This window comes from Schistocerca serialis, chromosome 8, assembly GCF_023864345.2.
Source record: "Schistocerca serialis cubense isolate TAMUIC-IGC-003099 chromosome 8, iqSchSeri2.2, whole genome shotgun sequence".
Classification (NCBI taxonomy): domain Eukaryota; kingdom Metazoa; phylum Arthropoda; class Insecta; order Orthoptera; family Acrididae; genus Schistocerca; species Schistocerca serialis.
The window spans coordinates 492192249-492264337 of NC_064645.1; positions in this window are offsets into that span (position 1 = coordinate 492192249).

Below are 72089 nucleotides of genomic sequence, written 5' to 3' on the forward strand. Positions count from 1 at the left end.
TAGTTTTATTCGTGCTATCCTTTGTATGCTACACAAAAATTGGCGACGATGGTGATCCCACGGTTTCTTTCCATTTTACACGTACTTTGCTCGCCTACCTAGACGGACGTTCTTGGTGCTTTTCTCGTCTCTGCGGCCACAATAGTTTTTATATCTACCTTCTAGTGTAAAGTTTTCACCATTTCTGACCTCCTACGAGAACTTTCGCTAAACGAAGTTGTTCAGTTTCAGGTGCAGCAGACTGAACAACTGCTGCTCAGTGTACAACAGATGACGAACAAAACCCGCAGTTGACAATTCGCCTTCCCTATTATCGTCCACACGTTCTCGTCCCATGTCTTATCTCCTTACAACGTTACGCCCAGATATTTAAATGACGTAACTGTACCAAGAAGCACACTACTAATGCTGTATTCGAACATTACGAGATTGTTTTCCCTACTCTTCTGCATTAACTTCCAGTTTTCTACTTTTGTAGCAAGCTGTCTTTCATTACACCAACTAGAAATTTTGCCTCAGTCATCTCGTGTCGTGGCCTCCTGCAGTGACAACAACGATACCTACTCGTACAACACAGCCCCATGATAAAAACAGCCGCACATTGCTGCTCACTCTACCCGTGAGATAATTTATCTACATAAAGAAAAACAGCGCTCCTTTAACACTTCCCTGGAGCACTCCTAAGGATATCCGTGCCTGTGATCCCCCACATTGGCAAGTCTAAGTAATTCAATAAGTAATAAAGCACATTCTGTGTTGTGTTAAAACTCAGCCCCTTCAATAGATGTCCTATTTGCCGGCATGAATTATGTTCTATTGAACATTACAAAAAGAGATTACTCAGATTTTATATCATCCATAAGAGTCTTACTTTCCATGTTAATGGGTTCATCCACAGAGGCTGTCGGCCATATTTCGATTTCGAGGCATTTTCATTCATTATTTCCTATTTCTACTAACGGCATTTCTAGGTAAAGTGCTGCTTCCTGCTAGAGCTCATCAAAAATCGGTGTTTATTGGCAGTTTATTCTTTCTTAAGCCAGAATAGTAGGCCCAGACCCTTTCAAAAGGATTTTAGAAAGACTGCCCCGTGATCTCCAGAAGGAATAAAGCCCACGTTCCACATATACCTGAAACGTGTATGGCATCCTTAATAATCGTGGGACATGCGCACAGACACCGCCAGAGATTGTGTGTTACACTTCCTCCGACGTTGCCATTGATGAATACGATGTTGGTGTCGTCTTAGATTCCCCGAAACGTTGTTTTCTTATCATTAAATCCCTTCTTGATCTTCAGATGAAATGTTTTAGTGTTTTGTCGTCTGTTTTCGTATTACATCTTTTCTGTGTTACTATTATTGGTGTGGAGTGAGTCTTCTTTTATCCGATTTGTGATGTTGACGACAGGTATGCTGGTTGTCATTGTCGTCATTCCATATAATTCATGATAGCAGGCATCGTGTGCAGTATTCGTCAGAACCACCCTCCTCATAGCTGACAACAAATATGGCGATATATATGAGAACGACTGTAATCTAATTAGTATAATGGGCTGCCAGTAACTGTCAAGATCGGCCCTGTCATCCAAGTTACTGAGTCACGCCAACCTACTTATGTGAAAAACGTACAGGTACTCCTCCTTGTCTGTCAATGAACTCCGCGAGTGGTAAGTGTATTATCATCGAGTGCAATGTTGGCAGGTGTCGTGAGTACTTAGTTTCTGTGAGTAAAGACCTGCATTTGAGATTTCAGTTTTATATAGCCTGATGACGTAGAAAGGAAAGAATGTCCGAACCCCACTGACATTTAGTGTAACACTGTCTGCAAAGTATAACTTAAGTTCTTGTTCATATTTATCAACACACTACTTACATCAAGTGGATATTGATACAAATTTCTTTGAATACAGACCAGCTACATCTAAAACCAAAACAGGTGTTTTTTCTGCATATTTTGTTAATTTGGCCCTGCTGTCTAAATTGAATACCTATATTAGTGGATGAACTGTTATCTCATTTAGATGTTAATCTATTTATAACAAATAAATGAGTGGATTTTTAAAAGTTTCTTTGAAGAATTACATTAAATGTCAAATAATTTCTATTTTACTCGCAAAAGAAGTTCGAGACTCCAGTCTCTCGAAGTATTTGGCACGACGGCTGTTGGTGGAAAAGAGCTGCAATTCCCTTAATGAATGTCTCATTTATTGCTTCCACTCTCTGTAATTGACCGCGGAGAGATGACATAAAGCGGAAGACACTATTTTTCTGTTAATAGAAGGAGTTTCTATCGCAGAAAGTCATTATTCCTGCTTACTTTCGAAGCGGTTATCTATAGTGAAACGACATAATTGAGGAAATTCCTACGGAACATAAAGTTACTCACAGAAAATTGTCACCGTGTTCATAAATTTTGCAGACACCTAAGAACTTTGTAAAAATGCACTTTCCTTTTATCTTGTGCGCTATATTTCAGTTACGAGCTTAAGAACAAATTTCAATTTGGTAAAGTTACAAATTTTATGATCTTCATTACTGGGTACGTATGGGTACGTGAATGTGAACAGAAATGGCACAGAATGATTGTACCTCTATCTCGCTATAATGTTTTTTAAATTTTTATTTTTTCTTAACGTTTTAAAGATATTCGCTGCTAATAACCCTGTTTTTGAGCACGCTAAACCAAGAAACGCACCCGCACACACACACACACACACACACACACACACACACACACACACACACACACAGAAAATGGAGTTATTGCATTACTGTTGTTTCCATGTGGTTTCATAGTTCACTCGAAGTTATTGGTGGCACATAGGCAGAGTCTTCACAAACGGTCACAAAAAGTTCCATCTACCTTGAGGCCAGATGACCTTGCAAGTCAGTGTCACAGTGAGAAATCCATATAACCCTTGAGCTGTCGGAGGTGACAGAGAATACAGTACTCCTTTTAGTGCTGCGTTATCGTCATCTGGAGTCCAAACGTATTGTAACGACCGAGAAAGCCAATGAGCTAGTTGCAATAGATAAGCACGTACTGGCAACTACACGAACATGGAAATTGTAACTGGAGCCATGGTTCAAAAAATGGCTCTGAGCACTATGAGGTCATCAGTCCCCTAGAACTTAGCGCTACTTAAACCTAACTAACCTAAGAACATCACACACATCCATGCCCAAGGCAGGATTCGAACCTGCGACCGTAGCGGTACGCGGTTCCAGACTGACGCGCCTTGAAGCGTATCGCGACATTGCTGCTCGCGTTGGTCGAGATCCAATGACTGTTAGCAGAATATGGAATCGGTGGGTTCAGGAGGTTAATAGGGAACGCCGTGCTGGATCCCAATGGCGTCGTATCACTATCAGCCGAGATGTCAGGCACCTTATCCGCGTGGCTGTAACGGATCGTGCAGCCACGTCTCGATCCCGGAGTCAACAGATGGGGACGTTTGCAAGAAAACAACCATCTGCACGAACAGTTCGACGAAGTTTGCAGCAGCATGAACTACCAGCTTGGAGACCATGGCTGCGGTTACCGTTGACGTTGCATCACAGACAGGAGCACCTGCGATTGTGTACTCAACGACGAACCTGGGTGCACGAATGGCAAAACGTCATTTCTTCCGATGCATCAAGGTTCTGTTCGCAGCATCATGATGGTCGCATCCGTGTTTGGCGACACCGCGGTGAACGCACATTGGAAGCGTGTATTCGTCATCGCCATATTCGCGTATCACTCGGCGTGATGGTATGGGGTGCCATTGGTTACACATCTCGGTCACCTCTTGTTCGCAATGACGGCACTTTGAACCGTGGACGTTACATTTCAGATGTGTTACGACCCGTGGCTCTCTCCTTCATTCGATCCCTGCGAAACCCTACATTTCAGCAGGATAATGCACGACCGCATGTTGCAGGTCCATTACGGCCCTTTCTGGATACAGAAAATATTCGACTGCTGCCCTGGCTAGCACATTCTGCAGCACATTCTCACCAATTGGAAACGTCTGGTCAATGGTGGCCGAGCAACTGGCTCGTCACAGTACGCCAGTCACTACTCTTGATGAACTGTGGTATCCTGTTGAAGCTGCATTGGCAGCTATGATGGACACGCCATCCGAGCTCTGTTTGACTCAATGCCCAGGCGTATCAACTCCGTTATTACGGTGAGAGGTGGTTGTTCTGGGTACTGATTTCTCAGGATCTACGCACCCAAATTGCGTGAAAATATAATCACATCTCAGTTCTAGTATAATATATTTGTCCAATGAGTACCCGTTTATCATCCGCATTTCTCCTTGGTGTAGCATTTTTAATGGTCAGTAGTGTATTTATGTGTGTGACTTCGTAGGCTTTTCCGGTCTAATAAGTCATTAATGTCTCCTCGGGATTGCTGCTGGATCTTGGAATCAAAATAACTCAATGTTTCAGCGATCCATCTGTTCGCCATCTACTGCTGAGTCTCACTGAAAACTGATGCCATGGCTGTAATTCATCGTCCTTTATAGGCCTCTGTATCGTAGACGGCGCATGCGCCGCCCATCGCAACTGCTGCTCTCCAAGAGTGGGCAAATTTGGTTGCGCCCACATACAATCTGCCGAAGTATTTAATATGTGCTCTGAGTCCATATGTTGGCGGGTTCGGTGGATTTATTTCGACAGTTTATATCTTGGAGGCTGGGTCCATCACATTTGCTAATGAGTTTGGATATGGTATCACCTTTCACATGATGCCCTCTGGAAGAGTCTGAGTTTGATTAGTGAAAAAGTGGATGAAGAGTTGGTTAAGGTTTGTCGTCATGCCCTTACATCCACGTATTTTTCATTTTACGACAACATTTTTGAGTGGGATGGCGGAGTGCTATGGGTAGTGCTTTGTTGGCCATAGTCACCAACTTATTTATGGAGAATTTCAGTGATACAGAACAGAGGACTTCAGCTGTACAACCAACGTACTTTTCGAGACATTTAGATTGAGCTGGTGCGTTTCTGGCGCAAGTTGCCATCGATTCTCATTTTCATCTGTGAGTCGACTTCGATGTTGATTGCTCTTCTTCATATCTTTGGCGGCGGGCATTTAACTGCAGCGCATCCGTTCTGCTGGGTCTCTTGTGTGGGTACCCGCGGTGTGAGGAGCAGTGACGTGGGACTGTGTACATAGGCAGCACGGGAGAGGCCGAGTCGGGACGACGAAGGAGCGCGGCCAGCGCCTACGGCGTGTTGAATCGTGCAACGCCGATTCACTGCCCATGGTGATTTGGTTTTCCTAGAGTTTGGAAGGACAAATTCCTTCGCGAGTGTTACAAGCTACACAGGCCGAATGGAGTCGTCGCGTTGTTTCGGTGGGTTGCGTGCATCTTAACTGAACATACTAGTGAACTAAAAACTATTTGGAGTTGTTATAGTTGTTTATCACGCAACTCGGTGTCGTGACTTTATACTTTACGGCAGTTAAGGAGGTGTGGTTACGTCTAACAAACAGACATCAAGCATTACTAAATAAGTTGCTAGAAGTGCAACGTGTAGTGCGTAAGTCGGTATCTGGTGTTCCAAGCCATAGCGAGGTATTTCTTCCATCCTACCTTGTAGTTTATTATTCTAGTTTGGCGTTCAAATCTGTGCCGAGATAATTCTTGTCATTTTAACCTTAGGACATTATTTTAATGGTACTTTTGCGAATTGGTTAATCAAATTTTAAGGGCTGTGACTGGCCAAGTAAGTCACGGAGGCTGAATTTATTGAAAGTATTGATCACCTGTTCTCTAGACAAGATTGTGTATCTCATGCCTCAGGAAATTGTCCGCCGCTGATGTGTTTTGTGTTGCAGATAATTGGCCGTGGTCGACGCGAGCAAACTGGGGCAGAGGTACCACGGTGGCAGAGTGATATTAAAGGCCCTGCCCCCCCCCCCCCCCTTTTTACATCTCGGGTTATGTTGTTACTGCCTCGCGATTCCATCCTTCTCGTGAAGAGTTATGGTGTCTTAAGTTCAATTGCAGTGCAAAATTGAGTACATTTCTATTTCATTTGCTGTCTCGTGGATCTCTTGTATTGATTAAAATCCTTCGGTTTGCTCGCGCCTGTCACTAATTCACACGCAGTATTGAAGCGGCCTCATTTTAGGATCTATTGTCATAATTATGGTCATGTTCTAGTAGTAATGATTTTAACAACATTATTGATTAATTAACTATGTTAAGTAAACTTGAAAATTTGTTTGGTCAAATTAAAGCTCCTCCTTAGTCGTGGAAGTGATTTTTATTGAAATAGAGCTTTCAGCATAGTGTTGTATTTAGGAAAGTTGGCTAGCCAGATCCTTCAAGATTTGTGTTCAGTCACTTAATGTATTCTTTAGATGATTGGAAGTAATTAGAGTTCTGATAAGAATCATATAAATATTAGCTCCATCTAAGTGATGAAGTTTATCTGAGTTATACTCCATGTTCAAGTTTTTATGGGTCTTGTTCTAGTTAAAGAAATTTGTTCTCATTTTTCCAAGTGATCTGGGTCTAAACGGCAATCGCCTTTATTATTGTGATTGTGATTTGATAACGCTTTATGATTGAATAAAGAAGTGTGTGGAAACTACAACGGATTGCTGTTGTGATCGCCGTGTGTCCTTATGACCCTCACCCCATAGTGGTACTTATTTCGTCTGGCCTCTTGTACGTTACGCTTTCAACAGATTTGTGGAACATTTCAGCTGTGTTCATCCCATCACTGAATTTACGTCGAAGGTCGGAAGTGATGCGAGGCTTTCATTTTTGAACGTCATGGTTTCTAAAAACAAGCTGGTACTCTGGGACATTAGCGAAAGCCGACACACACTTATCGGTATCTGCATGCTAAGAGTTGCCATCCACCATACAAGCACAATGGCGTCCTTAGAACTCTGGCACGCAGAGCATATGCTATGCCAGTTTAACCCGAGAACCTGCACATTTAATGGCTGTTTTTAAGAAAAATGGATACTCTTAGAGGTATATTCGTCGGGTATGGCGTTTGTGCCGTCCCCGGAGGTGCTTGAAAAAGAGCACAGGTCTGTAGACTTCGTTCCTTATGGTGGGGTATATCGTTTTAGTTTGGAAGAATTCTGAGGAGTGTTCCGTCTACATTACAAGATTAGGGCACTACTAGGCACTCGGCTCTGTGACAGATGATTTGGGGCTTAGGAAGCCTGGCGTATATAAAATTCCATGTCAGTGTGGGAAGGCTTACATCGGCCGTTCGATTTGCACAGCCCAGGACAGGTGCGGCGAACGTCGTCGTCATACAAAGCTACAGCAGCCGGAAACAGCAGAACATGGCCTAAACCATGGACACGGAATCAAATTTGTCGAGAATGTGGTAGTTGCCAACACTTCTGGCTTTTGGAGCAATGTTTATAAAGGGGCAATTGAAGTTGCGTTAGCCGACAATATGAGAGAGACAATAACTTTCCTCTTAGCAGCACGTGGAACCTTGCACTATACCGCACCAAAATAGAAGATTCTTCATTTCGGCCAGCCCGCGTGTTTGAAAATAGTTTTTGACTGTGATTTGTCATTGCCGCCGTCGTTATACAAGGGTTGGAACTTTAATAGTGGCAACTATTTATTTACAGCTCGTACAAAATAGATCCCTATTCCGAAGTTTTACTGACCTTCAGAGTAGTCACCAGAATTGTGTATAACCCGTTGCCAGCGATGTGGAAGCCGTAGGATACTCTTATCAATGCCAGTTGTGTTGACAGTTCGAGCGGCATGGTCTATTGCCCGACGAAATTGTAGCAGTTCTGAAGCGAATGCCGTGAAGTGTTTCCTTCAGTTTAGAAATCGAGTTGAACTAATGAGGGCTTAAGTCAGGGGAGTGCAGTAGGTGGTATAGCACTTAGCATCCCCATCAGTTAACAAATCAGTGACAGTTTGCACTGTACGTGCTTGAACATTGTCCTGCAAAATGGTGGTCAGATCCTGCAGTAAGTGTCATTACTTCTGCCTCTAACCTGGTTGTAGGTTGTGTTCCAAAGACGAACAGCATGAACGCATAGCCCCACCGAGTGACATCGTGGAGGAGTACCTTGAAACAGAAGAGATCAGGCGAATGGAGTGGCCTGCCTGTTCTCCAGACCTAAACTCCATCGAGCACGTCTGGGATGCTCTCGGACGACGTGTCGCTGCACGTCTTCAAACCCCTACGACGCTTCAGGAGCTCCGACAGGCACTGGTGCAAGAATGGGAGGCTGCTCGACCACCTGATCCAGAGTGCGGCCTGTGTACGTGTGCATGGTGATCATATCCCATATTGATGTCGGGGTGCATGTGTTTCGGGACGGTTTTCTCAACTTATCAGTAATACCATGGACTTACAGATCTGTGTCGTGTTTGTTCCCTATGTGCCTGTGCTATAAGCGCCAGTTTTGTGTAGTGCCACGTTATGCGACACCACATTCTGCCATTATCCTTAATTTATGAGCATGAGTGTTTTTTTTTTTTTGTGGTTTTAGGGCGCACAACTTCAATGGTCATTAGCGCCCTGACTACGTTAAGAATGCACCGCGAGGCACAAGTTTAAAACAATAACTAAAAGGGAAAACACGATAAAAGACAGACTGACAGGCATAGGATTAAAAAGCAGCATCATCAAATGTCCTTAGAGAGGTTTGTCAAATTGATAAAACGAAGAACACGAGCAGCTGCTCGTGGGTCATCCGCTAAAATGGCATCTAAAGTACATGGCAGGTTAAGATCTAGACGCAGTGTGTTGAAATCCGGACAGGACATTAAAATGTTGTGGACCGTCAGCAATTGCCCACATGGGCAGAACGGCGCCGGCGCAGCAGTCAGCAGATGGCGATGGCTGAACCGGCAGTGTCCAATGCGTGACCGAGCCAAAACGACCTCCTCCCGCCGAGAAGGGCGGGAGGAGGACGTCCAAGCCGCGGGAAGAGGTTTCAAGGCCCGAAGCTTGTTGTCTGTAAGTGCAGCCCAATCGGCATGCCACAGCGATAAAATGCGCCGACAAATGACCCTACTACAGTCTGATGAAGGGACACAACAAGAAGCTGTCCGAGGCTGGAGGACCGCAGCCTTGGCCGCGGCATCTGCAGCTTCGTTCCCAGGGATACCGACATGGCCAGGGACCCACATAAAGCTAACCGGAGAACCGACGTCCACCAGCTGCTGAAGAGAGCGTTGGATCCGGTGCACGAAAGGGTGAACTGGATACGGATCACTGAGGCTCTGGATGGCGCTCAGAGAATCGGAGCAGATGACATAAACAGAATGTCGGTGGCGGCAGCTGTAAAGAACAGCCTGGTAGAGGGCAAAGAACTCAGCTGTGAAGACCGAACAATGGCCATGGAGCCGGTATTTGAAACTTTGTGCCCCGACAATAAAAGAACACCCGACCCCGTCATTGGTCTTTGAGCCATCTGTATAAATGAAGGTCATATTGATGAACTTTGAACGAAGTTCAACAAAACGGGAGTGGTAGACCGAACCGGGGGTAGCCTCTTTTGGGAGCGAGCTGAGGTCAAGGTGAACGCGGACCTGAGCCTGGAGCCAAGGTGGCGTGTGGCTCTCGCCCACTCGAAAGGTTGCAGGGAGTGAAAAATTAAGGTGTTGAAGGAGGCGACGAAAGCGAACTCCAGGGGGTAGCAGGGCAGAGACATACCACCCGTATTGACGGTCGAGAGAGTCGTCAAAAAAGGAACGATAAGACGGGTGGTCGGGCATTGACAGTAGCCGACAGGCATACCGACAAAGCAGTATATCGCGCCGGTAGGTGAGTGGCAATTCGCCAGCGTCAGCATGAAGACTCTCTACGGGACTAGTATAAAACGCTCCGATCGCAAGTCGTAAACCCCGATGTTGTATGGAGTTGAGGCGGCGTAAGATGGATGGCCGTGCAGAGGAGTATACGAAGCTCCCATAATCCATCTTGGAGCGGACGACCGACCGATATAGACGAAGCAGGACGGTTCGATCCGCTCCCCACGACATACCACTGAGAACACGGAGGACATTTAAAGAACGGGTACAACGGGCAGCCAAATATGACACATGTGGAGACCAGCTAAGTTTCCTGTCAAATGTAAGACCTAAAAATTTTATTGTCTCCACGGTTGGGAGAGCAACGGGACCGAGTCGTAAGGACGGTGGGAGAAACTCTTTGTAGCGCCAGAAGTTAATACAGACCGTCTTCTCGGCAGAAAAACGGAAGCCATTGGCGACACTCCAGGAGTAAAGACGGTCAAGAGAACGCTGAAGACAGCGCTCCAGGACACGTGTACACTGCGCGCTGCAATAGATGGTAAAATCGTCCACGAAAAGGGAGCCTGATACATCAGCTGGGAGGCAATCCATTATTGGATTGATCGCGATGGCGAAGAGAGCGACGCTCAAAACTGAGCCCTGTGGCACCCAATTCTCCTGGCGAAAGGTGTCTGACAGGACAGAACCCACACGTACCCTGAACTGTCGATCCATTAAAAAAGAACGAATAAAAAGAGGGAGGCGACCGCGTAGGCCCCATGTATGCATGGTGCGGAGAATGCCCGCCCTCCAACAGGTGTCGTAAGCCTTCTCCAAATCAAAGAACACAGCCGCGGTCGGGCGCTTCCGCAAGAAGTTATTCATAATGAAGGTCGACAAGGTAACCAGATGGTCAACAGCAGAGCGGCGCCTACGAAATCCACATTGTACATTGGTAAGTAGGCGTCGAGACTCGAGCAGCCAAACCAATCGAGAGTTAACCATTCGCTCCATCACTTTACAGACACAGCTGGTAAGCGAGATGGGTCGATAACTGGAAGGCAAGTGCTTGTCCTTCCCCGGCTTAGGAATCGGGACAACAATAGACTCGCGCCAGCATGCGGGAACATGTCCCTCAATCCAGATGCGATTGTAAGTACGAAGAAGAAAACCTTTACCCGCAGGAGAAAGGTTCTTCAGCATCTGAATATGAATAGAATCAGGCCCTGGAGCGGAGGACCGTGATCGGCCAAGTGCGTTTTCGAGTTCCCGCATGGTGAATGGGGCATTATAACTTTCGCGATTCGAGGAGCGGAAGTTAGGTGGCCTAGCCTCCTCTGCCCGTTTGCGGGGGAGGAAGGCAGGGTGGTAATGAGCGGAGCTCGAAACCTCGGCGAAAAAGCGGCCGAAGGCATTAGAGACATCCTCAGGGGCCACAAGGACGTCATTCGCGACCGTCAAGCCAGAAACTGGTGAGTGGACCTTAGTGCCAGATAGCGGGCGCAGGCTACCCCAGACAACAGAAGAAGGAGTAAAACTGTTGAAGGCGCTTGTGAAAGCAGCCCAGCTGGCTTTCTTGCTTTCTTTAATAATACGACGACACTGAGCACGTAATCGTTTATAATTGATACAATTCGCCACTGTAGGGTGGCGCTTAAAGGTGCGTAAAGCACGTCGACGAGCACGTAAAGCGTCTCTACATTCTGCAGTCCACCAGGGGACCGGTACGCGACGTGGAGAAGAAGTAGGGTGAGGGATGGAATATTCAGCAGCAGCGAGAATGACTTCCGTGAGGTGTGCGACCTGACGATCGCAGCTTGTGAAGGTTTGATCCTGAAAGGTCGCCCTGGAAGAGAAGAGCCCCCAGTCTGCCTTGGAGATGGTCCAACTAGAGGAGCACGGAGAGGGGGTATGCTGCAGGAGATGGATAACACACGGGAAGTGGTCGCTCGAATATGTATCAGAAAGTGCATACCACTCAAACCGGCGTGCAAGTTGGGGAGTACATATAGAGAGGTCTAAATGGGAATAGGTGTGAGATGTGTCCGAAAGAAAAGTAGGGGCGCCAGTATTGAGGCAGACAAGATTGAGCTGGTTGAAAAGGTCTGCTAACAGGGAGCCCCTCGGGCAGGATGCTGGAGAGCCCCAAAGGGGATGGTGGGTATTGAAGTCTCCAGTACACAAAAATGGTGCAGGTAGCTGAGCAATAAGTTGCATCATGTCTGCCCTGGTAATGACGATGGAGTGTAAACGGTACAAATGGAAAGTGTAAAAGTGGGGAGAGTAATGCGGATGGCAACTGCCTGCAGGCCGGTGTGCAACGTGATGGGATCGTAGTAAATATCATCCCGGACCAGCAACATAACCCCTCCATGAGCCGGGATACCTACCACAGGGGGTAGGTCAAAACGCACAGAGGTGTAGTGTGCCAAGACAATTTGATCGCATGGGCGTAGCTTCGTTTCCTGGAGGGCTACGACGAGCGGACGGTGCAAGCGGAGCAGCAACTTCAAGTCCTCCCGATTGGAGCGAATACTGCGAATATTCCAGTGAATAAGTGCCATCGTAAGAAGAAAAGGAAGATGAAAGAAGGGGTCACCTCGAAGGCCGCTGAGGGTCTGGTTTCGAGCGAGCACTGCCGCCGCTGTCAGTAGGCGGACAGTCGTCGTCCATTGGGTCTATAGGTTCATCGGCCATCTTGGGAAGATGGCCGGGAGGGGGAGCTTCCTCCGCCGGTGAACGGCCAGATGTTCGGCTACCAGCGGTGCGGCCAGGCGAAACGGATGACGGCCTGGGGCGGCAACCGCTGGGTGGCGCAGGAGAAGAAATGCGCCGTGGCGGAGAAGGAGAACTGTGCTTCCTATGAGCCTTCTTGGAAGGACGTTTGGTGGAAGTACCGGTCGAAGGCTGGGAGGTCGAGGTACGTAGGAAGTCTGCACGGGACGGTTCCTTCTTGAAGGCCCGTGCATCTGACTTCTGGGTCTTCGTCTTGGCAGAAGCTGATGAAGGTGCTTGTGTCTGAGGGGTGACGGGAGGAAGAGGAGACGTCGACCGGGCGATCTTAGCACTGGCCGAACGGACGACCGTGGTGCTGAAGGTCAGATCGCATGTCTGGGTTGCCACCTCCCTGGTAGTCCGAGGAGAGGCGAGGACAGTACTGTATTTCCCCGCTGGAAGCAGCGTGGGCTTCCTACTAGCCAATAGCTTGCGAGTAGCTGAGGTGGACACTTTCTCTTTGGCCCGAATTTCTTGGATACAGCGTTCTTCCTTATAGACAGGACAGTCGTGGGAGGATGCGGCATGGTCACCCTGACAGTTCACACAACGAGGAGACGGAGGTGGACAGTCACCCTCATGGGCATCCCTGCCAAAAGTGACACATTTAGCCGCATTGGAACAAGACTGTCGAGTGTGATTGAAACGCTGACACTGGTAGCAGCGCGTAGGTGTCGGGACATAGGGGCGAACAGAAATAACCTCGTAGCCCGCCTTGATGCGCAATGGCAGCTTAACACTATCGAAGGTCAAGAAAAGTGTCCGGGTCGGTACAAGGTCATTGGTGACCTTTTTCATGACCCTATGGACAGCCGTCACGCCCTGCTCAGCGAGGAATGATTGAATCTCCTCGTCAGTCAATCCGTCGAGGGATATAGACCACACCACGAGACGAATTCAAAGTTCGGTGAGCCTCCACCCGCACAGGGAACGTGTACAGGAGTGTGGCCCGAAGCAGTTTTTGTGCCTGAAAGGCGCTCTCAGTTTCTAGTAATAAGGTACCGTTACGCAACCTGGTACAAGATTTGACAGACCCGGCTATGGCATCGACACCCTTCTGGATAACGAAAGGGTTGACAGAGGAAAAATCCTTTCCGTCCTCAGATCGAGAAATGACGAGGAACTGTGGGGCAGGCGGTAGTACTTTTGTCACCGGTGGCTAGTCACGTTTCCGTTTTTGGGCAGAAGTCGAGACAGATGGAGTGAAATCCATTGCGGAGGAATCCCCCATGATTGCCAGCGTCTCCGATGGCGCGCTCCTTCCTTATGGGGGCCCTCTCAGAGGGCACTTCCGCCTTAGGTGAATGTTTACACCTCAGGTCACACCTCCCGAGAAACAGACGGAGGGACCAATCGGCATGGTCAGAAGGTATCAGCTCAGGCAATCACCCCTCCCCGGGCCTGGCCTTTACCAGGGGGTACGCGCGTGCCTTACATGTCTACCCAGGGCAGGGAATTACGCGTTACCCCGTCACCGGCTACGCGTGCGAACGCGTGGGTCGGCCTTCAGGCACGCACAGGGAGGAAGGAAGAAGAGGAAAAGGAGGAGAGAGGGGGAGAGAGAGGACAGACTGTCTCAAACGCCGAGGCGGAGACCAGAGAAGGCAAGGAGAAGAAGGTAATGAGAAGGCAAGGAAAAGAAGGCAATGAGAAGGCAAGGAGAAGAAGGCAATGAGAAGGCAAGGAGAAGGCAAGGAGAAGAAGACAAGGGAAAGAGTAAGGAAGGCAGTGAAGTGGAAAAGAGCAAAGAAAGGAACCAACCAAAGGAAGGAAGAAACGAGAAGTGAAAAAGCAAAATGACCGCAAATAGAGGTCGTGGAACCGTCCGTCTCTGGACGCAGGCGCTAACTACCCCCTTGAGGGGGTGGGACTCCTTTTAGTCGCCTCTTACGACAGGCAGGAATACCTCGGGCCTATTCTAGTCCCCGGACCCGCAGGGGGGGAGCATGAGTGTAGTTGCCACTTTTAAGGTTCCAACCCTCGTACTAAGTGTAGTACCACCGGCCAGTCTTGGAGGGCAGCAGCCGGATGGTGAGCGCGCCTCTACGGTACGGTGGCCTATATAGCACGGGGAATTGCTGCCTTAACATCAGTTTTTAACAGGACTCAACAACAGCATCGTTCTCTTGAAGATGCCGGATTGATGGATCGCCAAAATATTGAATCACGTTTATTTCGGTATCCGGCAGGAAACCCGATGTGACTTTCAATTTGTATATGCGATTACAATACTAATAATTTGTTATTCAGATAGTCGAATAATTAAAGTTGTGTCATAGCACAGCCACCATATAATAACAGCATATGAAATGGATCTTCAATTCGTCCCCTGTGCAATATATGCTCTGTTTCTATACTGTCATACTCTTCAGGGGCAGTTTTATTTTTTTGGGGGCGAGGAGGATGTGGAAAGTATAAACCAAAAGGAAAATAATTGCCCCATAGAATACAACATAAATCTTCAGAAATTTTCTAATTTTTCTAGTTTTTTTATGTCTAACGTTTAATCAGAAAACTTCATTACCAAAGTTATATCTAAGGAAAACAAGAAAAGCTATTACGTAATTGATGTTGCGCATCTATTATTCAATTGATCAGAAAGAGGTTTTTCGGCATTTTTTATCATAAATTTCTGAGAATAATAGCCCACTCGTCTTAATGCAAATGAGGTCAGGGCGTGTCGAACCTGCACGGGTATTTAACAGTCTTAATTCTCAACTGACTAACTTTTGAATGTGAACTTTAACTATTACGGATTCTGTACCAACTCTGATTCCTTCCTTTACCCATGTTTTCTTGCCAGTCTTGATAGCCTTTACTGCATCTGCTGAAGAACGCTTATTTAATGTTGACACATTTTGGATTTCATATAAAGCACCCTCTACGCCGTTTAAAGTGGATTTTCACTGTTTAGAATATGTCCAGCTTAAGTAAATGGATGTGCTACTGTGTTCTTTGCTTTCGTGACAAGTATCTGTAAGCGATATATATGTGGTCATGGCCTTTTGCACAAGGTGCTTAATGTTTTTAAATATTGTAGTTATGATAAACTTTTATAAAGTGCTAATTTTCATAAACATGACAAACTGGCTTGAGCTTCAACGTAAAATGATAACGTTTCATAACAAAAAGTTTTTTAATGCCTGAAGACGACAGAATTCTGTCGAAATCGGAGGTATTAAAGAAAAATATGTTATGCGGTCTAGGGTGGAGGATGTTTTTCAGTATTTAAAACAGATCGCTTCTTCAGTGCTCACAAAATGAGATTATTTTTTCCATTGCGGAACGTAAAAGTAACTAGTATTAAACACTTTCCTTGTTTTGAAATTTGATCAGACTGCTTTATGAAATATTTATTTGGATGAAACTTTGTATAAAAAGGTTACTTCATTCAGGCCATATTTCTGAATACATAATACATATTTTGATGCACACAGAACCAAACACAAGAGAGTATTCGCGTAGTAGCAGTTTTTCTGTACTACGTTAGCTAATGGCCATTTTCTTTTTTTTTTTTTTTTTTTTTTCTTTTTTTTTTTTTTTGTTATGGGATCAATCTGGTATCCACTAACGCAGGGCAACTTGACAATTAGCTAGGGCAACGATTTAAATACAAATTTCAGTGTTCCCTCGTGACAGCTATGTGGAATAACTGGAAAGTCTTTCAGCTTTACCATTCCTTTACTTTAAAGGACCAACATCCTCTTACCGCATAATTAATTGAACGAATGTGTTTGTCTCGTATATCCCTTACGAACCAACAAACTTTTAAATTATTGCCGTCAGAGGTGAATGTTGTTTACAAAACAGATGGTCTTCGTGCACTGTTCCGACTTCAGTAATCCGACGCCTCGCACTGTCAGTCTGCAGTAGTCGGCATCGTAATTGCGGCGGTGGTGGTCTCCGTGATTTACAAAACGCCAAGAGTACCGGCGATGTACGTGACAGCAGCAGCACCAGTTGCGGTAGCTGAACAAGTGTTTACAACTCCAACATATGAGCACAAAGCGGGACAGGCTGCAAGTGGCCGCTGGGATTAAACGCTGCCGGGAAATGCGACAGGGACGGACGCATAACATGACATGTGTGAGTGAGTCAACTGTGCCGAGGCGACAGCGCGGGAGATTCCCAACAGTATTGCGAACGTAGGAGGAAGCTTATCACGCACGTGTGCCGGAGATTACATGCACTGCATATGTAGCACAACGCTAATGTTCAAACTTCCGTTTTGTTGCTGAACAGCACTCCGGTTCATTAACCTGACACTGAATGTTACGGATGGCTGCACCGCACAGTAGATGCGGCGAACTGTAGCTGTCTCGACGAAACCACACAGAGCGAAATTTGGTAAGGTCATTGAGCATATCTGAAGAATGTCATGACTACCGCCAAGAGATGCTGACGAAATTATCCATAGACAACCATCAGGTTCATAAAAGCATTTTTTTATTGGGCGACGTAAAAACATTGGCACCGGCTAATAAAGTCCTTGAATTCGTCACAGTTGTCACTTATTAACAGGGTATACTGCGATGAATACATGTATCTTATCAACTGGCGCCAATGATTTTATATCACCTACTACGACGTTAAAAAATTTCTTTATGAACGTTATGATAGGTACAGTTGAAGAGGAATGGGCATCTCTAAGACGGGCAATCACAGAAGTTGGAAAGAGAAACACAGGTACAAAGAAAATATTGTTAGGAATCCATAGCTAACATAAGAAATACTTGAGTTGATAGATGAAAGAAGGAAGAACAAAAATGTTCAAGGAAATTCATGGCTACAAGTCGCTGAGAAATGAAATAAATAGGAAGTGCAGGGAAGATAAGATGAAATGGCTCCATGAAAAAAGTGAAGAAATCGAAAAAGAAATGACTGTCAGAATGACTGCCTCAACATGTAGGAGACTCAAAATAAGCGTCAGTGAAATTACAAGCAGGGGTTATAACTTTAAGCGTGCAATGGGAATTCCTCTGTTAAAGCAGAGGAGAAAACGGATGGATGGAAAGAGTACACTGAGGGCCTCTATGAGGGGCCGAATTTGTCTGACTAAAAGAAGGGGAAATAGGAGGCGATTTAGAAGAGATAAGGGATCCAGTATGAAAATCAGAATCTAAGAGAACTTTGGAGGACTTCATACCAAATAAGGCGGATGGGATAGATAACATTCCACCACAATTTCAATAATCATTGATGGAAGTGGCAACAAAACAAATATTCACGTTACTATGCAGAATGAACAACTGTGGTGACATCTCATTTGAATTTCGGAAAGATACCGTCCACACAATTCAGAAGAGTGCAAGACCTGAAAAGTGCGAGAATTATTGCATAATCAGCTAAACATACGCATCCAAGTTGTTGACAAGATTAATGTAGAGAAGAATGGAAAACTGACGATGTGTAGGATGAAGACCAATTTGACTTTAGGAAAGGTAAGGCACCAGAAAGTCAATTCTGACGTTGCGGTTGATAATGGAAGCAAGACTAAAGAAAAATCAAGACACCTTCATAGGATTTCTCGACCTGGAAAAAGCGTTCGACAATGTACAATGGTGTTAGATGTTCAAAATTCTGAGAAAAATAGGGATAAGCTATAGGAAGAGATGGGTAATATAAAATATGTACAATAACCAAGAGCGAATAGTAAGAGTGGACGACCAGGAAAAAAGTTCTCGGATTAAAAAGGGTGTAGACGAGAGATGTAGACTTCAGCCCTTACTGTTCACTCTGTACTTCGAAGAAGCAATATAAAAGAAAGGTTCAGGAGTGGAATGAAAAGTCTAGGTGAAAGGATATCAATGATGACTCGCTGATGACATAGGTATCCAGAGTGTGAGGGAAGAACAATTACATGATTACTGAATGGAACGAAAAGTCTAATGAGAGAAGAATATAGATCGAGAGTAAATCGAAGAAAGAAGAAAGCAATGAGAAGTAGCAGAAATGAAAACAGACAGAATTTCATATCGGGATTGATGGCCATGGAGTAGATAAAACTAAGGAATTCTACTACCTAGGCAGCAAAATAATCAATGACGGACGGGACAACGAGGACATCAGCAGCCGATCGACACACAAGCAGCAACGGGGAAGTAACCGATTTTGTGACTTTTACGAGTTCCTAACCAGGAGCGTATTTTATAATATCATCTGTGTGCTTTAACAATTTAGTTTCTTGAGTTTCTGAGTGTTTATTTAATACCTAATAGCCACAGTTTTCCTGTTTTCATTTGCGTCGGAAATTAAACCGATTTTATGACGTATTACCAGTTCCTAATCAGGGGAGAATTATTTAATTTCACCCGAGTGCTTTGGTAGTTAGGTTTTTGAATCTCTGCGTATTAATTTCATTTATTATGCACAGTTCTTGCGTTTTCATCAGGGTGTACCACACAGTGGCGCAGCACGTGACGATAGTCCGTTTATCCGCATAGTTTAGTTTTCCACGGTCTTTAGTATGGACAGGGGCTGCGATTGTTGTGTGTTAATGCGTGCCGAGTTGGTGATCCTTCGCTCTCAGCTTCATGTTGTGACTGCTTCGGTTACACAGCTCGAGGCTGCAGTGGATGGACACCACTGTTGTTGGCCGGCCGTGGGGATCCAACGGACGTTCAGCAAATCCGAGTCCTCCGATTGGTCCTCACCTGTGGCCAGGCTAGTTACTGTCGCACTGCGGTTGACCCCTCACCTGTTGTCGAGTTGGAGGTCGCCCCGGGCCGAAGCAGGCGGCGAAAGGCTTCCCAGGGGGCTACACGTAAGGCCTCCCCGGTTTTTCAGACAATCATGTTCCAGGTGCTGCCTGTGGCTGACACTGTCGCTGAGCCAGAAGCTGTCGCCTGTCCTGTTTCAGAGGAAACCTCTGAGCCTGCAACGTCCGGACAATCACAGAGGGTGGGATTATTGATGGGAGCTCCAACGTAAGGCTCGTTATGAGGTCTCTTAGGGACATGGCTGTCAAGAAGGAAAAGAAAACCAATGTGCACTGTGTGCATACCGGGTGGAATCATTCCAGATGTGAAACGGGTCTTCCCGGAACCATGAAGAGCACAGGCTGCAGCCAACTGCAGGTGGTTACTCACCTTGGTACCAATGATGTTTGTCACTTTGGATCAGAAGGTATTTCCTCTGGTTTCGAGCGGCTAACAGAAGTGGTAAAGGCTGCCAGTGTTGCATGCAAGATGAAAGCAGTGCTGACCATTTGCAGCGTAGTCGACAGGAGCGATTGCGGTCCTCTGGTACAGAGCAGAGTGGAGGGTCTCAATCAGAGTGTCAGACGGTTCTGCGACCGTGTAGGCTGCAGGTCTCAGCACAAGATGAGCTTCAGTCTAGTGGTGTACATGTTCCGCTTTTAACCCGCCCATGCTTGCCCGGTGGCCGGGAGGGCAGGCCGCCGCGCGTTGTCAACAGAACGGGCAGGCTGCTTCACTCCCAGCCAAGCCAAGCTGAACCCAACCCGGGCAGGCTGCGGGAAACTTGCTTGCCTGCCCATATTACTGCTGAGCTGCGCTACGCAGCCGTTTAGTCTGCGCGCGTCATTGTCGTATTATGAACGTTAATCAAAAGTTTTTATTTTACCTGCGCACCAAAAGAGAAATCCCAACATTATATATATATATATATATATATATATATATATATATATATATATATATATATATATATATTAATTTCAGGTAAAAAAAATATTGGGTGTTATTTGTATATTCTTCCTTTACGCGTATGTTTCGGGCTTCTTATCTACATAAATAAAAATTAATTACCAAATGTGTTGATAAGCGTAAAACTCTAGAACGGCTGGACCATTTCGGCTACATTTTTTTTGCTGTGTTCGTAATTCTCAGGACAAGGTTTTTATGAAACAAAATTTTTCGAAAATCGATCGAAAAATTGGAAAATTTGGCAAAAACTGAAAGTGCGTTTTCATTGTGTAAGTGAGTTTGTATTGCATACAATCTTGATGAAATTTTGCACACTATACCATGAAACCAAGAGGAAGGTCACAGTCTACATAAAATTTCGTATGGTGCATGGCAGAGGTTCCTTTACATAACGGAATTCGACAAGTTGTACGTATTTATTCCGATCTTGATGAAATTTGGCACACTTGATATTCAAAGCAGGATTAAATTCTGAATGGTGCGTGGCGGAGGGTACTTTACTTCCACACTTCTACACCAACCTACAATTTTATTCCGATCTTGAAGAAATTTTGCACACTTGACCATCAAGAGGAACATCACTGTCTACATAATATTTCGGACAGTACATTGAATAGAGTACCTTAGAAAAGATCGTTTGCGGGTTACCATGAAAGTTCACTATGTACACATGTTTCCATGGAGAAGGTTTTTCAATATTTACATTTGCATGTATATATATATATATATATACATATATATATATATATATATATTTCTTTTAAACGAAATGTCTATGATCGTTTGAGAGCTGTCTGACACATTCACAGTCATCGTGTTTGACAATTCGCTCACAGCAAATGTCGTTTAACTGTTGCAAACCATTTTTGGTTGAGCGATCGTGTTATATTGGCTGCAAAAAACCTTGATGTTAACGAAATGAATTTTCAGATTCAAAATATGACACCTGGCGAATTGCTGACATACAAGTCGGTTTATTCCGTTACTAAGCAAGATGATGTAGTCAACTATCCTACATAATTTTTTAATTCGGTAGGTTTCCTCGGATTACCGCCTCCCAATCTGTAATTAAGTCGGATCGGCAATCATTATGTTGCGAAAGGTAAACCAGCCACGTCTTTCTAATGGCACCCGGCTTGCGGGGAGAAATTAAAGAACAAACGTAATCGAAGCCACAATTTTAAAAGGAAAGTACAAAGGTGAAGACAGTTTGATTCCAGTATCACTAAGATTCCGCCCGACATGCCATTCGACTTTAAACGTTTATAATTTCCACTGCAGCTTACATTTTCCATATCGATAGATAAATCGTAAGGGCAGTTGTTATATGTTTGTGGCATCAACCTTGAAAATCATGTTTTTCACATGGCAATTTGTATGTTGCATATTCCCCTGTCAGGACACCTTCAACTTCATTTGTTTACGCACCAGAAAACAAAACTATCAATGCTGCGTATCAAAAGTTATTACATTAAATGCTAGGCTACCTAGCAATAAACTTTGACACTGATTCACTGATCACCACAAAAGTTGACAGATATATATGAGTTTTCATAGATAGGTGAAGAGGAGATGAACTGAGGTGGCGGAATCCAACAGAGAGAGGAGAGAGAGGACGAGGAGAAGGATAGAGGGTGGGGGGAGATGGGCCAAGGGATGGGTTCAAAAATGGTTCAAATGGCCCTGAGCAATATGGGACTAAACTTCTGAGGTCATCAGTCCCCTATAACTTAGAACTACTTAAACCTAACTAACCTAAGGACATCACACACATCCATGCCCGAGGCAGGATTCGAACCTGCAACCGTAGCGGTCGCGCGGTTCCAGACTGTAGCGCCTAGAACTGCTTGGCCACTCTGGCCGGCCAAGGGATGGGGAGGGGGGGGGGGAGGTGATCAGAGAGATAGTGGGAGAGGACTAAATGGATAGAGAGAAAATAGGGGAGGGAAGATGGACTACGAGAGTATGGAATAAATAAATGCCCAGGCAACACAATGCAGTCTGTGCTGCACTTTTCAACACCGAAACGGATGGATATTTGTACTAAAGAAGTGAACCTCCACCCCTCAAAAAGAAGATTGGTCACCTCCCCAGAAGAATAAATTAAATTATCTACGCCCCTATTAACCACTGTACTGCAATGAGAACTAAATTAAGATTTTGGAAGTCTAGATTTTTTAACTTTAGTATGTTTCAGCCAAGTATGACACCAATTATATAAATATTTAACTACGTTTCCAGGATATATTGTACTGGTTCTGTGAATTCATTCGAAGTTGGCAAAATCATTCTAAATTGCCAAAATGTATTTTAACAAAATCGAAGGACTTGTTTCGTATCCAGTTCGTCTAAAAACTATAGTACTGGGAATACAATGGCGATCCTGAGCCATTTTTCGCGGCGCCTACGTTTGCATCATGAGAGTCCACACTTATAGTCTAGGTCTTCGTCATGAGGGACGATATTTCGGACCATCATGATGCAGACTAAGACATCGAGTGTTTACTTGCATGATGCAAACCTAAACGACGACTGTAGACCCTCATAACACAGACCTAAACGACGAGTCTGAATCCTCATGACGCAGATGTAGACGCTGTGGAGAGTGGCTCAGAGTTCCCATTATATTCCCACTACAATACATTCATGGCAAAAGACGCTCTTCATTTTAGGAGCATTTGTTGTGTCTAGGTCTTCAGCATCTTGACTCTGCATGTGGGGTTCCCCTTAATATAGAAATACATGAATAAAATTACATTTTGCAATGTGTGTGGAACTCAACAAAATAAATTGTAATTTAAACTCATAATGTGTACTGCCTTAATCCACAAATGAATATTTTATTTTGCAGAACACTTTTCAACATAAAATATTTACAAATTTTCCTTCAGTTCCCCTGAAAGTATTATTTAGGCCAAACCAGATACTCTTAAAAATGTTTGGCTACTTTTGCAAACACAAGTAACAGAAAATGGTTTACAAACAATAATAAATGTCACTTGGGAGGATTGAAATCCAAAAGTTTAGTCTAAAATAAAAATGAACTGTATGTATTACAAAATTTCTATCTCAGAAATTGTCGCCCAGAAATCACAAGAAAGAAATCTGCACACTTAGTAAATTTCCGCTCAAACTCATAGTTTCCTGTCTAATGTTCTCCTGTATTCTTAATGTGTCTGCTGATTAGTGTTTGAATTAATTATGACGAGATCGTTAAGTCTGTCTGCATTAAGACGTGATTGTTTTTCGCTAATTAGGGTTCCAGCGCAACTAAAAATTCTCTCACTAGAGGCACTAGTGGCTGGTATATTTAATATTTTTCTTGCCACACACGCAAGTCGTGGAAGTCGTTGGGAGTTATTTTTCCACCACTGTAGAGTATCTCCCTCGTTCACACAGTGTTCTTGCAAGTATCTGCTGACTTCATCATGTAGGAGAGGAGGCTGTTCTGCCCAGTCCTCAAATTTCGCCATTTTGTACGGCCCTGAATTTGTTTTTTGGGTGCTGTGATTGGGCACTTGTACTGACACTGTACAGGTTCCAATTAATATTTGCAGAATAATGTGAAGATCGTACTACACATAGTTGAAATTATAATAGTTTTTAGATGATGCTATCATTTATCGTCCAGTAAAGTCTCCAGAAGATCAAAACTAACTGCAGGACGATTTAAATAAGGTATATATTTTTGGTGTGAAAATTAGCAGTTGGCAATAAATAATGACAAGAGCGAGGTTATCCCTGTGTGTACTAAACTAAGTTCGTTAAACGTCGTTTACAAGATCATCCAGACAAATCTAAAGGCTGTAGATTCTACTTAATACCTCTGATTACAATTACGACCTACTTAAATAGGAATGGATACGCAGTTGGAGAGCCTTACGATTGACGGAAGAGATCGAAAGAGTTTAAATAAGGGCAACTGGTTTCGTATTATCGTGAAACGGGGGAAAGAGTGTCGCGGAAATTACACAAGAGTTGGGGGTGGGAATCATTACAACAATGGCGTTTTCTGACGTGGCGCGATCTATACATGAAATTTCGATCACCAACTTACACTTCCGCATTCGATGATGTATTGTTGAGTCCCATCGACATTGGAAGAAATGATCATCAGAATAAAATACAAAAAAACAGCGCTCTGACGGAGAGATGTAGGTGTTCTATCCCGCGCGAAATTCGAGAATAGGAGACGAATAAGTTGAAAGTGGTTCGATGAACCCTCAACGAAGCACTTGCGTGTGACTTGCAGAGTAACCATGCACATGTAGATGAAGAATATATGCATTATCTTAGGAGCTTACCTTCAGCACACATCTGTCGTGCTGCCTAGTAAACAATTTTTTCATTCCTCGGTTAACTTTCTTAATGTGCAGTAGTTAGCCACCACAAACGTTGCAATTTTATGCAACATACTAACGCACATTTTCTGTTCTAGGAAGGCATCGGCGGCTTGTTTCAAAGGTTTCATGTCCTGAAAATACATTTTCTCAACATACATATTTCACAAGTGGTTTTATAATATTCAGATGGAATAAAATTACAAACCTCTTCATCGTTATCCCGTACGGTACAGTGAGTTTTTAAGGCATAAAACCACGGTAGAACTAAATGTAGGGTTGGCTCCTTGTCACCCTCTAGATCAACTGTGGCTTCTTTAAACGGCTTAATAAATTCTATAAGCTGGCCAGTTATATGGTGGTCATAACCCAGCATCTTATCAGAGGCACCTTCATTATGTAAGACAGCCTTCACTGAATCAATCTGTGAATGGACTGATACAAGCATGTCAAAATAACTATTCCAACGAGCTGCTTTAAAGATGAGTTCAGTCTCACACAGAGACCTCTTCTCTTGAAGTACGAAACCGTAGCCCGCACTGTATTCAGAATGGCTAATATATTTGGAACATTTTCTTTCAAAAACTGTTCGCTCAGAACATGTTTCAAGACTGTGTTTATACTATGAGCCATGCATGGTAGATGCTGATATATTTCGAGAGCTTTGACAATGTTACTGCCCTGGTCTGCGACAAACGTAATTTTGGCAATGTCTTCACGTGAAACACCCATAGTTTCTAAGCCATCTTCCAACTCGTTTCGAATATTCGAGCCAGTTTTTGGGCAGTCAGGAAACGCAGAGCACATCAGTACATATTTATTCAAACGCCAGTCTGAATTTGTGTAATGCATTGCCACGGACATGTAAGGCACCCCTTTGTAATTGTCTGTCCATAGATCAATTGTACTGGCACATATACCAGAACGAATCGCATGCACTGTATCTGGGAGCATTTTGATGCGCACTTTATCAGCTAAGGTTTGAACTTTCCTAGCTACTGTCACTCGGGAAGGCATAACATTTTTAATATCAACTGAGCCATATTTTTTACCTATGTCGATCAGTGTCTGCCCTAAATTAAGAAATCCTTCTCCCTCTATACTGCTACATGGTCTCAGGTTCTTAGAACACATTTCGACGCACTTTTCGGCCACTAAATCTTTGTCCTCTTTCAACATATTTACGAAGTGAGGGAACTGCTTGTCAAATTTGCACACATGTCGTAACATACTCGAGGTTCCCGAATAAGTACTTAAGAGCTTTTTACACAGTTTGCATTGAGACACACCTACCGATTTATTTGAAGCGGCCTCATAAACACATGAAAACGTTTCCCATGCGGCACTTGTGCTCTGTTTCGTTACCAGCATGTATTCGCCAGTTGTCAATTTTTTTTCAATCTCACTAAAGTTCAACCCATTCATTGTGCTGCCTCCACCGTTGCGATAAATGAACTGCGGGCTAACTACCTGGCTACTCTAGTCACGGTAGCTTGACAGCGCAGCCTGTTGTCAGGCGCAGCAAGTTGAGCGGGTCCCGTGAAGCTTGGCAGGCTTGCGGGAACCCAGGTAGCCCGGGCTTGCGGGAGCCCGTGTCGATCGCATTACCCACTATGCCTCAGTACACGCGCACTCTTGTGTTTACGTCGCGGCAGGCTGACCTGCATGAATGGTTGCAGAGGTGCTAGGGGCAAGCAGGCTGCATGGGGAATTTGTACATCTCTACTTCAGTCACATAGGGTGCAGGCCGAACACAGAAAGAACGTAGATACAGGAATCATCGGTATAACAGTTGTAAATTGTCGTAGCTGCGTTGGGAAAGTACCAGAGTTCCAAGCTTTAATAGATGGTCCTGATGCTCAAATCGTTATAGGCACTGAAAGCTGACTAAAGCCAGAGATAAACTCGGCCGAAATTTTTGCGAAGGACCTAGCGGTGTTCCGAAGAGATAGGCTAAACACGGTTGGCGGTGGCGTGATTCTTGCTGTTAGAAGTAGTTTATCTTGTCGCGAAACTGAATTAGACAGTTCCTGTGAGTTAGTATGGGTAGAGGTCATTGTTGGTACCCGTAATAAAATAGTAATAGGTTCCTTTTACCGACCTCCCAATTCAGATGATACTGTTGGTGAAAGATTCAAAGAATACTTGAGTTTGATTTCATACACGTACCCGACTCATACGATTATAGTAGGTGGTGACTAATTTACCCTCGATATGTTGGCGAATATACATGTTTAATTCCGAAGGTACGCATAAAACATCATCCGAAATTGTGCTAAACGCATTTTCTGAAAATTATTTCCAGCAGTTAGTTCATGAGCCAACGCGAATCGTAAACGGTTGTGAAAACACACTTGACCTTTTAACAACAAATTATCCTGAATTAATAACGAGCATCAATTCGGACACAGGGATTGTCGTAGCGAGACTGAATATTGTAAGCCCCAAATCCTCCAAAAATAAACGAAAAGTATTCCTTTTCAAAAATTTTTTTTTAGTACATCGTGGGAGCTGACAGCAAACAATGTTATTACTAACAGTTACTATTAAAATCAGTCTTGATCCCAAATTTATTTATTCAGAGTAAATAAATTTGTGATCAAGTTTGATTTTAATAGTAACTATTCAAAAAAGCAGATAAAAATTGACTTGATGCCTTCCTGAGAGAATGTCCACTCATTCCAAATTAGTAATATAAGATATAGACCAGATGTGGCTTAAATTCAGAGGAATAGTACAGGCAGGAATTGAGAGATTTATACCAAATAAATTAACAAACGACAGAGCTGATCCTCCATAGTACAAAAACCGGGTCAGAACACTGTCGCAGAAACAACGAAACAAGTATACCAAATTTAAACAGACGCAAAATCAAAAGATTGGAGATCTTTTACAGAATCTCGAAATTTAGCGCGGACTTTAATGCGAGATGCTAATAACAGTTTTCACAACGAAACTGTCTCGAAACCTGGCAGACAATCCAAAGACATTCTGGTCGTATGTGAAATATATTAGCGGCAGGAACCAATCAATGCTTTCTCTGCGATAGCAATGGACTTGCTATTGAAGACAGTGCTGGCCAAGTAGAGTCACTAAACACAGCCTGCCGAAATGCCTTCACAAAAGACGAAGTAAATATTGCAGAATTCTAATGAAGAACAGCTGTCAACATGAGTAACGTAGAAGTAAATGTCCTCGGAGTAGTGAAGCAACTTAAATCACTTACTGAAGGCAAGTCTTCTGGTGCAGACTGTATAACAATTAGGTTCCTTTCAGAGTATGCTGATGCATTAGTTCCGTACTTAACAAGCACGTAGAATCGTTCGCTCGAAGAAATATCCGTACCCAAGGACTGGAAAGTTGCACAAGTCGCATCAATATTCAAGAAAGGTAGTAGGAGTAATCCACTTAATTACAGGCCCATATCATTAACGTCGATATGCAGCAAGATTCTGGAACGTATATTGTGTTCGAACATTATGACTTACCTCAAAGAAAACGGTCCATTGACACACAGTCAACATGGGTTTGTAAACATCGTTCTTGTGAAACACAACTAGCTTTTTATTCACATGAAGTGTTGGGTACTATTGACAAAGGATTTCAGATCGCTTCCATATTTTTAGATTTCCGGAAGGCCTTTGACACTGTACCACACAAGCGGCATGTAGTGAACTGATGTGCTTATCGAATATCGTTTCCGTTATGTGACTGGATTTGTGACTTCCTGTCAGAGAGGTCACAGCTCACAGTAATTGACGGAAGGTCATCGAGTATAACAGAAGTGCTTCTGGCGTTCCCCAAGATAGTGTTATATGCCCTTTGCGGTTCCTAATATAATCTATATAAACGATTTGGTAGACAATCTGAGTAGCCGTCTTAGGTTGTTTGCAGATGACGCTGTCATATATCGACTAAAAAAATCAGAAGATCGAAACAAATTGCAGAGCGATTTAGAACAGATATCTGAATAGTGCGAAAATTGGCAATTGGCCCTATATAACGAAAATTGTGAGGCCCTCCACATCAGTGCCAAGAGGAACTCGTGAAACTTTGCTTACAAGATAAATCAGTCGTATCCAAAGGCCGTAAATTTAACACCTAGGAACTACAATTACGAACAACTTAAACTGGAAGGAAAACACAAAATGTGTTGGGGAAGGCTAACCAAAGACTGCGTTTTATTGGCAGGACACTTAGAAAATGTAGCAGATCTACTAAGGACACTGCCTACTCTACGCATGTCCGTCCTCTTAGAATACTGCTGCGCGTTGCGGTATCCTTACCAGATAGGACTGACGGAGTACATCTAAAAAGTAGAATGAAGGGCAGCACGTTTTGTATTATCTCGAAATATCGGAAAGAGAGCAACTCCAGTGATATAGGATTTTGGCTGGGCTTCATTAAAAGACAGGTGTTTTTCGTTGCGACGGAATCTTCTCGCGAAATTACACTCCTGGAAATTGAAATAAGAACACCGTGAATTCATTGTCCCAGGAAGGGGAAACTTTATTGACACATTCCTGGGGTCAGATACATCGCATGATCACACTGACAGAACCACAGGCACATAGACCCAGGCAACAGAGCATTCACAATGTCGGCACTAGTACAGTGTATATCCACCTTTCGCAGCAATGCAGGCTGCTATTCTCCCATGGAGACGATCGTAGAGATGCTGGATGTGGTCCTGTGGAACGGCTTGCCATGCCATTTCCACCTGGCGCCTCAGTTGGACCAGCGTTCGTGCTGGACGTGCAGACCGCGTGAGACGACGCTTCATCCAGTCCCAAACATGCTCAATGGGGGACAGATCCGGAGATCTTGCTGGCCAGGGTAGTTGACTTACACCTTCTAGAGCACGTTGGGTGGCACGGGATACATGCAGACGTGCATTGTCCTGTTGGAACAGCAAGTTCCCTTGCCGGTCTAGGAATGGTAGAACGATGGGTTCGATGACGGTTTGGATGTACCGTGCACTATTCAGTGTCCCCTCGACGATCACCAGTGGTGTACGGCCAGTGTAGGAGATCGCTCCCCACACCATGATGCCGGGTGTTGGCCCTGTGTGCCTCGGTCGTATGCAGTCCTGATTGTGGCGCTCACCTGCACGGCGCCAAACACGCATACGACCATCATTGGCACCAAGGCAGAAGCGTCTCTCATCGCTGAAGACGACACGTCTCCATTCGTCCCTCCATTCACGCCTGTCGCGACACCACTGGAGGCGGGCTGCACGATGTTGGGGCGTGAGCGGAAGACGGCCTAACGGTGTGCGGGACCGTAGCCCAGCTTCATGGAGACGGTTGCGAATGGTCCTCGCCGATACCCCAGGAGCAACAGTGTCCCTAATTTGCTGGGAAGTGGCGGTGCGGTCCCCTACGGCACTGCGTAGGATCCTACGGTCTTGGCGTGCATCCGTGCGTCGCTGCGGTCCGGTCCCAGGTCGACGGGCACGTGCACCTTCCGCCGACCACTGGCGACAACATCGATGTACTGTAGAGACCTCACGCCCCACGTGTTGAGCAATTCGGCGGTACGTCCACCCGGCCTCCCGCATGCCCACTATACGCCCTCGCTCAAAGTCCGTCAACTGCACATCCGGTTCACGTCCACGCTGTCGCGGCATGCTACCAGTGTTAAAGACTGCGCTGGAGCTCCGTATGCCACGGCAAACTGGCTGACACTGACGGCGGCGGTGCACAAATGCTGCGCAGCTAGCGCCATTCGACGGCCAACACCGCGGTTCCTGGTGTGTCCGCTGTGCCGTGTGTGTGATCATTGCTTGTACAGCCCTCTCGCAGTGTCCGGAACAAGTATGGTGGGTCTGACACACCGGTGTCAATGTGTTCTTTTTTCCATTTCCAGGAGTGTATAATCACTAACTTTCTACTCTGAATGCGAAAATATTTTGTTGACACCGACCTCCTAGGGAGAAACGATAACCACGATAAAATAAGGGAAATCAGAGCTCGTCCGAAAAGTTTCAGGTGTTCGTTCCTTCCGCGCGCTATACGAGATTGGAATAATAGAGAATTGTGAAGGTGGTTCCATGGACCCTCTTCCACGGACGTAAATGTGATTTGTAGATTATCCACGTAGATGTAGATCAAAAGCAAATAGGGCATTCTTGGCCAAAAGAAGTCTTCTAGTATCTAAGACTGGCCTTAATCTGAGGGAAAAACTTCTGAGAATGTACGTTTGGAGCACAGCATTGTATGGTAGTGAAACATGGACCCTGGGAATATCGGAACAGTAAAGAATCGAAGCATTTCAGGTATGGTGCTACAGATGAATGTTGAATATTAGGTGGAGTGATAGAGTAAGGAATGCGGAGGTTCTGCGCAGAATCGGAGAGGAAAGGAATATCTGGAAAACACTGACAAGAAGGGAAAGCATGGTAGAACATCTGTTAGGACATTATGGAATGACTTCCATGGTACTAGAGAGCGGTAGAGGGAAAATCTGTAGAGGAAGATGTCACACCATAGCTCTAATGCTCTACTGATTTATTTTGCCTTTTGTTTTGTTTAATGTTACATCGTTGAACTTCTGTAAATGCGTTTGTTTGAATCGATAACACTAAATCGTATACTCCTTTCTTTGTAAAAACTTTGATGTCTTTTAGAGTGTAGGAAGTGTAATCTCTAATATGTACAATATGAGCAAATGATCTTTTGCCTTTCTCATATAATCTCTTTAGTTATCTTTAAAATTAAATAATTTTATTTTAATTATTTTGTGTAGAACTACCAATATGTGCAAATACTCTGTTTTATTTAAAATGTCTGTTTGCTGTTATGTAACTGATGATCCTCACTTAGGGTTCTTAGTTATTTTGTATGTAAAAGGTGCTGTGGTTCCCTTGGGAACGGAAGCATGCAGCGCGCGCAAATTGTGGTTGGCCTAGGTAGAAAAGATGGAATTGAGTCAGTCGGGGACGAGCTACCAAACTGTCAAGTGCTCATGTAAAAGTTGTATACTGTGCTGGTGCCGAGAGAGGCTTTCCCTGTTGCTTTCCAATGCTTCGGGTGGATGGATAAAGAGCTGTATTCTGGAATTGATATCTATCATTGCCACCAAGAAATAATGGAGTCCAGCAATTCCACCAGCAAATCCACCTACCAACATGCAATCGCCACCACATTGCGCAATCACTGAAGAGGAACCAAGGATCAGTAGAAATGTATGGTGAAGGATCAGCTCATTGGATATTTTAGTGTACGAAAATATAAGGTAACTTATACTGGATCTCTTATACCTACCTTGATTTTTTTATCCCTCTGTCACATTTCCACTTAGTGTCCTTCCCATGCTTAAATTATTACCGAGTGACCTTATTGAAAGAAAATTAAAGCCTAGTGTTCTACTAATTAACGCCTCTTGAACATAGTAAAAAGAAAGTTAAAGAATGAGCTAAAGTGCATGATGCTTGCACAAAATAATTTTTCTACTAAAACTTTATTAATATGTTGTTGCCAACTTCAAAATTAAAAGTTCTTAAAACTGAGGCTTATAAAGTTTTGCTTGGTTAATGATCACATTGCTGCCTGTTGTAAATCGCAAAAGGTAGGTCGGTATATCGCAAATAAGTCAATTTTGGGTCTCACTGTAGTAAAAGTTGAAAATTGCTATTATGGAAAGTTATATACTCATGCTTGCGAAGCACTCGTTTTTCTTGTATATTGAAAGTGCATATTAAAAATGCAGTAGGATCCACAATGTATCCTTTACGCTCATTAATAGAAAGACCACTAGCTATGAAAACAATAACTTCTTTCATTTAAAATTCAGTGAGAAATTGCTTGTTAGAGAAATAAATTTAACTTTCGTACTAAATAGAAAAGTATTTAGCTGAGAGAGACTTAACCTATGACCAGTTCATAATTTTAAAGTGAACTACTTTTAAAATTTTTTGTCAGACAGAAAAACGTTGGAAAAATAATATTAAACCTATTTCCAATTTAAAATTATACAGTAATTCTATAGTAACGTTATTGAGACCATTCAGTTTGACTAAGTCCTCAAGGTAATAGTGTGTTTTGTTGTCTGTTATATTTATGCAAAGAGTTTGTTCTGATCTGTTAGCTCCAACCTAAACGTGAACATACTGTATTCAAGTTCTTTTCACTCGCGTGTGGCAAAGTATAGATTGTTGACACACACACACAGTGGTTATGGTTACTAAAAGCCACACCACGAGTTGGGAAACGGTACCAAATTTCTAGTAGTTTGCTGTCGAGTTGAGCTTTTCACAAATGTTTTATTCGTATCTTATAGAAACTAGCAGTACGGCAATAAACAGCCTTTTAAACACGCCGCTAACGGTAATCAAGTAATTTATAACAATATAACAGCTTAAATTTTTTTTAAAAAAACACAGAAGCTAGCAGTACGGCAATAAACTACCTTTTAAAACACGCCGCTAATGCCAATCAAAGTAATTTATAGCAATACAACAATTTAAAAAAATTAAAGAACATTAGTAAACAGGCTACTAAAGTAAATACAGAACTTTGTTAACAACGTACGGTGAGGTAGTGAAGCTACCAACACTGCCATTAAAAAAATTAAACAGGTCTCAGCAAACACACGATTAATGGCAATAAAAGGAATTTAGAAACTTGGAGGAATTTTAAACAAAAGTGTCCTGGGATATCATTCGAACATAAAAGATGTGACGGACACGTGAAAGGCAGCCACAAATTACCCACTGAGGGATGCTCAGGCTAGACAAAATACTGACCAATTTAAATACGCCCGTAAACACAATTGCCACTCTCAGGCTGGCCACTGCACCGACTTTTAGCCAGCGAAAACTTGTTATAGCTTAACTTACTGACAGAATTAGAGCTAACCTTTTGCAAGGAAACATTACACCACACAGTACTGAATGAGCGACCACATGATCAACCAACCAGAAGCATGAATTTACTCATAACCCACGACAGAATAGCGAAACAATGAAACTGCCAACTACACCTCCCATCGGACAGTAACGAGAGGAGGAGGAAAGATCACTGTCTTCTATTACACTGGTGCCAGGGACAGGAAACCCGGTCGCTAGAGGCCCCAAGGCAGAAGATACGCTGGGTATACAAAATTATTACTTAATGATTCAACCTTCCACAAACTTAACTTGCAATTATGCTCGAACCGGCAGTACACGACCTGCGATGGCCAGGATACACACATCCGACCGCGCACGCGTCGCCAGCGTACCCAACACGCCACTGCCACGCGACAACACGCTCTGTCACCGGAGTTCACGTCTTCTCTGCCACGTTGACGGGTAGCGACCGCTCCTTCATGTTAGGTATCTCCTTTTAAACTCCAGTGATGAAACGGAGGATTTAAAGAAGCTTGTTAGCGTCCCACCAAGGCGAAATGAACAGCAACTACTCGCGGGGTGATTCTGTATACAACCAACACGCGGGGAGCTCTCCCGTCAACTCGACCCGCTCGTTACACACAACCGACATACATCACGTGGCGACTCGGTACAACCTAGCACGCCTGCTCCGCGCTGGAGAGCCACACTCCCTCCCATGTCCACCACACTCTCTGCGCTACGCCCCTACTTCCGCGCCACCACACGGGGTTACAACCGGTCAAAGATCTCACTTCCTCCATAGAAGTTTCCCGGAAGCAAAAACACAGATATCGATAGCATAGGGAAAAGAAAACCAAGCAGCCCCTTCATGACAGACAACATATCAAACAAACATGTCAGGGGAAGAAAAGGAAAACCAATGCAATCTAAACACAAGGTGTAGCACTGGTCAATACACGGCTCAGTTGTGTTTGTCCCTTAAAGTCATACCTATTTTCTTGAACAAGAATATAAATCATTCTCTGCCTAATTAGGCTGGCGACCGATTTCTTCATTATTTGAAAAGTGTAAATAGGTAAAATATTGTTTGTTACTGTTTAAATATTATGTAATTCTGACTTTCACTTCCGATAAGCCAGCTCCGTTAGGTATATCATGGTCAATACAACTAAATTCCTTTCAGACGGTAACACTGCTCTGCTTCTTTATACAGTAATTGCTTTAATAAAAATAATTTCGGTATACGAACTGCATACAGGTTTGAGGTTATGGTATAATAGTAGCAGACGGAAGTGTTATACGTGGCTTTTCTGTGACAGGACTATTTGTCCTGTGGAGATATAGTACGTAATAATCAAACTTGGTATTTGATTGCACAAGCTACGTAAGTGCAGTTACAATGTTATAAAGACAGAGCTTGGAATACAGTCAGGGAATAATTGAGATCGTAGGTTGCAAGTGGTACTCTGAGATGAAGAGGTTGGCACAGGAGATGAAATCGCTGCGGGCCGCATCAAACCTGTCAAGAAGACTGATGACAAAAAAAAAGAAAGGAAAAGAAAAAGTAAAGAAGTGGTGGTCTGTCAAATTTTGTCAGCCTCTCTTGGCGGTAAGTCACGACGTTCTTCAGATTTTTATGAGCTGTGGAGTATCACTTCTGAAAGTTTATTGAGAATGGCGTCAGGACGGTGGAGACCACAATAGGTACGAATTATCAGCTTACACAAAAATTATCCCTGATTTATTTATTTAGACTACTAACAGCTAATGTTCATGCTGTCCAGTCACCGATTAACCAGTCACCAGCCTAAATAACCACGTTCTCTAGCGCGGAGACGTGTTGGAAGATAGTCAGTGAGATTCTGGAAGATACAGACAGGGATGCTGAGCCGTGCTGAATTCAGTGTAGTGGGCAGATGCGCTAGATTTCTCGGTTGAGGATATATGGCGCAAACAGCTAGTCCCACAGATTCTCCACTGGATTTAAATCCGGGGATCTGGTGGTCAGAAGGGTACGGTAAACTCATCCTGGTGCTCTTCGAAGCACACACGTACATCGAAATCTGTGTGACACGTTGCATTGTCCTGCTGGAAGATGCCATCGAGCGAGGAGAAACAGACTGCATGTAGGAGTGGACATGTGCCCGAGGACGGATGCATACTTGTGTTGATCCATTGTGCCTTTCAGAATGCCGAGATTATTCAGTGTTACGTGTCGTTTTGTCTCGGCTTGATGGTGATGGTTGTCCCAGTGGAAATGACGTAGAACGGCGTCCGTCGATCACGACAACGCCAATATGTAACTATTAGAAAAACAAACTCCTCACGCGGTTTGGTTGTTTTTCAGATACTGACTCTCAAAACTGATATCAACGTCTAGATTCAGCAGCACGCCGGAGTGTGTGCGCCGCCCTTGCTTGTAATTAAAGTAATAGTGTTCGATGTCTATCGAACTCCTCCAGTTATAAATATAGCGACTGCACCACTCGATAACGCGATGACCCCCTTGATCTGAAATGATAACCAAATGTCCTCTGGGTGTTCTTGGCAGACGTTTCAGTTCACGCGAACTTGCTGACTTTAGTTCTTACGCCCGGTTTGAGAATGGGTATTCGAAAGTTGAAAATATAATGTCTTGAATCATGAATCCATCACCCAAGCCGATGCAACATCATGATTTTGCGACGATATTGAGTTGTTAATTATATTCCCTCTTCAAGGTGTCGTTACGTAGCGTATTCAACAACTACAAGACGTAATTCCAGAGATAACATACCCTTCATCAATGTTCAGAATGCGTCGTATTTCGGTGTAAACTTATTGCTGTTTACAGTTAAATTAACACTAAATCAATTTTCACTTTTATGTTATCCGAAGAATCAGTTAATTCCACAAATACACATTGAATGTCCATTAAATGATGTAGGCGACGCGAAGAATTAAGGTTGAATTAAAGTTTATTGTTCTTCCTAATTATTTATCCCTACACTGAGCACACACGCCGATATACCATTTAGGGGATTGTGTCTGCTAACATCAGTAATTCTAACTTTGACGATAGCTTCCGACAACACGGCGCAATTGTAAGTCCTTCGTGATTGCGTTTATCTGTTGCCAACTCAAGGTTAATAATTGAGTTTGTGTCAGTGATTAGTCTCTTTCTGTGTCCTTTGATGTTCGTGACTATTAAGTATAACGGAGGCTATGTCCCATCCCAAATCAGCAATCGCATGAGTTATTTTTCTGTCACATATGTCAACTATACCGTTATCTGTCCAAACGGTAAATATGATTTTACTTCAAATGGTTCAAATGGCTCTGAGCACTATGGGACTCAACTGCTGAGGTCGTTAGTCCCCTAGAACTTAGAACTAGTTAAACCTAACTAACCTAAGGACATCACATACATCCATGCCCGAGGCAGGATTCGAACTGCGACCGTAGCAGATTTTACTTCAGTTCGACTTCTGACTAATACTTCCAACCGTAAAACTTTTTAAACTTGGTTTTAAAACAATCTAGTAGCGCTTAACATGCATACTACTATTGTAAGAGTACAAGTGAGAAGTGAAGTTAACATCTCCATTGCTGAATTACATTGTAGTCACAGCGAACTTCCAGCTCGATGCGGCTATAACTCTCTCCTAGGATAAATGTTATCTTTGGTCAATTTATGGTCTGGGACTTAATCTTCGTAAATAATAACTTTTTGAATTCTTTCTTTAAAGTTTCTGTTTCGTATCGTATGGTATTCTTTCATTCAGTACTTTCCTTACGATAAGCACTAGTATTTACATAACATTCTTGTTAATCAAACTGTCAAGAGTGTTAATTTTGTTGTCAGTAGTTGTCATTACTGTCAGGATGACTGATTCTTCTATTTCTTTTTGCAACAAAAGGGTGTTCATTATGGGTTCTATAAGTGGGGTTTTACATCAGGAAATGCAGTGAAAACATTCCCCAGACCATAACGCTTCCTCCTCAGGCATGGACCCTTCCGACGATTATTGCAGGGTATCTGTCGGTCCGAAGGATCATAAAACGTGATTCTTCTAGAAAGGCCACTCAGTGGACGTCCAGTTGTCATACTGAGATGCAAGTCTCAACATTCGTCTCCAATGAACATCAGTCAGCAAGGGTGCATGAACAAAGCATCTCCTGCAGAGGCTTGTACGTAACAATATTCGCTCAACAGTCATTGAGCAGACACTTGCTTCATCTTGGCGGTCAGCTGTTCAACAGTTGCACGTCTGTTCGGCCGTACACACCTCCACAGTAGTTGTTCCCACCTGTCAATTATGGCCCGTCGTGCTCCGGAGTTATCTCGGCCTGGTTTTGAGTACCACCATTTTGCCAGGTAGAGTGTACTTTAGAACACGGTGGCTCCCGAACAGCTTACAAACTTAGCTATTTCAGATATGGTTCCATGGTTGGCCCGAAAACCAATAATCATGCCGTTTCTGACGTCAGATAAATCGCGCCGTTTCCGCATTCCGACAACGACTGCACAGTTTACCGCGTAGCACCGTACACGCGCTACATATCCTCCACTGCTAGTGCTGCCACCTAGCGTCTTTGTGTGCTTCTTGCACGTTGACGTCGGACGTAGGAAGTGGGCACAATAATATAACTGGACCGTGTAAAATTATTGTCAGCAGATAATTAAGTCCATGATTTCCTTACTGTTGTTACATAGTGATAGCATACACAGCGACGAAATCATGGAGTTTATTATTTGACGCCAAGGATTTTATTTCGCCTAATGTCACGCTGTAAACGCTTTTATGCACCTGATGAAGGCTGTTACATAAGGAAATTCTGTCAGCGGCTATTGGGGGTAAATCATGACGTTCCTCAAACATTTACGAACTGTCGTGCACTACCTTTTGGAAATTTATTGACAGTAGTGTCGGGACTGTGGAGATAAGGATACGCAAGATGTAGTAGCTCACACAACAATTACCAAAGATTTATTTATTTAGACTATTGATATCTAATGTTTAGTGTGTACTTAAATAATTTATAAAAGAAGAACCATCATGAATAATACATATTTTCAGAAGAATTGCTTATTTTTCCACATATTTTACTCGTACGTCAAACAGGCAAAGTAATTTAAACATATTTTATCAGTCGGAAAATATATTCGGTCTCAGCTGTGTATAGAAGTTGTACACATCACAGATAATGTCTACGTCCGACAAAGATCTTATCCTCTTAAGCAAGTTTTTGAGGTTGGCGAACAAAGAAGTGACACGTGGGGCCAGATATGGAAAGAAGCTATGTGGGGACCTATTTATAAGCGTAATAAACGCATTTCCAGCGTTGCATTCGTCGGCTTCTGCTCAATTGCATTGTTCAGACGCATTCCGTATTTTTGAGAAAAATGACTTCCCGTCGAAGGACATCAGTGATTGACGGGTTGCGAACTTCCTTTTATTTCATACACAAGGACATTCTATGACAAAATGATAACCGGTTTAGCCTGCTCAAGCCTACGTTGGCCATCTTCTAATGCTACAAATCGCGGGCGAGATTTAGTGAACAAATATTTGTTGCATTATGTGTGTCATATAGTGTGATTATGTCTGAGATAAAAGGAACTTCACATTCTTGTGGGTGATGGTAATTACTGTATCTGCATCAGCCCACTATGCGAACGATCACTGATAATAACTAAAATGTGACAGCGGCTGTTTTCCTCTCATACGACTGACTAGTGAACAGTTTCATCGTGTAGAAAGTAAAAATGGGGTCAGTGTCAATGTGGGAACCAGGGGACAGGCAGACAATCCCACAAACTAAACCAAAATATAAGAAATAATATCTCATTTCGTCATCGTACAGTTCCATTGTTATTTCTTCGAAAAAAAAAACTACCGCTATTAATTATTGAATAATTAAAACCTAGTCACGCAAAATTATTTCTTAATCTCTTTCTTTACATATCTCACTTTCTACCTCATAAAATGACAGTGATGACATTCTTTGAACACGTATCCACAGTTACTAAGAATTTTTAGACTGACCCCGTGCTGCCTGCTTAATACCGTACAATTTCGTTCTAAGGTAATTGCAAACTACCTAGAGACATTTGTTGTCTGTGTGATCAAAGAGTGTTATGAAAGAGCTAAGAGCTAAGAAATGGGTCTGGTTATCCCATAAGAGCCATAACAAAAAATGTGCACTGTAAAAAAAAGTTTAAAACATGAACCGTTGCAGATAGCATTGATTCATTCATAAAATACTTTGCTAATTCTTTTGCGAACTCGAGTCCAATGGGTTACATTGCGATTGACGCAAATTAATCAGAAAATTGTTAATATGAGGTTAAAATTACAAACTCTACCTTGCTCAACACACAATTAAGAGATAGAGAAATATGGGACACAAAAATTAATTTGCCAATGAAAGTGTTTGGACTGGTGATAGACTGTGCATGAAGGAGCTAAGGGGGGAGGAGGATGCATGGAAGACGCTGCGTGCATGTAATGTCAGGCGGACTGTGCTAAGATGAGTACATATGCTTAACAGCAAGCTCTCAGACAGGTCAAGACTTGATGACGAGTTGATCAAACTTGCACCTGTCTTATTCTGGTATTGCAGAGAAGTGATTTGCACATTTATCAATTGCCGCCAGAGGGAGACAGCTGTGTACTAGTGGACTGTCAAGAACAGATAAGGATAAGACGGAGTGTAATGTTAAAGGAGACAATGTGTGATGTATACAATAGTTATCTGCATATTAAATTCTCCAAGTTCAACTCTGTGTGACATGGTAGCAGGGTGGAAGTAGCATTTCTCTTGCATGGGGATGATAATTTGAGAAAACTTAAAATAATGCAAAAAAAAACTATTACCCTCTGGTTCTGCCCACATAGTGATGTACATGCAGGAAGGTATGATGCAGTCTCCGAGCTATGAGATGTGTGCCTCAGATTTTGAATTGTGGAACTAGTGATAGCATGTGAGTGGTTGACATACACCTGGATGTAACAAAAACTTATTCCGGGATTTTTAATGAAGTGGACATTTGAAACTACTTAACATCAAGGCACCGATTCTGTGTACGAGAGGACCGTCAAGGAATCAGCAATGTGACTGAATAATGATGAGACAGCAGCAATAGCCTTTTTAATATGGATGACATCCAAACGTAGAACAAAACATATAACAAATTTTGACGTAGTTACAAGCCCAAGAGTGAATAGTGATACTGCTGACCGTTTGATCAATTTTATAAATGTTCTCCGATGTGCACCTATAAGAAACTTCTACATCTTCATTGGCTAAAGACAAGCTACTGCCAGAATTTTACGGTGTGGATGTTGCGTTTGACGCTCTGTCTAAGTGTATTAAATCCCAGAAAAGTGTATTACAATCTGCTCTGCTTAACTCTGTGCCATACGCATGTATGTAGTGTAAACTATGGACTAGCTAACACAATAGCAGCAGCTTTGCGTATAACAGTGTTCTATAATTTTTCTACTGGGGCGAGAAGAACAAGAATACACGAATGTTGATTGGAGTCTCAGGAAGCTTTCCAGACGATGAATACTCAGAAAAAATTATAATCCCTCTGCTGACAGTTTTAATTATTTATCTGTAAACAACGTGAAAGTTCTTAACGCAGATTCCAACAAGGATGACATAACTGTTTTATTAAAGGTAGGGAAACATGATTTTCTCAGTTTAGGACATTGTTCTCTATAATACAGTTAAGTACACATATTTCTGAGTTAGGATTGGTTCAACAAATAATATTATCCTGCAAGAAAAAGAAGCAGTTCCGTACTACAGAAATTAGTCCTTTAAGTACAGTTGAGGTATTATGCATAAGCAAAAGAAAACTATAAATGGAAAAGATCGAAGTCAAAAATCGCAAACTGGAGTATCTGTCGAAAATTACTGCTCTGAAGAACGAACATATACTGTTAGTGGTAAAGGAATAATCCCTTACAGTTATTCAAGCAAGGCTTATAAATTGCTTTAAACACAGCACACGTAGGTATCTGAATATCCCTGGCGGAATACAAGATACTAGCATTTAATGAAAATACTGTGTAACGTGGCCATACAAGTGTTGAAGCTTTCAGAGAAATCAATGTTTCCAAAGATATTTACAATATTGCACGGAATACCTGTTTGTTAATTTTCACATCCATAAGGATATGCTTAAAATTGTTGGTTACATTACGTCTAAACGTGACGGCAGTGGCATTGTGCGTCTAGTAACAGAAAAGTAATATGCAGAGTTAAAAAGTGGTGGAATAATTACATTTAACAATCATTCCTTGTGAGGTGCGGTTTGGTGAACCAGAAGTTCTACACGCCGATTCCGCTGGAATATGAGTAAGAACTGGCAACATACAACTAAGAAGATGTGGAATATCTTGAGAACATTACGATGCAGGAAATAAAATACGAAAGTACAAATTTCCAAATCCTCTCGTATATAAAAATTGTTGTACAACGTATAAAAAGTGTTGCCTGGCGCTGTGCAGATTGCAGTGCTGGAGAGGGAGACTGATAACTACATTACCATGCTCCGATTATTGGACTGACAGGTAATTCATGGGTATATGCTGATGTAAAACTAGTTTTTTTAAATATAATACAGACAATTTAAACTTGGAAATAACATTAGTGACACTTATTCTGAGGGTCTGTGTCAGTGTAACTTAACCTGTAAATTATACCAGTAATGTCAATAAAGTGAGCCACGTGTGTTCGGTAATGTAGAACAACATTACAGACAATTTAGATCTAGAGAAAAATTTGGTATTTAATTTGAGGGTTCATTGTGCCTTGGACAATGTCGGGTGCAAATATCGAACTACAATCATCACCATGTGCACCTTAATCTGTAAATTACACCAGTAGTGTCAATATAATGAGTCACATGTGTTTTGCACTTTTATACAAGGTCTACAACTTTTCTTCTGCCGTTTTTTTCTCGAAGTGCGACACTTTATTGTGAAAAACTTACAAAAATCTACAATTAAATGTATTGGCCATCGTTGGCCACTGTTTTCTTCTAGCTTTAGGGCAGCATACGAATCCTGCAGTGTATAAACTGGACATCTTTTGAGGGGAACCATGAATCGATGCAATTTAGCACTTGTTCATATGACCGCAAGTGCTAGTCAGCTAGGTCGAGTGTCACAGATCGAGAAAGGTAGCAGTAAGAGGGAGGAATATCTGGAGAATACAGCGGGTGGGGTACAACTTCCCATTTCGACGTTTACAAGTATGTTTTGACGGGATTTTCGACATGGGGTCGTGCACTGTCATGCTGCAAAACCATTTTTCATTTGTATCGCTATAGAGTGGCCGTTTGTCTTTCAGTGTTCGGTTCAAACACTTCAATTGCTTTTGATGAAGGTTTCTCGGGTCTCCAGCCGGGTGGTAGCGTTGATACCTCGCAAGATATCAAAGCTACCACTCGGCTGGAGACCCGAGAAAACTTCATCAATAATTTACGCTGGGAAAGCCTACAGTCACACATCTATTGCTTTCGATAACAATCTCCTGTGATTGTTCCCGTCGGTTTCAGTAGCATCGAAATCTTTCTCTCTTTCACGTCTTCAACGTCAAAATTACCATTCTTGAAGCATGAAAACCATTTTCTGCGAAGTTATGTCACTGAGAGGCGTCTCATCATAAGCCTTACCCAGCATTTTATGACCCTCAGCCGCAAGATTTCTTCATATCAAAGCAGAAAATGAAAACCTCCCTCAGATGACGAGAACTGGCCTCATAAGTTGACTTATTCAGTCTAAATAACTTTATGATGCAATCACAAATCGACTGATTTTGATGGTGTTGTGTTCTCAAATGCCTAAGTTTACTATATGACACTTACGACGAAGACTTGCACCACTAATTTCCACTACTGCCGTCTATTGCAAAACGGCGGAAGCAAAGTTATAGACCTTATAGAAAAATAATACACACAATTTAGACATGGAAATAACATTGTGACACTTAACTTTAGGGTCTACAATAGTGTTTTAAGCGTAATGTGTACCTTAATCGGTACACACCCATAGTGTGAATAAAGTGAGCTACGTATGTTTAGACATTGTGAAACTTGAGTTTCCAATGTGTCAAATGCCAAGTGGATTGCATAGATTGCATTGTTAGTCATCCAAAGCGGAGGCCGTGCTTTGCTGTGCTACACATTTTACGTTGTTCTTATGAGTTATACTGAGGCTGTAGTGTTCATCTATGGTAGGCTAATGTAAAAGGCGAAACGAAACGAGTTACGTGCAACATACGAACGAATCGTACATTTATCTATTTATATGTAAATATACAAGCCGACTACAGGTATTTCCTTTACGACGGAATAATATCATGTGTACCAGAGGACATAGCGTCGAATGCTTAGGTTTAAAATTAGATGTGTTATTCGCGTTGACTGTATCAAAACTCCTCCATGTCATCATATATTGTGTACTGCTTACAACGACTGACACGAAAACATATTTTAGTATCAGTTGTAATAAACATTTGTGCTTTATGCAATCTTTAGCAGTAGTATCCTCAATCAAAGTATCGTTTGCCCCGAAATCCAAAATGAATCATAGCGAATAAACGTACATGCCAGAATTTTCATGAAATATCAATGTAGCTTTTAGATGCTTGCAAATGCATATTTTCGATAATTTTCGCAAGTTATGAGTGTAATACAAGCTTACTTAGTTGTAAACCGGCGTTTATGATTTACAGTTACTATAAATAACTAACATATCGTATCGCACTATATTTCTGTTTCACTTAAAGTGCATACTGTCTATATTATGCTATTGTGGATTTTGTTAGTGACTACAACATGTAAAACATTTCGGAGGAACAGTAAATTGTGTATAAGTTCTTCTGTTGTCGTAATAGACATCTCGTTGTTTCTGTGAATTGGTTTGGTTGGTTTGTTTGAAAGGGGGGGGGGGGGGGGAGGGACTAAACTGCTTGGTCATCGGTATCTTCTGTGAATTAATTTACTTCAAGAAAAAGCTATTGCTTATCAGGCCCATAAATTAAAAGACAATCAGTAAGCTTAGTCTAATGTTATCTGCTTAGTGTTCTGTAAAATATCGCACCAGGCACAGCACAGTTCCACTTTGTACGTGTTCTCGACCATGGGATGGGTTAGTTGCTATTTGTATACAGCAGGAAACCGCTTTGACTACTGCAAAGTGACTGGAAGCTGCTGCGAATAGGTGTGGTACTAGGTCTCCTGAGAGTCATGTACTAGTGGTACCAAAGTTATCCCAAGTAATACCCTCCACTCATTTAACATACTGAAGAGATTGATAAAGCAGCCATTGACGGAACAGTGTGTAAACAACTGCAAATTGTGGCACATTTTGCTACAAACAGTACCTGGTATCTATGCTCTGAGGTCATACTTGGATGATTCCAGCGACTGGCAGGGAAGGTTGAGAATTCCAGCCTTCCTTGTGGAGTTTCAACGAAGCTCACAATCTCCATCGTTTTCCACACCCTTTATTCAGAGTCATCTGGAAGGTCTCAAGCAGAGGCTGCGAAGGTCCTGTGACAAGCTAGGCTGCGACTTCCTTGACTTGTTCCATAGCGTTGTGAACTGTAGGGACCCCCTCAACGGGTCAGGTGTACACTACACATCAGAGGTTGCTACCCAGTTTATTTACGGCGGGCCGTTGGGGTCGAGCGGTTCTAGGCGCTTCATTTCGGAACCACGCGACTGCTACGGTCGCAGGCTCGAATCCTGCCTCGGGCATGGATGCGTGCGATATCCTGAAGTTAGTCAGGTTTAAGTAGTTCTAAGTGTAGGGGACTGATGTCCTCATATGTCAAGTCCCATAGTGCTTAGAGCCATTTGAACCGTTTTGATTGTCTGCAAGTGGACTACTCACAGGGGCTTTTAGATTTGGAGTCTCTCCAACCAGCACAAATAATGATAGCGGAAGACCCCCTCCCACTTCCCAAAAGGCGAGAGTATCAAAACCCTAGTGGTTAAGAACCAAAGAAGTAGAGTTTGAAGAGCTCCTATACAGCAGAAAATCTCACATTATATTAGATACAGAAGGCTGGCGCAAACCTTAAGAGTAAAATTTAAGTATAATGTAGTGTTGCGGAATAGTAAAGAGTTGGAAACGTGGAATATTGTCAAAGTTTAGTTGCCTATGCCGAGAGCCAGAGGCAGAGCCAGAGGCAGTTCATTTGAATATAACTTCCCGATCATACTGTAATCCTCAGAAAGGACTTTTATCATCCAACAATCAATTGGCATAAAGTTTTTTTGGTGGCTGGATAACAAGGAAGCCTATGAAACAATACTAAATACTAAATGAATTTTCTGATACCTACGTAGAACAGATAGTCCGGAACCCTATTCACGATGGAAACACATCGAATGGCAACAAGCAGACCTGACCTCTTTGAGTGATCAACATCTGTACCAGCAATGGTTATCATTATTCAGAGACCAATTAAAGCCAGTAGATTGCATTAATTAATATTTGTTACTGACAGGGGGTTTCGACAGTTGAAACTGTCATTCTCTCATCTTCAACAATTCTCTGGCAATAAATCGCGACATCATAAGTTTTTCACTTTTTCCATGTTATTGCCTGTCATAAGCTGATATTGGAACACCATTTATAGCCAAAAAATTTTTGAAGGTTAGGAGTTCAAGTTAAATATATATCAGCCCTTCCATTTTCTCAAAATGAGAAACTTCAGTCTATGATTTATACGTTCAGTAAGCGAGATAAAGAAGCAGTAGTGTCATATAGCAATGAGGAAACTATTAGCTCAGGATCAGAGCATGTACAGGATCTATTGCTCATGTTTAAAAGAATAGTAGATCATTCACTTCATATATATGTACCCAGTAGAACAGTTCTTGATGGGAGGGACCCTCCATTCCATACAGTCACTGTGTGGAATGCCAAACGTTAAATGAAAGGCGTTTGGATGTCAAGAGAGTAAAAGTGGATGAATCCAATGACACCTATAGACAATACTCATTCACAAAACCGCAAGTTATTGTGGTCGTGTTCAACAGCTGTTAGTGGCAGCAAAGTTAATGTATACTCGCCCACGGTAACAAAGGAACTGAAACTGGGGTTAGCAAAGAAAAAGCATATATTCTTAACTACATTTTCAACTGCTCCTTTACAAAGGAAAACTCGAGAGATTTACCCAGTATAATCCTAACACCACTGATAAGTGAAATAAATGTTAGAGTTAGTAGCTTTGAGAAACAGCTGAAATAGCTAAAATTGAACAAACATTTATAGTTCGGTGGAAGCCCTGTCGGATTCTGCACTGGATTTGCCGATAAGTTTGTCCAACTGCTAACTATAATCTGTAGTAGAGCCTTTAAATAAGAAACATTTCCTAGAAGTTGTAAGAAAGCACATGTTACACTTGTCTGCAGGGAGAGTAGCAGTGGTGATACATAAAACTACCGCCCAGTATCCTTCACATCGATTTGTTGCAGAAATGTAATGAGGGATCTCGAATAGAATAAGTTTCTCCATAACAACCAGAATGGATTCAAAAAGCACTGGTTATGTCAAAGGAAATGCGCGCGTTACTCACTTGATATTCTACCATATCCATGCTTATTATCAAAAGTACTATCATGCGAGGTGTCAAGTGAAATTTGTAACCGGACTGAGTATTTTTTGGTATGGGGAACACAATAAGTTGTATAGGATGGAGAGCCGTCAACAGATGTATAATTAACTTCAGATGTGTCCCAGGGAAGTCTACTGAAACCCTTTCTGTTCATGTTGTATATTAATGACCTTACAGACAATTGTCACAGATGAGAAAGCTATGTATAATGAAGTACTCTGTGAAGGAAACTGCATAACTATTGACAAATCTTCAAAGTGGTGCTAATACTAGCAATTTCTTTCCGAAATTTAAAAGTGTGGAATTTACAAAATGAAAAAACATAGTATCCCTGACTATAATACCAACGAGTCACAGTTGGAATCGATCATCATATATAAGTACCTAGGTGCACCGCTCTGTAGGGATATGAAATGGAAAGATCACATAGACTCAATTGTAGGTAAGGCAGGCACTAGATTTAGGTTTATTGGTAGAATACTAGGGATATGTAATCAGCTTACAAAAGAGATTTCTCATAATCTGGTGGAATGGGATGTACCCTCTGCCACCTGCCCATGCATGTAGGAACCCTGTAGATGTGTGACAAGTACATATGCCGTGGACCAGGTGTACTATACCATAGGTACTGTCAACAATTTTTTGTGCCAGAGGCATGATCAGGTATACACAATCCTTTGTCACGGTGCAAAAATCTGCTATGGAAAAACGGAATTGTAAATTCTCATTACCTCACCATCATTTAAAATTTAACTACCTACTTCATTACTCATTGTTTTATCAGCTTACGTATTATGCGAAACTGTCGTTCAGAAAAGCACTGTAGACAGTGCAGAATTAAAAGAAACTGGTAACGAATATGAATTAATTGACAAACACTTACTCAGTGCAAACCAACTATCATCGATCACTTTTGATACAAAAACAGAGATTATCAATTTTGTTCAATCTGTTTAACTGAAGCTGTCCTTAACTCTTCAACCAAATCAAGTTCTCAGTGATGTCACTTCTGTGGACTTTTTGTTGGAGCATTAGTTATGAAACCCCTGTACAGAAAGGAGAACATCAGGTAAAATTGATTTTGTGTGTAACAGAAATCATTCCCTATACAGTGGCCAATATTTGGTAAGCCAATAAAATTTCTGCTAGAGGAATTGTAATTTACTTATCGAGCTGTTTTCGTGTCTAACAAATGTCAAGATTAAACACTGCTGAAGAGACTTTTTTTCCTTCTTTAACGAGAAAACTGAGAGCAATTGTTAAAGTAGGACAAGATACCTCAGGAACTGTTGACTACATGGCTTGGCTACAATGGTTGCTGTGATATCGCTTCCTATTTGTGGTATAATGCATGGTATCACGCAAGTTTGGTAAGGCTCTTTACACCATTAGTTACGTGTATTTTGACTTACGGCTCACTGGGTTGTGTTACTTCCCTTCATAGGACCCCACCAAAGGGAATATTTAAGAAGAGAAGAAATAAGGGAAAAATATTCTACAGAATATATTGCGTTGTAAGTTTACATCCAGAGTTCGTTAGGGCCAGCAACACTGATCGAAGTTCTTCATCACGAAGTGTTTCCAAGAAGAAGCTTGAGACGGATAGTAAAATGTAGAGTGAAACCAGTGCTAGTGGTAGTGGTTTAATATTAGGCTTAGGCGTACTACAAACAATGTTTAATCAAACTACATACCGTAATTTTTGCGGCGGAGGGATGATAATTGTTGAAAATGTCTTCAAACGGAACGGTTTAGTTCCTACTTTGGAAACCTTTTCCTCGATTTGTGCGAATAAGAAAGGATTTTGAACATCTGGAAAAAGTAAAAATAATAACCTTTTCGATACAATCGTCAGATATTTTTATGGACAGAGAAGCATCGGTGAAGGCCCTAAACCATTGTTTACTCTAATGAATCTGTCATGTCCTCATACTAATGTTTCTAGAAAGACAGATTCAATAAGGAAAACAGTAAAAGTAATTGCAGCATAATCAACTAAATCTGCAACACTGTAAACAGTGGAAGAAAATGATGAATGAACATTTGCATAACATTTGACGGATCATGGCAGAAAAGGAGCCGTCAGCCTCCAGTTCTTGTGCAGGTGTTATAATTATTGATATTGGGAAGGTGCTTGATGTGGAAGTATTATCAAAACATTGCCACGGATCCACAAAAGTGAGTACCAATAATGAAAATATAAACCAATTAACACAACTGTCAGAAAACATATGACATATCCAGTGGAGGAATGGAGAATGCCTCATCTGTAAAGATCTTTAAGTGCTCTCAAGAACAACGTTGTGAGGTATTTTCAGTTCACCAAAAGCAATAATTGATGGAAGTCCCTGTCGTGACATAACAGAAAAATTGAAGATGCGTCTGTCATGTTCAGAAACGAATGAGTGCCTGACTACATAAAATCAGGCACAAATGTTATGGAAAAAGCTTGAAGCTGGGAAGACTATTAGAGGAATTTGACAAAACAGTCAGTCAGCTAAAGGAATACCATGGCCAAAACATTAGAAAGAAGAAAAACAACCTGGAAGGAATGGGAAAAGCAGTATGAGCAACGTTTTTTCACAAGACGTCAGGTGATAAGCCACTACACGTACTATGTTCAATTGACTGGTGTGAATAAGGCAAACATAAGGCAGCAGAAGATGAATACACTCAATAAAACATGGTCACTGAATCTGTTGGAGCTGTAATAGACCCAGTATATAGAGATCCAGCACATCCAGGTCTTTTGAAGAAATACCTCACAGGAAAAACTAAACATGTAAATGAGTCTTTCAGCAATCTGGTATGGACCAGGGTATCCAAAAACATATTTGTGATCCTACAAAAACTGAGGATCGCGTTCAGTGATGCTTTGAGCACCTTCACTGATGGAAATGCACGCAGAATCAAGGTTCTCAAGCAATTTGTATTTAAGTCTGCCATAGCATAGAGACAATCCTACAAGAACTCGATAGACAGCCAGTCTCCAAAATAGAAATTGTTGTCAGAAATACAACAGAAGGAGCGAAATTCCTCAGACATAGAAAGAGACTGCATGTTGTTGATCCTCATGATGATAAATATTACAGAAATGGACAGTTTTAGTCTGTCTCCTCATTCAGTAGTGAGTTTTCCCTTACTTCAACTTTTAAATGCGGTTTCTGAAAAACTAACTTTTTCGCAGATTTTTCCCATTACCCCAGAAAACAGTTAAGCTAAAGCACTGAAATTTTTACCTGATTTTCATAGCTTTATTATGTTTAAGTGGATGTAGAATGATTGAGATAGCACTCATAGCATGATCATAAAAATATTTTTTTTAAATTACATAAATTTTGCAAGACCATCATTAAAAGTTTATATCTTCATTCCTAACAAAGTTAGATACTTTCGATAGATCAGTGAATTCTAAGATATTGCTCTAAATCATGACAAAGTTTTGTTTTATTTCCTTGGATAATTTCTGAGAATATGGGACGCAAATACGTTAACTTTGACATTAGCAGGATAGGACACCATCTCTATCAAGTTATCTTGTTGATAAATAACGCGCAGAATCAAAGACAGCACTCAGCCATTGACCTTCACATGTCATAAATGTGACGGTTGCTGTCCAAATTACTGGCTATAAGCACAAAACCTGACTGTGTTGAGTGTACAACACTAAATGATGGTGTGGAATATAGTCTTGCAATGCTCGTTACCCTTGATACTGTACACAAAGATACGTTCATCCGTATGCCGCAGGACTAAGACTCTTCTGAAACGACGTGGCTCTGCTGTGGTGTCCATTGTTGTCATTTGGCGAGCACCACTATCTGTGCAACTCTCTAATGCCACGTGAAGGAAGTCACAACAATGCCCATACTGCTTACGGTCGTTGGAGCTCCAGACATCGAGCTGTCCGAGTCCATTCTTCTTGTTCTGCAAACTACGCCAGACAAATTAGTAAGAAAAACAGAAAATGAGGGAAAAATTTATAAAGTTTTGAAAGTTCGGGAAAATATTCATTTGGGGTACAGTAATAAGAAACAGAAAAGTTCCCATTCGTAAGGGGTGATCCTCCCTTTTATACCCTCCAAAAGTCAATTTATACCATACTGTAAATTTAAAAGCAAAAAGGCTCATTTTTGGATCAGAGCTCTTATTAGTAAATATATTCCTCGCAAAATAGTATACGAAAAAGATATTACACGAATGGTATTTCAGGTATAAGAATTGGAATAGAATTCTGTCAACGTAATAGTTTGCAGCTTTTGTTGCTTAGCAAAGTATTTAAATGAAAAGCGTAATTAAGTGTACTGAAATATTTCGTAGCCTATATTTTCTACTCGACGATATTTCTTTTGTGATCAGTATTGTTGAACTCAGGAGTACGTGACAGCAATGAAAACGTCAAGTTCCCATTCCCATTCACTCAGCGCTCCTCTACGACTATTGTCACTGCCGTCTCTTCCTGCCCAGTGCCCAGTTCAGTTGAGTTAATATCGTGAACTGTTAAAGTAGTCCGAGAGAGTTCTGTTTTCGTGACAGTATTAATCAGTTTGTGGTGTTATGAAGTGCTTCTTCTTAGTCTCATTTATTTTGTCGGGACTGAAAAACAGTACTGCTTGACCCTACTATCTGTTTTATGTGTCGTAAGTCTGTTCCAGGAGGAGAGACATCAATAGTGCCGAAGGGCTTGGAAACTCTGATATGCCTCAGCAAGGAACGGAAGGATGCGGCTCACAATCTTCTACAGAACGCTGGACTGATTGAAGTGCTTAAGGCATGCCGACGTGAGTATATATAGAAACGTAATATAAGGACACTACCTAATCAGAATGTTGTACAAGTAGATGATAAAAGTTTGAGATCCTCTTCCTCTTATACTTTCAGTTTCAAAGAAGACTCTGTCATATGCGCTGGAAGGTGTGACATATAGGCGTAAAGGAATAAACCACTCCACAAACGCCGTGGAGTGGTTGAAGTTCGCTCTTTAACTGTGAAACGTACGCTGCTTGTGAAAACAGAGAAACGTGATGATGATTTCGGTAGAAAGGTTGCCGAACGCATCAACAGTGTTTTGTGTTTAGTAGCTGCATGAGCCTGTTATCATCAAGATTGCTATGCTAAATTAGTGTTGATCCCCTCCTCTGTTCGAAAAAAGAGGCCGCCCTCAAGATAACAATTTTGATGCTGATTTTCAAGTACTATGCAATTTATAGATAGTTCAAAGAAATGTCAATTTTCACTGCTCAGTTTGTTGCAGAAAGTTAATGAATGTCTCCAGAAGAAAAGACAATGATTATAAATACTTTGAAAAATAAACTGACTGAACACTTCGGTGATGGGGCTATGTTTGCCACAATGCCAAAAAATCCCCCAGTTGTATGTTTCGTGGCAGTGGCCACAAACTTTTAAATGAATAGTACAATGAACGAACCGTTAATGAAAAAGATGAAGAGAGAAAGAATAGTAGAAGCAGCAGCATCTATCATCCGTGGAGATATAAGAATGACTCGTTAAAGTATTGCCGATTATCCAGATATCAATACGTTGGCAGAGAATACTGAAGTTATGGTTCCTGACTCTTTACAAGAATTTTTTAAGGGTGCGGTTTTGTCAAAAAAAATGGTAGTGAACAGTCCCCTTTAAAAATGTGTTCAGCAATATCCCATCCGATTGTGTCAGCTACCAGGACCCGTTCATTTGTATCCCCTCTGCAACTTGGTCTTCAGTGTACTTGTTTCGTAAAGTGAGATCAAAAAACATCGTTGAAATTGTCTCGAACACGGATTTCTGCTGTTCACATAGCACTGTAACTTTATTTGAGGATTCTGCGTTCAGTTCTCGAAACAAAATATTTCAAATGATTCATTCTCACAGTTCGTTTTCGATAATGCTGACTTCAATATTGCAACAATGACGGGCAAAGGTACATTCCATGCTGTGGGTGGAATCAGGTGTGTGACTCCAGGGAGAGGGATAGGACATCGGATAGTAACGAAACTCTCTGTCATGTCGAGCTCTACTGAAACAGCGAGTGCCCAAAAAATTAGTCTGCTAACATTCCTAAGGCTGAATAGAGTTGGAATTGAAGAAATTGTTCTGCAAAATGTCTACTCAGGACAATCATTCTTCACTAAAGCTACAGTGCCTACCAGTCACGATTTTACTTGGATGATGGAAAAGTTTTTACAGCTTTCTATTCCTGCATGGCAAGATGTTGTGGAGAAAATCACAACTGGAGAACCTTATACCCAATCAAATGTATTAGCGCTTCCATTTATCAACAACCCACCCACACATTATAGCACTGTTTTAACTGCTTTAACTTATGCCATCATGGACAGTAAGAAGACCACACAGCAAACACTTATCGCGACGTTTAACCAACCACTCTACATGAGAGCTATACATATAGTTTGTAGTGGAGGCTAATGGAGCGAATGAACTATTCACTAATATATTTATTAGATCAGGAGCCTTTCACTTGATAATGTCTCTTCTAGGAGCAATAGGATTCCTAATGAGAGATGGTGGACTCTCTCAACTTTTGGAGATTGTATATGCTGCTGCTTCTGTGCCCCATATACATTCTGTCTTGAATACACGAGGGCAATTCAAGCTCACTCTGCGGTCACGTGTGCTCCTTCCATCATAGCTCTGCAGGAAATGGCAGTCATGGAGGAGTAGAAACTACATATTAAAGACTGTATTTCTGATATAAGTGAAAATGGTGCATCTTTCGGTGATTTGAGAAAAGATGAAGTCATTGAAAAGCTACATTCAGCTTGTCATCTTGGCATTACATTTCATCCTAGCACGGCTTATGGGGAATTGGGAGCTCTATACAGAATGTGTGAGAGGTATGCTCACAGTATTCCAAGCAATTTGACACTTTCCTTATGCTAAGGCATGTCATTTGTACCTTCAGATCATGGAAAAGCTGAAAGAAACCACGAAACACGCGGAGTTCCGACAAATTGACCAAGGACACCTTCTTGACGCTTCGACACTCTGATAAGTATTGGTTTGAGTGTGAACCGACATGACCATAGAACAAAGGCTTATGAAGAACCTGAAGAGTGTTGGAGGTGTTTCACACGGAAAAGGTTTGACCGATAGTGTGTTCAATCGATGGATTTGTGGTATACCAGTAGCCCATCACATGTGTAAAGCTGTGGAACAATTCTGCAATTTACATTCAGTTTAGAGTGATCAACATGTTGAACTGAGGAGCTGGAGGCTAGAAATGGACGAGAAAATTCGCAGAAGATTTCAGCTATGGTTGCAACAACACACTCCATTTGCTTATAAGGAGGAATTGTATTCATTAGGATCTGGATTAGTGGCTTCTCAGGAAGTAAACTGCTAAACAGCTGTGTCTGTTGGTGAAGAAGCTCTTCGAAGAATAGTTACAGTCCCGCCAGAATTTGATTCTCTAAAGTTTAAGCGATCCTTCATGGTTAGGACAATGTGCATGTCAACGGTTAGGCTTGAATATAACTGAAGTAGATACAACTCAGTTATTTCTGTGCTCGTTTCATTCACCTGATGATTTATAGGATTGCTTCACGTACGAATCATCGAGTGTACCAATGTCTCTGTTTGACAGGAGTGAACTGATGAAGAAGAAAAAACTGTCGTCGCTGTACAATCCTTTCAATCAAGAATCTGAAAGGAATATTGACAATAATGAATCGAAGTTCTTTGTTATAGATTGAGAGTTCCTTATCCACCACGTCTTGTGACTAGAGAAAGGAACTTTTGGTGAAATTTATAAAACCTTACAACCCTATATTCAGAGACATTATAAAGGTAATGTTGCTGTTGTATTTGCGGATATTCAGAAAGTTCTCTGAACATAAAAACTATCGAACGCCAGATCCATTGAATCACAGTCTGCCTTTCTTAGTAACTTCAGCTTGTGCAAAGCTAGACAGTTTTCGTATTGAAACCAGGATTGCAGATGACGATGAAGATGTTGAAATTGTTGCAAAAGCAACAAAATGCCTCAAACTTTTACCAGCAATTTATTATAAGATGTAGATCTTCTTGTTCTACTTATCGCTCTTACTCCAAACGACACAGACATAATCTAGATGAAAGGGGATAAAGATAGCATCAGAACAAGGTGTTACAGTTCTAACTCCTCACTCGTTCATGAATGCAAGAATTCAACACTGGTTTTTCGTGCTGTAAGTGGTTGTGACAGCACTTCAGCCTGTAAGCGTATTGTCATATCGCTGGCTTAGTTGTGGAGTATCTTTGTGGACAGCCGCGTCTGTCGAGTCGAGCATGGGACACGGAACTGTTATGTTGTGAGGTGTGCAGCTCTGCATGTGAGGGGCATTGTTAATATGGAAGTTGAAGTGTTGCTACAAGTGCTATTACAGTAAGTTGATAAAATATGTAAATGGTTCAGAGGAAAATGCATCAGGAAGTAACTTAAAAATGCGCAGTGTTTCTGATAAAGTAGGATATTTGTATCCTCTCGAAGCGTGTCGTACCGTACAGTGTCAATCAGGCGCACCGAGTTCGGTCTCCCAGAATGAACTGATGCAATCAGAAAAAATTAGTTACCACAAAAGAGTGCATTCAAGTGTTAGTGTCTTGTTGGGAGCGTCAGAACGTGCGTTCGGTCATCGCGTTCCGCAATGTCAACAATCAGCCACGCTGCGACGGTTACGCGCACGCTCGTGCAAGTGAGAACTGAGAACTGAAAAATAAGCTTTACGAACAGTGTTATATCATTACTAGTGTCAAGAAGGACTGGTAACAAATATCTGTGTATGCGTGACGAGCGTAAGAACTTTCGTGCGATCATTCTTAATGTTCATGAAAAATGATTTTCATTCCAATAATTTAAGTTACATTGATCTAAAGTACAAGACAATAAATTAAAATTGGTCCGTATAAATAAAAGTCTGTTTTAAAATAAATTTCACGCTTTTTACCTACAAATTTTGGCACTCATAAACTTATTACGTTGTTTAAAGTTGCATTTGACCTTCTCTGAATAGAATTTCACGAGAAATACTTTGTGTCAAATAGATTACTTCGTTAATTTGGAAAGATAAAAATAAATTACATCAAGGGGTGGGGGAGGGATAAGCTCCCCTGAGATGGAAGGGAACTTTCTGTTTTATACTTCTTTACTCATAAGAGAGTTTTCCCCAATTTTTCCCAAATTGCCTGGACTAAAGGATTCTATTTCCAGATTAAAGGTTCATGAGTGTTTGTACTACCCTGTATGAACCGACTGTCTTCAATGAAAGAAGCGTGGGACTGCTAAGATTGTGTTGAGTGTCGCCCTTCCGAAGTGATTCCATATTCACATGACATTCATAGCATCTCGATCAATGTGAGTAGCAATATTGTGCAGTTATAAACCCTAGTCTCGACAGACCACGATTCTGTTGCTCTATAAATCAGGCAAATTGTTGTAGACATTCCCTATCTTACTCAAAGCATAACATGACATTTTCAGGAACAGCAAACAATCGAACTCTATTTCTCAAGGACAAACCCACAGGGCAGGATAGAACAACAAGGAGAACTGCATTACGCTAATTATCCGACTGATGACCACAACAAAAACAACAAATAAAGCGACTGTTTTTGTAAGTCGTCTTCTTACAGGTTTGATGCGGCCAGTAACAAATTCCTCTCCTGTAACAACCTTTCCATTTCGGAGTAGCATTTGCAGTCAATTCCAATCTCTGTCTTCCCCTACAGTTTTACTTTTTACAGCTCCCTCTAGTACCATGGAAGTCATTCCCAGATGTCTTAACAGATGTCCTACCATCCTGTCAATTCAACATATAAGTGTTTTCCACATATTCGTTTCCTCTCCGATTCTGCGCAGGGCCTCCTCATTCTCTATCTTATCGGCCCATCTAATTCTCAACATTCGTCTGTAGCACCACATTTCAAATGCTCATATTCTCTTCTGTTCCGGTTTTCCAACAGTCCATGTTTCACTACCATACAATTCGGTGCTCCAAACGTGCATTCTCATAAATTTCTTCATCAAATTAAGGCCTATGCTTGGTACTAGTAGACTTCTGTTGGCCAGGAATGCTAGTCTCCTTTTGATATTCTCTTTCCTTCGTCAGTCATGGACTATTTTGCTGCCTAGACAGGAGAATTCCTTCACTTCGTCTATCTCGTGACCCACAATTCTGATAAGTTTCTCACTTTTCTCGTTTCCTCTGCTTCTCATTACTTTCGTCTTTCTTTGATTTTCTCTCAGTCCGTATCCTGTAACCATTATGCTGTTCATTTCATTCAACATACACTGTAATTCTTCTTCATTTTCACTCAGGATAGAGATGTCATCAACGAATCGCATCATTGATATCATTTTACCATGAATTTTAATCACGTGCTTGAATGTTTCTTTTATTTTCGTCATGCTTATTCGATGTATATACTGTACAGCACAGGCTAAAGATTACATCCATCTCTTATATCCTTTTCAATTCGCGAACTTCGCTCTTGGTCTCCCACCGTTATTGTTCCCTCTTGCTTCTCGTACACACTATTTAATAACCCGTGTTCCCCTTTAACTTACCCCAACGATTCTCAGTATTTCGACACCTTGAGCCATTTCGCATTATCAAACGCTTTTTTATGTTGATAGATCCTATGAACGGTGTTGATATTTTCTCAGTCTCGTTTTCATTACTAACCACAACGCCGGAACTGCCTCTCTGGTGCCTCTACTTTCCTAACGCCAAACTGATCGTCATCTAACAGATTCATAATTTTCTTTTCCGTTCTTCTGCGTATTACTCTTGTCAGCAGCTTTGATGCACAAGCCGCTTAGATGACTGTGCGATAATGTTCACACTTGTCGGCTCTTGCAATCTTCGGAATTGTGTGGATGAAGTTTTTCCGAAAGTAGATCGCCAGTCTCGTACATTGTACACATCAACGTGAATAGTCGTTTTATTGCCACAGACAGAGAATCTAAATGGCGTTACTCCCACCCAGACTGTGTAGCTGTTCTCAAATTCTGACCAGTTGCGTGCCAATCAGACATTCGTTATTTGCCTTCTTTTTTGTGTTGCAATTTTAGTGAGTAGAATCGTATGAAAGCAAGAAGTCTTGGAATCCGGTTTACTTTCAAATGACAGGTGAAGAGACAAACGAAGGACTTCAGAATTTCACAACAAGAGTGGCGCGACGTCAGAACAGAGTACGTGTTCTGGGTCTGCTGCACAGTTCTGCTGTGGCACGGATAATAGGTGTCTCACAGTGTGCGGTTTAAATGGCATGGCAACTGGAAACGTACTGCGAAGCTAAAGTACTTGGAACATTACGATTCTTGTGGCCAAAACAACTAAACTGCACGCAGATTCACAGTCAAATGTGGCGGTAAGCAATGTCGGGTTCACCTGTAGTGACAACAGGCTTTAAATTTGCCCGAGACCTCACCTACGAGGGTTATGCTGATCGGTAAGCTCAGATCATGCACAATTAGTCTTCTGTTTTTTCGGCATTCTGGAATAACATCTGGCGAAAGAGATTTTGCAGCTTTGAAGACGTTCACACAGTGGTTTCAAATAGGTCTGTGCCCGTGAAGTGGATTTCTGTCATTGAGGAACTGAACGTCGTGACCGTTGTATTCAAAGATTTTGTGACAGTAAAATTAAAGCAATAACAGCCCTCGCTCGCAAAAAAGATGTCTTTTGACCTAGGTTTCGGCATTACTATGAGTGCCTTCATCAGAAGTAAAACACTCAAACTGACCTGTAACGTAAGTACAAAATTATAGGAAATTTTTTTTTAAAGTACTGGCTAACAGTACAAGCAAGAAACAGTACTTAGGGGTCACGTTTAAATTAAATATCCAGCGATAAAGCTTTAGTCACAAAATTTCTGAAATAGAATACATGGAAGGCAAGTCACTATGGGCTGCTCACACATGTCGAGCTACAGGCAACGTCAGACTGAGGCGCCTGTGTTAGCAACTGCGGGAAGGTGAACATTAGACCAAGAATGCCACCGAGTAACCACAAATACAAGCAAGCTACTTAACATTCAAAATATAGACAGTTGAATATTATGATGAACCTGAAGGAAGAAAGTGGTAAGTAGTAATGAGTTGCTTTCCTAAGTTCATGCATGTTATGAAGAGCTTAAACGGACAGTCAAGACATAGGTTACAATACTGGAAAGGCGTAACCTGAAAACGCCCCATAAACAGAGCATTCCGTTTCCTAAAGTATTAGCTCACGTCATCTCTTAGCCAGATATTACCTAATTTGGTATGTTCCAAGGTGCTGTAACTGCATTCCGCAATTAAGCCTTAACACCAGCACAGACACGACAACAAATCTGGTCCTGCCAAAGGTCAATAAATAAGTACCAGCCAGTGCGATAACAAATGAGCTTTGATATCCAAAGAGACTAATTTCTATACAATATTTGATCAAAAGTATCCGGACACACCCAAAAACATACGTTTTCGTATTAGGCGCATTGTGCTGCCACCTACTGCCAGGTACTCCGTATTAGCGACATCAGTAGTCATTAGACATCGTGAGAGGGTAGAATGGGGCGCTGCGAGGAACTATCGCACTTTCTAACGTGGTCAGGTGATTGGGTGTCACTTGTGTCATGCGTCTGTACGCGAGATTTCCACACTCCTAAACATCCCTAGGTCCAATGTCTCTGATGTGACAGTGAAGTGGAAGCATGAAGGGGCACTTACAGCACAAAAACGTACAGCCTGACCTCGTCTGTTGACTGGAAGAGACCGCTGACAGTTGAAGAGGGTCGTAATGTGTAATAGGCAGATATCTACCCATACCATCACACAGGAATTCCAAACTGCATCAGGATCCACTGCAAGTACTATGACAGTTCTTTTTTTTAATCTAATTTTTCTCGTTTTCGTTCGTTGTATTTGCTCAGGGCGGACGTCGCAAGACACCCGTTTCAGTTCGTCCTTGATCCATTAACTCAGTTCTTTTTTATTACAGAGGTCAGCTAACCCTCTGGCCGAACACGCTGAGCTACCGTGCCGGCGCTCAAGTAGACAATGTGGCGATCCAATGGCAGGGTGTGGGTATGGCGAATGCCCGGTGAACGTCATCTGCCAATGTGTGTAGTACCTACAGTAGAAATCCGAGGCGGTGGTGGTATGGTGTGGTTTTGTTTTACATGGAGGGGGTTTGCACCCCTTGTTGTTTTGCGTGGCACTATCACAGCACAGGCCTACATTGATGTTTTAAGCACCTTCTTGCTTCTCACTGTTCAAGAGCAATTCGGGGGTGGCGATTGCATCTTTCAACACGATCGAGCAGCGGTTGAAATTCCCACCCAATGGCGGGGTGGTTACACGACAACAACATCCCTGTAATGGACTGCCCTGCACAGAGTCCTGACCTGGGTCGTATAGAACACCTTTGGGATGTTTTTGAACGCCGACTTCGTGGCAGGCCTCACCTACCAACATCGATAACTTTCTTCAGTGCAGTACTCCGTGAAGAATGAGCTGCCATTCCCAAAGAAACCTTCCAGCACCCGATTGAACCTATGCATGCGAGAGTGGAAGCTGTCATCAAGGCTAAGGGTAAGGCAACACCGTACTGAATTGCAGCATTGCCGATGGAGGGCTCGAATTTTTAAGTCATTTTCAGCCAGGTGTCCGGATGCTTTTGATCACATAGTGTATGAACTCAGGAAATGCGCTGTCTGTGGCAAATATTACAAACAAAACTGCCATCTCTCATAATATAGAAACCTCACACATTGATACGTGCACTAATGGTAGCAGTGAAAATACATAGTTTCAGAGACTTGGTCTCACATAGATATGATTTTATGACTGAAGCGGCGAGTGAAAATTTTTACCCATTCTGGCAATCGAACATGGGTCTCCTGATGACTAGGCAGTTGCGCTAGCCACTAGGGTACCTTGGCTCAGCGATTCCCACAACTGCATTAATTGTGAGAATATGAATCGTCTACAGCCGTCCCTATGATTTCATTTATTTAATTCGTAGGTACCAAGCCTCCTATGCATAAAACAGTAACAATAGCATTATCTACTTATCAATCGAGCAACATAAAGACAGATCAAAAATAGAGCGAGAAACAAGGACAAGACTCTAGAAGTGAATTTACAGAAACATTTAAAAGGACGAATAGATATATCCATAACGAATTCCCATTCAATACAATGCACAATTATATTACCTATTAATAACTTCCTTAAATAACTATTTAAATAACTAGGACATGAATTTTATTTGCCAGTCGTACATACATTACCTGCCCAACCCTGAAATATCCTGCTGGAAGACAAAATAACTGTAGAAGGTGATAAATGTATGAACGAGGCGGCACCTCATAGACAAGTAAAGAGAAGGAACATGGCCTATGTGTCGTGTCAAAGTATAAAATTCTGATTTGTACACAGTAGAGGGGCATACTTATGTTATATAGATAAAACGAATATCCAAGACGTGTCAGAGGACGAAATATAAGACCCACCTCCTATCGTAACATATGTAGAACATACGAAAAACACACAAGTACATGTTCATGATGAAAAACATTCATGTGCGAATGCATCTATGTATCATGTACTGCCATGAAACAATCACACACAGTGACACTAAGTAGCCCACGAGGGTACAGTGCACCGTTAAGGATAACCCAACAATATATACACATGAAATATCAGAAAAGCTTTCTGACTAGCAAACCTCTCAAAAAGTACTCATATGTATCAAACATAAGTGACCACAAAGAAGTAAAAGAGATCTAAAATAACATATAGTTTTGAATAAATATACTGTAACCAGTACATACCTAGGTTATTTATTTATTTAGCGTATGTGGTTTTCAAGTACAAATGGTTTCATGTTTAAATACATACAGACAGATAAAGATAAAATCAACATACATTATAACACATAAATAATGTCTCGTCTTATGGACATTCAATTAAGGAAAAAGTAGGCATACACAGGTTGTTACAATAAGGTATCTTGTAATAGATAAGATAAAATTATCATATTGAAATTGTTGCTATAAGGTCATTCAGCAATCACATATAAGGAATCTATAGAGTCTCTTTAAAGTTCCATGTCTAAGTTTTCCATCCACTCGACGGCTGCAGGGGAGACTGCACAAAGTTCTCGAATGGATCCTTTAAACGCACGTTTAGGGCATTCCTGAATGATGAGCTGGATCGTTTGCTCTGGATGTCCACAATAGCAGTGGGTGAATCTCGTATGCCCCATCTACAGTGGCGCAGTGGCTAGCACACTGGACTCGCATTCGGGAGGACGACGGTTCAATCCCGTCTCCGGCCATCCTGATTTAGGTTTTCCGTGATTTCCCTAAATCGTTTCAGGCAAATGCCGGGATGGTTCCTTTGAAAGGGCACGGCCGATTTCCTTCCCAATCCTTCCCTAACCCGAGCTTGCGCTCCGTCTCTAATGACCTCGTTGTCGACGGGACGTTAAACGCTAACCACCACCACCACCCCATCTACAGAGCATCTCGCCACTTCTGCCATGACCAGTTCTGAGTCTATTGAGTATAACCCATGTTCTTCTTGGCAGGTCTGTACCAGGTAGGTTTCCACCAGGTGATATTTCATTGCAGTTCTTGGATAGTCCAGTCTGAGACCATTCATTTTCCCATGAATCCGTAGCATCGTAAGACGTAGCCATAAGGTTTTGAGCTGTTCTCCATGGTGGTCTTCTAGATCTTAGTCGGGAAAGTTTTGGGGCAGTGTCCTGATGGATTGGAAGGTTGGTATTGGAGGAGATTTTACGCCATTCATTAACTAAGGCGGTTTGCCGCCTAAGATGTGGTGGAGCTATACTGCAGAGAACAGGAAGCCAAGGCAGTGGGGTGGATTTAATGGTCCCAGTTATGGTTCTCATGGTATTGTTTAGCTGAGAATCCACTTTAGACGTGTGGCTGCTGCTAAGCCAAACAGGGCTCCAATATTCCGCAACAGAGTATACCAGCGCTACAGAAGAAATCTTCAGAGTATGTACATCAGCTCCCCAGCTAGTATTGGCGAGCTTTTGAATAATATTATTTCTTGTACGTATCTTAGCAGTAGTATCTATTAGGTGTGGTTTGAATGTAAGCGATCTATCCAATTTAATACCAAGATATTTTGGGTTTGGGTTATGCTTTAACTTTCTACCAGCAAAGGTAACGCAAGGGATCGGGTTGCCTGTTGGTTATTTAAATGAAACACCGTAACTTCTGACTTTATTGGGTTAGGAATTAATCTCCAAGATCTGAAATGTTTACCCATTACTCCGAGGTCTTGGTTAATGGAGTTTTGACACTGTTCAAAGCTTTCATGTTGCACAGCCAGGGCCATGTCATCTGAGTAACAGAACTTCTGCGCATTTGTTGTTGGTATGTCGCTTATGTACACATTGAAAAGTAATGGTGCCAATACAGAACCTTGTAGTAAGCCGTTGTTTGAAACAATGGTTTGACTCTTCTTTCCTCCTAGATGAACTTCAAGGGTCCTATTGCTTAGCATATCACTTAGTAATTTGTACGAGGTCTGGCAAGGGATAATCTCAAGTATCTTGCTAAGAAGACCGTGCCTCCACACAATATCGTATGCAGCGGTTAAATCTACAAATGCAACAGCTGTTTTAAGTTTCCGCTCATAACCGTTCTCGACATGTGTTGTTAAATTCAGTACTTGGTAGCAACATTTACGTTGTGGTCGAAAACCAGCCTGCTCGATGGAGATTCTTTCATTCAAAGTCGTCCCAGTACGATTATACAAGAGTCTCTCCAAGAGTTTGAAGCAGGTGCTCAGGAGAGAGATTGATCTAAAACGTTTAGGCTTGTCTGGTGTTTTCCCAGGTTTTAATATTGGCAATACTTTAGATCTTTCGAATATCTTAGGCACTCTGCCTTCTTCGAGGATGTTATTATAGAAGTTCACGAGCCAGTTGATAATATATTTCCCACTAAATAAATTCTGGGTATAGTTCATCTGGCCCAGCTGCCTTCCTAGTTTTGATGTTCGAGATAGCCGTTTTCAGTTCTTCCACTGTGAAAGGTGCTGCAGGATGTGATCTTTCAGTAGCTTGTCTCCACCGTGTTTTAATTAGTTCCTTAATGTTTCTGGCGGTTTCTTTGTCAAGAGGTGCCCATGACATATTGGCTATACGGCCTGCAATTGCATTGGGAGTGGTTTTTGCTCTTTCACAGGGATTGCATGCACCAGATCTTAGTTTCCTGAGTAGGGCCCACGCTTTTCGACTAGACTTTCTAATGTCTATACCTTCCACGGTTTTTTTCCACTTTTCTCTTCGGGCGCTGTCAAGTGACTCGATAAGTTCTTCTGCCATTTCCCTGTCTCCCGATTCTTTGAACTCGTTATAGAGGCGTTCAGTTGTTTCATTCCAGGCAGGTGTATATTTTTTCCTGAAACCGCGTTGTATAGTTTTCTTAGCTCATGCAATAACAGCTTTACTAAATCATTCACAGTTATTAATGATTGGCTTTATCCACTGTACAGTGGCATCGGCACGTTTTGCGTATGACTCTCAATCACCCTTTTCAAAATTCCATCTTGGTTTTGGAGCTGATTTTATAAGAGGAACTTGTATTCCAGTGTGGACAATGACAGGTCTATGCTGGCTGTGTGGGAAGTTAGTAAATACTTTTCTGCTTGATGGGTGACCTTTACCCTTGTGGTCTCTACCAACAAAGCATAGATCTGGGTTGAAACCGCGTTGCCATCTAGCTGACCAGAAGGTGTGTCTCTCTTTAGCATCATATATTAGTTGCAGGCTTCAATATCTGCCCACTCAAGTAGGGCTTGACCATTATCATCGTTTCCACTATAGCCCCACAAACTGTAGTGGCTATTGAAATCGCCCATTAAGAGGGTAGGGTATTTTGTTTCAGGGAGTGCATCTTTTGGCCACTGAATGTTAGGAGGCTTATATACATTGACTATTGTGAGGTTACTTACTAGTGTTTCTATTAAAAATATATTATCCGAAGAACTTATTTTTATTGGAGCCCAGTTATCAATGTCACTACGCACGTATGAAGCAGATCCATAGTTTTCATGGTGAATAGCTCCAGCAACGGTGTATGCACTTATGAGACCTCTTTTCATGAGATCTGCCTGGTGGTTTACATGTGTTTCTTGGACCAGTATGACATGTATATTGTTATCCCGTGCTAGTCTTGAGAGGATACCACATTTAGTCTTACTTATACCTTCTATGTTAATTTGCAGTACTCGGACTGATGGGCCGAGGTCTCTTGTCATTGGGTTTTGAGAAGACCCATTCATATTATTGTTTGCTTCCATTTGCACTTTTAAGCCGCGAAATGAGTTCACACTCATAGTGCAGCGCCACGATAGTAGTAGACTTTTTGTTGTGGCGTAGCAAGACAGCCAGGCCACGGAAGTAGCCGAAAGGCACGCGTTTAGTGCACGCAAGCAAGAGATAGGTCTGTAACAGGATACGTAATGAATGCTATAAAGAAAAGTATGTAGCTTCTGGAATACATAACTTTAATCCATCCTTGGTACATCGCTATTGATGATATAAGTGAGACTCCATAGATACATGCAATAAACTACTAATGGCGCCTTGCTAGGTCGTAGCCATGGACTTAGCTGAAGGCTATTCTAACTACGTATCTGCTCGGCAAAGGAGCGAGGCTTCGTCAGTGTAGTCGCTAGCTACGTCGTCCGTACAACTGGGGCGAGTGCTAGTCCGTATCTCGAGACCTGCCTTGTGGTGGCGCTCGGTCTGCGATCACACAGTGGCGACATGCGGGTCCGACATGTACTAATGGACCGCGGCCGATTTAAAACTACCACCTAGTGAGTGTGGTGTCTGGCGGTGACACCACACTTTTAGCTACCTTTTGGCATTGCCCAGTGTGTACCTCTTGGAGGCAGTCTACTTTTACACCCCACATACCTAGGTCTTTCGATGACATTAAAACCAAAAGCCCTTACATCCACACTATTAAAATTTCAAACGAAAATGCCAGTCACACAAATCATGTAAAAAACAAGCCACATTATTAATTGAACACCGAGGAGACCAGACAACATACCAGTAAATAATTATAAATAATTTTAATATTTCTGTTAAATGTAAAATCTGAATGCATGACAGCAATCTATAAGTTGGCAATACATACACTATTACAACAAAAACACTGGCAATGGCAGGAGTCCTATCTATCGGAACTTAAGTTACGGTAATATAAATCCATGTAAAATTGAAGATAGGTACATAACCACTAAATGTGTCACATATCACTAAAGTAATGGTATGTTAAAGAGGGGGGGGGGGGGCATTTAAAGACATCTACATACAATCTAGCACTAACATACACAGTTCTACCACCAAGCACCTAACTAGAGGCCAATGACAGCAACGTTCACGTCAGCTAGCTGTCTGACCAGCAAACCACTCAATAAGTACTCATATGTATTAGACAGAAGTGAACAGACAAAAAATACAATCAAATTTACATTGTGTACACTTATGAGTAAATGTACTGTAACCAGTAAACAGCTTGGTATTCGAACCATATCAAAACTAAACACTACCAAATCCATGCAATCAAGTTTCAAAAGAGCCCTACTGGTCATACGTATCGTCTCACAGACAAACCAGTTTATCAAATGATCAATGAGCAGTCCACCCAGCATGGTAGTAATTGATCGTGAGTAAATCCTATACTTCTGTATGATGTAAGACTATGAACATGTCACAGCAATCTACGAATTGACAGTACATCCACTATTACAATAACAACGCTGGCAATGCCACAGTTCTATCCAGAGGAACCTGAGTCGAGGGGCATGAAAGGGAAGCATTGGTTGGGACAGGAGTGAGACAGGGTTGTAGCCTGTCCCCGATGTTATTCACTCTTTATATTCAGCAAGCAGTAAAGGAAACAAAAGAAAAAATTGGAGTAGGAATTAAAATCTACGGAGAAGAAATAAAAACTTTGAGGTTCGCTAATGACATTCTAATTCTGTCAGAGACAGCAAAGGACCTGGAAGAACAGTTGAACGGAATGGACAGTGTCTTGAAAGGAGGATACAAAATAAACATCAACAAAAGCAAAACGACAATAATGTAATGTAGTCGAATTAAATCGGGTGATGCTGAGGGAATTAGATTAGGAAATGAGACACTTAAAGTATTCAGTGGATTTTGCTATTTAGGGAGCAAAATGACTGATGATAGTCGAAGTAGAGAGGATATAAAATGGAGACTGACAATGGCAAGGAAAGCGTTTCTGAAGATGAACAGTTTGTTAACATCGAGTATAGATTTAAGTGTCACCAAGTCGTTTCTGAAAGTCTTTGTACGGAGCGTAGCCATATAAGAAAGTGAAATGTGGACGATAAATAGTTTAGACAAGAAGAGAATAGAAGTTTTCGAAATGTGGTGCTACAGAAGAATGCTGAAGATTAGATGGGTAGACCACATGACCAATTTGGAGGTATTTAATAGAATTGGGGAGAAGTATTATCTTTGCTGGACTCCTATTACTTCCCGGTCGTGGTATGTCGACAAGATAGTTGGGACGTGCCAGCAGTTAGTTCGGACCTGGCAGTGCTTGAGTTGGCACGCGGCACAAGTTCAGTCGGTGCGCGGCAGCAGAGAGGTCCGGACCGCGGTGACTCGCCCGACGTTTGCCGATACACGTGATTGGAGTGGGGACGACTTTGGTTGGTCGCCGGTAGGTCGTCTTGCCGGACGACGTGTATTTGGTCGGCGATGGCTTATGGGTTGACTGTGTGTGCCTGTTATTGAACAGTCACTGCTGTTAACATTGTCTAGTTCTTCGTACAAGTGTTCGTGAAACTGTATGTAGTTTGTGTGATTTGACTGACAAGGCTCAAAATGGTCCTGAGCACTATGGGACTCAACATCTGAGGTCATCAGTCCCCTAGAACTTAAAAATACTTAAACCTCACTAACTTAAGGACACCAAACACATCAATGCCCGAGGCAGGATTCGAACACCCTGGACAGTGACGAAAGAGTAAGAGGTGTGATGGCTTACGTAGATGACCTGCTCATAGTGGTGTCACCCAACTCGAGAGCAGCACTAGAGACGAAAGGCACGCAACCGCTTCAGAAAATTAACAGTTGGTGCAAAGAAAGTAAATTAAAAATAGCTCCCAACAAAACTGAGGGACACTACAGGGGAATCCAATTCTAAAATTAGACAATACGAGCATACAGAGGAAGCAAGCCACACGTTATCTCGGACTGCATCTAGACGAAAAACAGACTTTCAACCACCATATAAAATTGACGATTGACAAATCCTCCAAAATTATGCACAAACTAGCAAGGCTAAACACATCTCAGTACAAATTACCTATTAAGACGATAAGGGCCTACCACACTGCGATATTTGAATCTATCGCATGCTTCGCCGCAAGTGCTTGGTCTCACAGACTGAACAAACAGACTAACAAGGCAATTCCAAGACGAGGTCAACGTAGTGTACTCCCGAGAATGAGCGGAGCCTTCAACACAGGCAGTTTGCGTTGTGATGGGGAACTGCCCTATAGACATAACAATACGTTACAGAGCTGCACTTTATTGGCTTATGAGGGACAGGCTCCATACAGTCACCGAAATTACGGGAACCAACATTATGAACAAAACACAAATGAAACAATGGTGGATTCAAAAATGGCAGAGAGAGTGGGCTGCATCCGATAAGGGTCGCCGAGTACACTCTTTCTTTCCTGATGTACACGAAAGACTACAACTGAAACATGTCGACCCAAGCCATGGGATGGTCAATTTCCTGACAGGCCACTGGCCGTATCCGGTACATTTAAACTGTATGGGACTAATTAACGATGAAGTATGCGAATGCGGAGAAACTGGGACATCAGAACATGCCACACTGCTGTGCAACACGCTAGCACCAAGTGAGAGCTATACAGAATGTCAATGCCATCGCCAGAATAATACGTAATCCCGAAGATTGGAACACAATAATTAGCGCAGCCGATATTGTATCGAACACACTGCTCGAAGAATACAAGCGCCAAAACCCACATGGAAGGAGGCGTAGACAAGCACAAACAACACAACAAACCACATGGGAGGACACAAACACGACCACATATTCCGAAACCGAGGAAGGAGCAGTAAGTGAACATGACTCAGAAGGGGTCAACATGTAAGGGACCAAAACCAACTCTAGGCGCTACAGTCTGGAACCGCGCGACCGCTACGGTCGCAGGTTCGAATCCTGCCCCGGGCATGGATGTGTGTGATGTCCTTAGGTTAGTTTGGTTTAAGTAGTTCTAAGTTCTAGGGAACTGATGACCTCAGCAGTTAAGTCCCATAGTGCTCAGAGCCATTTTGAACCAAAACCAACAATGTATGACACTGCATGCCACAACACAGTCACAAACAACACAACAATCATAAAACAAATAAACACTGGCACCACATACTAAGACTGTAGTAATAAGGTAATGTCACTTGGGAGGAGAAGGCTCGAAGAACTTTTATTCCGAGGTTCCTCCTCCCGAATGGCATCCTGCACTGTGTTTAAAGTATACTGCGCACAAGCAGTAATGTATTACTCATTTTATTGTGTGCAGACAGAAGTATATTCTCTTCTCTATTCAAAGCTATAATCAACGAATTTCATGTGTCAGAAATGTATTAAGTTATTTTAGGGGCAATGCATTCAAGTAGCGATGAACTATATTCTATTTCAATTAACAAGTTACAAACATAAGTGTATTTCTCATGTGCAGCTAAAATTCATGTATTCCATGTACGAAGTGCTCAAACAGCATTTAATTTGTATAATCTGTGTAAACATACATTAGCGCAAACCATTTCAGATGAGAATAGCTCGAAGTTGTACCGAGACCTTCTCATCTGAAATAGATAGAAACAGGCCATTACTAACCAACATGCTCTCTCTATATTACAAATTATTCTTAACCATGCTCATTGTGTTACATTTTCTTTTTTTATTTTTCTTTGACATTTGCATTGTATAAATTATACTCTCATCAACTAGTTAGTAACAAATTATATGGAACCACTTTAACAATTGTTAAGCACTAAATTCGCTGAAACTGCAGAGAAATCTTTGTATATCATGTTCTTTACATCATTTAAAAAAAGCATGAACAACTGTATACCAATAAGACTGTAACAATGAGAAGTCTTTGCTAGTAGATTCAGAAGCATCCGACCTACCTTACATTTCTACTGTTAATGAAACAAATAAATAAAATAATTAAAAAAATGTTCTCATGGATACGAGGTCCGTGGCTCACTGACCCTGGCCACGAAGTTGAGTTTTGATTTAACCAACCATCAAGACTGTCCACACTGTGTCGTTTGGAGTTCGTTATCGGTTGTTGGGATATTCCCGCGAGCAACAACGTGGAGTTTCACTGTACTTGATTATTTGAATTGCAGTGCACCAGCGGAATCTTATGCCATGTGGCCGTTAACGTTCCGGTTACCTGCCCTGGCCGTTGACATAAATTTCAGGCTGTGTAGTTTCCTCATCGTGTTGTTGTTGTCCAGCACGGTGTGTAGTTTGACAGCTCCGTGTATGATTGGTTGTGGGCGCCAATATCTTCTACGTTGTTCCGTTGAACTCCCTGTTGTGCACCTTTCGGGTGAAGTGGAAGTTATCTCGTCGGTGGGTCAGCTGACTGTCGGTAGGTTGGGTTGTCGTTGGATTGTGAATGGCTGTCTCACCTATGCCAGCGTTAGTGTCTGAATCACAGGCCGACCCTCGCACATCTGAGCGCTCTTGTGTTGACTGCCTTATTTTTTAAAAATATGTTCTTGTTGTTGCTACTTGTATGCCTTCTAGCCGGTTTTGTGTTTTAAATTGGAGTTGTTTTACTCTTAAGGCCTTCAGCCTAGTTTAAAATACAGTTTCACGTAAGCTTCTTGTCATTTTTAAAAATTTTTGAATTTTGAAGGCTTCGGTCTTCAGCCGATTTGAATTTAACTTGTTTACTTCAACCTATTGAATTTTTAAGTCTTCGGTCTTCAGTACACTTGGAAGAGCAGTTGAACGGAATGGACAGTGTCTTGAAACGACGGTATAAGATGAACATCAACAAAAGCAAAACGAGCATAATGGAAAGTAGTCGAATTAAGTCGGGTGATGCTGAGTGAATTACATTAGGAAATAAGAAACTTAAAGTAGTAAAGGAGTTTTGCTATTTGGGGAGCAAAATAACTGATGATGGTCGAAGTAGAGAGGATATAAAATGTAGACTGGCAATGGCAAGGAAAGCGTTTCTGAAGAAGAGAAATTTGTTAACATCGAGTATAGATTTAAGTGTGAGGAAGTCGTTTCTGAAAGTATTTGTATGGAGTGTAGCCATGTATGGAAGCGAAACATGGACGATAAATAGATTGGACAAGAAGAGAATAGAAGCTTTCGAAATATGGTGCTACAGAATAATGCTAAAGATTAGATGGGTAGATCATATAACTAATGAGGAGGTATTGAATAGTATTGGGGAGAAGAGAAGTCTGTGGCACAACTTGACTAGAAGAAGGGATCGGTTGATAGGACATGTTCTGAGGCATCAAGGGATGGCCAATTTAGTATTGGAGGGCAGCGTGGAGGGTAAAAATCGTAGAGGGAGACCAAGAGATGAATACACTAAGCAGATTCGAAAGGATGTAGGTTGCAGCAGGTACTGGGAGATGAAGAAGCTTGCACAGGATAGAGTAGCATGGAGAGATGCACCAAACCAGTCTCAGGACTGAAGACCACAACAACAACAACTTCAACATATTGAATTTTTAAGTCTTCGGCCATCAGCTGGTTTGAGTTTCAGTAGTTTCTTTTTAAGGCCTTCAGCCTAAATTAAAGAACTGTTTCACTTAAGGACTTTGGTATTAAAAAGAAATTATGTTTTGGAGTTTTAAGTGTTCGGCCTTCAGCCGATTTAAATTTAACTGGTTTACTTCAGCCTAACTAAAGATTTGTTTTAAGATAAGGCTTGCCTTTTTAATTTCTGATTATGCTTGCGTTTTAAGTTATTGGCCTTCAGCTGTTTTTAAATTAAAGTGGCTTTCA